This window comes from Citrus clementina, unplaced genomic scaffold (assembly GCF_000493195.1).
Source record: "Citrus clementina cultivar Clemenules unplaced genomic scaffold, Citrus_clementina_v1.0 scaffold_8, whole genome shotgun sequence".
NCBI lineage: Eukaryota > Viridiplantae > Streptophyta > Magnoliopsida > Sapindales > Rutaceae > Citrus > Citrus x clementina.
The window spans coordinates 7,439,713-7,511,801 of NW_006262022.1; the positions used below are offsets into that span (position 1 = coordinate 7,439,713).

Here is a 72,089-nt window from a genome sequence, read left to right on the forward strand (position 1 = left end):
GCCATCAAGAAATTCAATTTTGACATGCAGCAAGCCAGTTCAGAAAGAAGATTACAACTGACAGAACTTGAAGAAATTCACAATGATGCATACGAAAATGCCAAGATTTACAAGCAACGAATGAAAGTCTTCCATGACAAGCAAATTATGAGAAAATCTTTCACTCTAGGTCAGAAAGTGCTTTTGTTCAATTCTCGCTTGCACCTATTCCCAGGTAAGTTACGCTCTCGATGGTCTGGTCCCTTTATTGTTCATACTGTTTTTCGACATGGGGCCAAATTTAAAGTTAATGGTCAAAGATTAAAGCCATATCTAGAGTACCAACCACATGGAGAAGACACCAAAATAAATTTGAGTGACCCACCATATTTGAATTGATTTTTTTTCTTTTCGGTGGTTTGATTTTTCTTTCTTTCTTTTTATTATTCTTTTGCTAATTGAAATTATTTCTGCATAAGTGTGTTTGTTTTACCATTAAGTTTTTTTTTCTTATCATTATTAATCATGAGTACCATACTTAGACCGTTCCTCTTGAACATTCTTAAACCACTTCAACGTGTTAAAACTTATCTCATAAGGCAGATTCAATTTTGTAAAACACAACCCATTTGGGCTCTACAATCACCAGAGTTAGTAGCCTATGTTGAGAATCTAGAAAGCCAACTCAGAGATATTGAGAGAAGTGTTTACGACATCCAGTTGGAGCTTGAGGTAAATTCAATAAGAGGATGATTTTAATTTTCTTTGTGTGTTTTAATTTATTTTTCTGTTTGTGTGCTTTAGTTTGTTACCCTGGTGAAGTGGCGGATAACGATACTCCGTGACAATCAAGTCGGTTACTTTAGTTTCCCATAATAACTGATATTATGAGGCAAAAATATGGACAGAAACGATATTCTAGCGAAGCTTCACAAGCGATTCCATTCACTTCCTCAGAATGCCCTCCTTACGATCTATAAAGCTCAGTCTGAACGCATGCGATTACTCATGAGGAATAACATACCTGCTGACATCCATTGGTTAATCGAGGCTAGAGTACGATCGGCATGTGAGTTACCTCCAAAATTTATTGCATACATGCTTGGTTGTGTTAAAGGAAATTATGCAAGAAAACGACGAGCTCAAAGAATTTCTGTTGCTTGTCATAAGTGTGCCAGAATGAGTTGCAATAAAAACCCATATTCTTTAGGAATGGTGTCTGATAACAGGGAAGATAAGATTCAATTCATTAGGGATGAATTGAATAAGGAGTCATTGGATGATATCCTTTTGTCTCTTGAAACGCATCCCAGTGGATATGTGCAAGGAGCGATTCTCCAGTTATGGCCATTATTCCAGAAAGAGCATGCACGATATAGTCTTGGGAATCTGACTATAAACGACCCTGTTTGCCAGTTTATAAGAAAACTGGATATGAAGCCTATCCTCGACCCATAGAGGGCGTTCAAGCCGTTTCTGAACGTAAAACCAGAGGAAGATGTGAGCCACAGTCGCAACTACCTGTAAATATCCTTTTACTTTACTGTTATTTTACTTCACTATTGTTCTATTGTGTGCATTATTGTCTTTAATAATTTTATTACTGTTTGCTTTTTCCTTATTACTGTTTACTTTTTTCTTTTTACTGTTTCTTTTTTGACTCATGAGCCATGTGCTTTACGCGTTATTTGACACTGACATGTTACCTCATACACAACTGTGACCCACTGTCACCAAGACTATTAAATGTGATTTTTTTTGTCAAGAACTCAAATTATTTTTTGAGAAGTATCCCAATGGCAACTACTCCAAATAGACAATTCAAGAACATTTGTGTGCTTTTTGGATTTAACTATGGCAAACATAAAGAGTTCGTTGAGGCAGCCATCGATCTTGGTCGAAGTAGAGCAGAGAGAAAATTACACTTGTTGTATGGAGGAGGTAACCGAGGGTTATAAAAAATGGTCTCAGAAGCAGCTTTTGTCAGAGGAAGTCAAGTGTTAGGCATCATCCCAACAGTCCTAAAACCATTGGGCAGTTCGTCTAACTCATCAACTGGAGAAGAGTTAGTCGTCTCAGGTATGCAAGAAAGAATAACTGAAATGCTTAATCATGCTGATGCTTTTATTTTCCTTCCAGGAGATCTTGTAACACTGGAGGCACTTATCACACTAGCATCTTGGGCCCATCTGCACATCCACCAGATACCCATTGGTTTGTTAAATGTCAATAACTTTTATAATGGCTTTATCGCATTTCTTAACCATGCAATAAAAAACTATTTCATTCCCTCTAATGCAAAAAAACTCTTTATTTGTGCTCACATTGCTAATGAGCTACTTGATCTGTTACAAGCTTATAGACCGGAGCTAGACCCCTGGACCTTTGTGTTGGAGCATCCAAATAATGATGGTAATAGTAGCCGCAGTAAAAAATACAAATTAGATTTAACTCACCGCTTGTAAATATTTTCTTCTGTGTTGCACCAACCAGGTGATGTCTTCTAAACTCTACTTCTTTCCTTTAAAACATTGAGGACAATGTTTCGTTCTGGTTGGGGGGAGGGCATAGTCGATAATTGTGGAATCTTGGTTAAGTTTTTACTGAATTTTTGTTGTAGAAACTAACTGTTGCTAACGTTTTGTGTTGAAGATGGCTGAATATAGAGTGTAGTGACTCTAGAAACGCATCTTCATCATTTGAAAAAAAAATAATAATAATAAAAAGTAAAAAATAAATAAATAAAAATTTCAGATATTTTCTTTTTCTTTATTAAGTTTTTATGTTCATTTTTCTTCTTCTTTCTCCTCTATAAATATACATTTTCAAACTTTTGAGCCTTTAAAAAAAAAACCATTTTCTTTTTCTATCATTTTAAGTGTAACTTTTCTAATTAGTTTTTCTGCATCATATTCACATTTCTGGATGCATATTTTCCTTTCATGCTTAGAATATGTTGGGGGGTAGAATGTTGTTTAAAAAAAAAATTGTGTGATTTGTTTTAACATTGGATGACGTGATTAATTTCAAATTTTAGTATTTGTATTATCTTTGGTCTTAAGTGATGTTACGCTATATTTGCTACTTTACATATTGATGTCGGAGACAAATATGAGTTGCTTGAAGGAATAAACATGTCATAAATAAGTGCCAAGTGAGTTGTTGAGCCTATCATTTTCTTGGAGAGTAACCCTTTTGCCCATTCTCTATAGAGCTTAGCAGTTTATTATTTTATACACGATCTCTAGATTTCTTTTGAGTTAACCCTAAAAAAAAATTGTAAAATAAAAAAAAGAAGAAAAAGAAAAAAAAAGTGTGTTGTTACATTGGGAGGTCCATCTAACTAGTAGATATGGATGATTATTTAGAGCCCTAAAACAAGATAGAAATGCCATCTTTGATCTGTTTGAGCCCTTCTAGCCATCCCTTTTATTAAATATCCATAGTTAACCCTTTTGAGCCTTTAAAAAAAAAAACCTTTTCTTTATCAACTTATCATCTTGACCCACTCCGATTTGGAGTATTACCCGATGTCTTATAAGTTCCGTCACCTATTTATGTTTGAGAAAATGTAAATAATTATTTTGTTCAGTCAAGTTATGCCAAATAAAAGCAAAAACAAAACAAAAAAAAACAAAAGTTGTTTCAAAAGAATAAAAATAACAACAATAAGTGAAATCCACTTTGCAACTTAAAAAAAAAAATTCTCTGCATTTTTCTCAAACATACACTTTGTTTTCCTTATTTCCCTTCTGTGTTAGCCATGTCCCTAGCCTACGTTACGTTCTAATAAAAGTCCTTCTTGGTTTTAGGGAACTATAGTCTGAAGTAAAAGCTAGTTATATGGGCTAAAAAGATGTAGTGATGCATAAAAAAAAATAAATAAATTGGGTTGACTAACATTTTTATTTAACTTGAGATCGTATTATTTCTAAACTGAGGGCATATTTCTTTAATCTTGGTGAGAGCATGTGATATCATTTCTTTATTATTTGCTCTCTCAATTACCATTCATTGGAGTGACTATTTTTATTGGGTTTAATTTCTTTGTGAGAGTGTCACTACTTCCAGTGAGATTTTGGGGTTTGACATGTCATTCTTGAAAGTAGCTATAACAAAGTCTACTGGGCTGATTCATGTGGATGGTTGATGTGGGCGTAATGTTGCTTTAGACTGGAGATAATGCTTATTTTTTATTTGATTACTATCATTAGTCTAATTGAATAAACATGAGTGTTAAAAAAAAAATATTTTGGATTTAAATTTTGTTTTTGCTTTATTTGCTAGGGACTAGCAATAAGCTAGTTGGGGGGTGTGTTGAGTGTTAGAAAATGTATATTTATAAAGGAGAAAATCGTTATTTTACACTACAAGTTTTACTAACACCCTTACTTTTATGTATTTAACCTTCTTTTAATTTAATTCCGTGTGTTTTATTTTAATTAAGTATTTTACGTATTTTAGGGGCATCATAGTCATTTCACAATAAACGAGAGATTAGACGGCAAAACAGACATCATTTTTGAACTCAGGACGGTCGAAAACCTTAAAAGGACCATAAAAGAAAAAATGGCACTGTTCACATGTAAGATACTATTCACGTGTACGATACTGTCAGTGTTACTGTTCACGACACTGTTCACATAGACGGATCGATGACATGTCATTGACCGATGATGTGGCATTGACTGATGAGGTGTCAAAATTCTTATGTACTGTTGATGGTGACGTGGCAGCATATCAGTGGATGAAAAATCTCGTGTACGGTATATGCATCACACAGGATTATTTTCAACCAAACCTCGTCACTGTTCAACCCCGGTCAAACCGTGTTACTGTTCATCCGCGTGGTCAAACCGCGTACTGTTGACTGATGATGTGGCGCAATCTTGAGCGTCCAAACTGTTTTTAATCCGATGGCCATGATGCATGTATCTATAAAAAAGGGGGCTTTCCCCCCTAATTTGATAGCTTTGAATCTATTTTTGGACTCTATTTTCTGTAATTTCTTCTCCATCTTGTATTTTTCTACGTATTTTAATAAATTCTCTTTTTGCCCCTAGTTCAATTATGAGTAGCTAATTTTCTTTCAAGCTTGGGTTGAAGGTGAAGTCTCAACATGTGTCATGGGCTTTATTTGGTAAATTTATTTTCTCTTCCCCTCTAATTTTTGTGGATGTTTTGACTTCTCGTCGACAAATAATACTAATCTTGTCTAGTACCACCTTGGTTTCATCGGCCCCCTAGTACAAGGTTATTATTATTTGGCACGATAAGCCCTTAGCACCATACTAATTAGAGTGTGGTTCATAAGGTGTGGATTCCCCCCTCATGATTTAATTGGCATTAATAAGGAATATTTAGCCCATGATGCATGTTGATACGGATCCAGATACCCAAGTACGTCATTTCAATAGAATTCTTTTCAATTTATTCTCGCCATTTCAATTCTAATTTTAGAATTTATTCTCGCCATTTTAATTTAAGTTTTACATATTTCAAATCATTTCCATCACAAATCCAATCACCCATTTACAAAATTAATTCTACACACAATTAAAATTCACCTCCTCGTGGGATCGACACTCGTCACCATTGATCTATACTACAATAGATTCGTGCACTTGCGAGTTCAATAAAATTTGCACAACAACATTCTTGTGTTAGAGTAATTGTTTCAAACTCTCCAAGGCTTTTTTTATAGCCAAAATACCTTTCAAGAACTTCACATAATTTGGTATTTGCTCGAGAGCTTCTACAAAATGAATATTGATATGTAGGTGCTTCAAAACTTTCAGGAACTTGTTGAATTGCTTGTCTTATTTTTACTTCTAGAATGTTTTGGGGAAAGATGGTAAGTAGGGATGGCAAATTTTTCCGGACCCGGATAAACCCAGATGATCCGGTCCGGGTTCAACCCGGTCCGGATGTATAAAAATGCAAAATTCGGAACCCATTTTACAAACCCGCACATGTTCGGGTCCGGTTCCAGTTTTAGGTGAACCCGTATGTCCGGAATCCGGACCCGAAAATTTATTAATTTTAATATTAAATTTTAAAAAATATTTTTAATATAAATAGGAAAAAAAAGAACCCAAAGGTGCCCTAGGGCTTAATTCATTTACACTTTCACAGCCGCAGCAACACATTTCCTCTTCCTCTTCAGCTTGTCTTAATCAAATCAAATGAAAACATTGTCGTCGTCACACTCACTTGCCCACCTTTGCGGCTGTTCATCATCATCATCAACTCGTCTTGGCATCTTGCCCACCTTCGCGTCGCGGCTGTTCCTACAGGGTTCAAACCAAGTTGATCTGTATTTGGTTTGTTTAGGCCATGTATTTGTATTAATTTGCTAAAATCCTAGATTTGTATTTTTATTTGATTTGTTAGTTGATTTGTCATTTGATTTGTATGGACTTGTTTATTTTTCGGCTTCTGCTGCGGTAGCACTTGGTGCAGTAGACGCGGCTGTGACTGTGGCTTGGCGTGGTGCTGAGTACCGTCTGATGGTAGGTGGGGGAACTTGCAGTGTGGGGTTTGATGACCAAAGAGGTTTCCAAAAATTATCTCAATGCATACAAAGTACATACAACTATAGTGTCGTGCATGGGGGGCGGGCATAAACCGAATACGAACCAAACTGAATTATATGATTGGGTTCGATTCGTGAAATTTAATATTTTTTCTTTTATATTACTTAAATTTTTAGTTTTTTTTAATTAGATTCATTAATCCGGTTTGGAAACCCGAATTTTTCCGGGTTGAACCCGGACTGGACCCTGAGTGGAAAAATGCGGGTTATGTCTGGGTCCGGTACAGAAAAATATTCATCCGGGTCTGGATGCAGAAAGACTGCACCCGGACTCGGACCCGAATTTTAACATCCCCAATGGTAAGTTTCTAAACTGCTGTGTTGTAGCAAGTTTTGCAAGCTGTTTTTTTTTTTTTTTGCTCTATTCTGGTCTGTTGCTGTTAGTGTTACAACTTCTTCCTCAATAGGCACTGAATCATTATTTTCTGCTGATGCTGTAGCTTGGCTACTTTCACCAGTGCACTGGAAAATAGTTTATTGTGGCTCTTTTTAAATCTGAGCTTCTTCTTGGATTGGAGTGGGTTCTACTATTCTCTTTTGTACACCAACATGGATATGAACATCCTTTCCACGCCTTAAGTTAATCTTCTTGAAATGTTCTTTTCCTTCTCTCCTTGGATCCTCTGTATTGCTAGGTAAACTACCTGAGGTTTGTTCTTCAATGCTATAGCAAGCTGTCGAATATGATTTTCTAAGTTCCTTAAGGATACAGCTTGACTTTGGATAACCACTTCATTCTTCATAATTTATTCTTTAAGCAGAGCTTCAAGAGAACTGAGTTGATCATTGCTGGTGTTTCATTACCCTTGATTTTGATGGTGAAATTCAGATGGTTAAGCAGGTCTATTTTGTCTACTGATTGCTACAGCGTGCTGATTCTGAATGCTCCATGAGAAGTTTGGGTGCTGTCTCCATCCAGGGTTATAAGTGTTTGAATATGAATTTTCTAGTTCTGTCTATTGAAGTTGCCCACATAATTGACCGAGGCTGGATTTCTAGGACAATTGTCAAATAAATGCCTCTCTCCATAATAAACACAGAATACTTCAGCAACTTGGTTGACAATAAGGATGCCAATGGATCGGATTTGACCCAAGATCCATGTGATCCAAATCCAATTGGATCGGATTTGGGTCGGATTAAAATGGATTTGGATATCGATGCGTGGATCTAAGGCGGATCTGGAGCAAATTCGGATTTATCTTAATATCTAGATCCAAATCCATATCCACTCACCATTTAATGTAATTTTATTTTAAAAAATTCTTAACAATTATGTGATTATAAATAATGATAAAATTTATTTATTAGCATGTATTTAAGAATCTTAAAACTTAAAAGTACTTAATTGATAATAAGACAAAAATTTATCAAGTGTAAAATAAAATTAGGATAGGCTGCCCTAATGTTTTTAAGTTTTTCACTCTACAATTTAGTCTCTTTTTTCCTCTTTAGTCTACTCTTGCTTCTCCACTTCATTTGAATGCTTGGATAAGTTCTTTAATTGTTAGGAAAATCCATAGACTTAAGTTTATTTTTCTATCATTTTCTCATAATCTTATTTATTTTGTATAATCACTAATCAATGGTGGCTATCAACTATAAAATAATTATGTTAATCATATATTTAGCTAAATATGATCATAATAAAAATAATAAAGCACTGAATATAATAAATTATTTTTAACTTATATGTTATTATTTAATGATATAAGAATGATGGTGGTTTGCTGGTAAATGAGACATTAGAATATTATAATGATCTTAATCCTGCAATTACTTTTGATCGATATTTTATTTTCTTATTTGTTTATTTTGGTATAAAAGGAGAAGCTACAATACTTATTAGATTTTTTATACAAATTATATAATTTAATTGTTACCAATGCATTTTAGTCTTAAATTTTCTTTCTAAAAAAATATTGATCTCTTATTATTGAGATTTAGAATTCATGATGGATCTAGAGCAGATTTGGATTTTAATTTTTCTTTTTGGATTTAGAGCATATATAGATCTTTATTTTTTGTTTCGGATCTAGATATGGAGCGAAAAATATAGATCCATAACGGATCTGGAGCAAATGCAGATCTTAATTTTTATTACGGATTTGGATCTGGAGCATTATAGATGCAATCCATATCTGCTCTATTGCCATCCCTAGTTGACAATTACTGGAGCAGTAGTCATAACCTTCACCATATTTGTTAATAAGGTTACTTGGGCTAACAGTGTTGTCAATGCATCTATATTATGGACTCATGTTATTCCTCTTGCTGCAACTTGCCTAGTTAATGGCCACTGATAGTTATTGTTGGTTATCCTCTTCAAAATTGTACAGGCCTCATTGTAAGACTTAGATAGCAAGACCCCATTTGTTGAAGCATCCACTATTAATCTAGTGCTTGGGTTGAGTCCATTATAGAATGTTTCTAACTGTATGCAGCAAGGAATACCATGATGAGGATATCTCCTTAATAACTCCTTAAATCTTTATCATGCATCGTATAAACTCTCATCTTCAAGTTGATGGAAAGATGTGATCTCATTTCTCAATTTCACATTCTTGGTCGGTGGAAAGTATTTCACCAAAAAATTGTTAGCCAAATCATTCCATGTTGTAATGGAATGATTGGTAGAGAATTCAACTATTCATTTGCTCGATCCCTTAAAGAAAACTGAAAAAGTCTGCGTCTCAATGCTTCTTGTAATGCTCCAGCAATCTTGAAAGAATCACATACTTCTAAAAACAATTTGAGGTGTAGATGAGGATCTTCGGATGGCAGTCTATTGAATTACCCCACTATTTGAAGCATCTAAACATCATGGGTTTAAGCTTAAAATTATTAGCTTGTACTTTGGTTTTACAGGGTTTATGGCTTGAGGAGTTAATACTACATAATCTCTAATGGCTTTGTCTCTATCATTTGCCATATGAATAATGTTGCTCCTTAGTGGCCCATAAATAATTTGCCCATTTTGACCTCCTTGACCTCGTGCATTTACTAGTCGTATTTCTCCTCACGGGTCAAATTCCCCATATTTTGAAAATCATCCATTACTACAGCAGTTTTTAAATTTCTTTGCTATTTTCTCAATCTCCTTTCAGTTCTTTCAATTTCTGAATCAAATTAAAATTCAATAGGTTTATATTTGCACATGCAAGGTTTGTCTATCAAAAAAATAAACAAATTAAAAAAATTTAGCACCCTTTAAGATTAATTTCACAAATCATAATGAACAATTAATCCCCGGCAACGGCACCAAAAACCCGGTATGTGCAATCTCTAATGCTGTGGGTGTCAATGTATAAGTGTATACAACAAGTAATATACTAATGAGTATTGAAATCGTCTCCAAATGGATTGGTGTTATCGGACTTGCAGTACAGTTTTGTTCTAAAATTAAAATAAGACAATTCATGGAACTAATAAACTAATTAAAGTGCAATAAATAAAAGACAATAAAGAAAATTTGCACGTCAGACACGAGGATAAAACTAATGGAAATGAAGTGGTTGAGTGAATAAAATCATTTGATGGCATTGACTATTATCTCAATTACAGTACCGTTGCTACAACATCTACTATAACACTGGACAGGAATCTCGCATGCATCCTCAGATGTCGCTTGTTGAATATCTTATATCTATTGCAATCTAAGAGTGACCAATTGTTACGCCAACATTAAATATAGCATTAAACGATCTAGGTTCTATTTACCCTACAAGGTGAATCCATATATTTAGTTCATTACTAATTTTAGATCAAGTATAGCCCTATTCAAATCGAGATTAACTCAACTTGGGAAATTTAATTTAAAACCAAGTATTGTCTTAATGAGATCCACTAAGTCAGACCTTTTTGAGGTTCTTTCTTAGCTAATAACCTTAAATGGGTGATCAGCCGAAATAGAGTATCAAAATAAATTAATTAAGACAAAATGCTATAGCAAACACAGAGCAACGGGCGTATATCAGTCAAACATCCATTAAGATCGTTTATCACTCAACTATAATCAAATTTGGTTCATGATTTGTGAAAGAAAAATAACTAAAAGAGTTTCAACCATCAAATACATCTCCATAATCAAAGAGAAAACAAGCAAATAAGAAGAAAAACTGATTTTATAGTTGATCTCTGCGATGTTTCCTCTGTGATAGTCTTCAATCTCTCTCTTGAATTCTGTTTTCTTATTGTTTCTTTTTAGTTTTCCTCCTTAGGTGATGACTTCCTTTTTCTTTGGGTGTGTACTTCTTTTATAGTTGAAAATTAGGACAACCGGAAGTCTATGGGGTGTATCTTCTATTTTTAGAAATTCTAGATCGTAATTTTCTAAGTATCTCGCATGAAATCTTCTCTTTCAATGCTCCAGGATTGCTACAATAACAGTTTCAACATTTGCACTTCAAATTTGAGCTTTCAGTCACCTACAATTATGCATATGATTTAAGCACACAAATTATTCTAAATCAAATAAAATCTATTAAAAATAAACTAAAATAGGTGTTCATGCAAAATATAATTAAAATGAACTAAAAACATGTCATTTACTCTCTAAGTATCACAAATTTAAGTTTAAAAGTGCCATGATAACTCTCATTTCATAGAGTTTTCACACAATAATGAATACTCAACCATGAAATAATAAATTAAAAATAACACATATTTATGGGATTAAACTTTCATAGTTAGGCGACATCGTAACCCTAATAAAATAAATTAGTTCATGGAAATATAAAGAGAATCCATAAATATTGTAGGGAACATTTAAGCACAACAATAGAGAAAAGAGAAAGAAAAACTTAAGAATTAATTCCGGCCTTTCACTGAATCTCTTATGGCTGCTTTGGCTTCTCTTTTTCCTTCCTGTGTTGTGTTTCTCTTGGCTTCCACTCGTCCCTCTCTTTTAGCTTTTTCAATTGATGGCCTTTTATAAAGAAAGCATGTTGGCCGTCTCCATTAAGTTCTAAGCCAATAAGAATTATTGAAGCCAAAGCCCATGCCATAACGTGCTTGCCATTTAAAGCCATGCAAAATATTTGCTTCCTTTAATAAAAATATACGTGAACTTGTATTTAAATTGTTAAAGTACTCTCCACGTGCATGCCATATTTGTCAACTAAATCTTTGAAGCTTGCCTCCACATGATTGCATGCATGATGATTAATTAAATTAAATCTTTCTTGATTTGTTCCAATTAATTCTCTATATTGCTTTTCTTTTTTTATTCTTTCAAATAGATTTTTTCCTGAATGTTCCGATTTAGTTCCTTTTTAATCCCAGATTTTGCCAAAAATAACAAAATATAAAAATTAAGATAAAAATTAACATAACAAAATATAATTTAACATAAATTAAATTAAGAAAATATAAAAAGAACATATAAATTACTAGCACATTAAACTTATAACATATATTATTGCTCTACATTTGTCAAAAGAGATAGTTGTGCAAAAAGCCTAAAATAAGAAGCCAACGGAGTATTCACAGTTTTTACCTGCTCAGTCATGCCAAACTATTGTAGTACCTTATTTAAATATTAGTTCTAAGACAAGCTGACTTTACTACGAGCACTATCTCTGCATATTTTCATGCGAAGAATCTTCTTAGTGTCACCCAGATCTTTTATTTTAAAATCTCATTTTTGCTCTTAGATGTTATTAGCATATCATCGACATAAAATTGAAAATATATGAAGGATCCCTTTTGCAGCTTGCAAAAATACATAGAATGATCAAATTTATTTCTTGTGCACATTTGCCCTTTCATAAACTAATCAAATCGCTTGTATCACTGCCTTGGAGATTGTTTCAAACTATAAAGTGACTTTATCAATTTGCAAACCTAATTTTCTTTTCCAACAACCATGAATCTATCTGGATGAGTCATGTAGATCTTTTCTTCCAAATCACCATGTAAAAATGCATTTTTCGAATCAAGCTAAACTAGTTCAAAATTAAATTGTGTAGCAAAATTTGAATAGATGAGTGTTTTACAACTGAGGAAAGTACGTCAGTATAGTATATTCCTTCTTTTTAAGCATAACTTTTCACTATCAATTTAACTTTGTATTAAATTTCATTTTCATGTGGGGATCCTTTCTTCTTTGCATATATCCATTTGCAGCTAATTGCCTTCTATTTATTTAGCAATGTAACTAGCTCTGAAGTTCCATTTTTATAAAGAGATTGCATTCCTTCATCCTACTAGCTTCTACTATACACTTTTAGGCTTACTTATTGCTTCTCTGTAAGTAAAAGAAATATCATCGTCTATAACTGGAAGTGCATAGAGCTACCAAATTAGCAAAGCAAGTAGGCCTATAAATCTCTCTTGTGGCCTTCTATATACAATTGAATCTTGTTGTTGTGAAAGTCCCTAGTCAAAACCTCTTCTTCATCTTCGGTCGATAAAGAGTCATTATTTTTCTTCCCAACATTGACTAGATCATCTTTAACATTTTTAAACTCCACCTACTACTAAGTACAATTGGTATTGTCATCATTTTGTGAATCTTTTTGCTTCACTATGACTAATTCATTAAAAATCACATCTATGCTAAAAATAATCTTCTTTGTAATAGGACACCAGGGACGGTATCCTTTTACTCCACCAGCTATACCCAAGAATAATTTATTTTTTTTACTTTTCGGTCCAACATAAATTCTTTTACATGATGATAAGCAGTAGAATCAAAATATGTAAAGAATCATAATTAGTAATAGGTTTACCAATCCACATCTCTATGGGTGTCTTTCCCTCAATTGCAACTATGGCAAGTGGTTAATTAAGATGGCACTCATATACAATTGACTCGACCTAAAATTCTTTACCCAATCCAACATTGAACTTTCGTCAGTATTGTCTGGTTTATGCATTTTGCTACCTCATTTTGCTGTAAAGTATCTCAAATAGTAAAGTGTCGTATAATGCCCTCATCTCAACATACTTTAGAAACATATCATTATTGTACTCACCACAATTTTCTAAGTGAAGTCTTTTGTGAAATACGAGTTCTGCAACCCAAGAGGGGGGTGATTTGGGATGTTAAAAACTTAAGCTAAGCAAACCACACAACACTTCAATCTAATGATTTAATAAATTCAATAAAGCACAATAATAAATGAGTAAGGGAAGAGAAAACAAACACAAGGATTTTTACATGGTTCAGCAATCCCCACCTATGTCCACGCCTCCAAGCACACCAAGCTTGAGGATTTCACTATCCATGCCTTTCAAGGCTTCAAATGCTTACAATTGACTTCCAAGATGTCAATGGACCTTTATAATCAAGAGATTATCTCCCAATCTCTTCACACAAGTGTTTCTCACACTTATACACTTACAAATTTGATGAGGAAATGAAGATTACAACAAAAAATTCTCTTTAATAGTGGATATACAAATTATTGCTCAATGATGATTCAATGTATGATTATTTGTGAAATGGAATCTCAATATATGTTGTGTGCTTTTTGTTTTTGCTTGCTTGAGAGGTTGAAAATGAATTGGATTTGAGTTTATATAGTTTGAGCCCAAAAACTAGTTGTTATAAGCTTTCTGGTGATAATCAGCTTGCTACTTTGTGAATTCAGTTAGCCGCTTTTATGTTACCATTACAGCAAAAATTTGAATTTTAGAACATCCGACATGCAGTTTTTGGAATCCAATTAGCCGCTTTCATTCCAGTGAGCTACTGCCAATAATCTGGCTTGCCGCTTTGTAAAATCTGATTAGCCGCTTTGCTACAATACATCTGTTGTAAACTATTTTCTAAAATTATAATTTTACCCTAAAATTTTCTATAACTGTATTATGGCCCAAAATGTTATGAATAATTTCAAATATGTCCAATTTCAGGATTTCTAAATAATGCTTGTTATTTCCAAAACTTTATGAAATTATGATACGACCCAAATATATAGAAATTATAGTATGGCCTAAAAAGTTTTAAATATTTGTAAATAAGCCCAAATCAAGAATTCAAAACAAGACTTATTAAAATCAAAGATAGCAAAACTCTTTCATTTTAGTTCACATCTTGAAAAATAACCAATTTAACAAAAACATTCTCTTGTTATAAAAACACTATGTATAATTATTTGTTTATCTAAAATATGTGGTTTGTTATCATCAAAATCAATATTTTATAACCATATAGGCTAGCATTTTGACCTTTTGACTGGTATGAGTCTCGACTACACGTAATATATCTGATCTAGTATTGGTTCTGCATATATAAGACTTCTAATAGCCTATGCAAAAAGTACATTTTCCAATTCTTTTATTTCAATTTTATTTGTCGGGCATAATTTCTTATAGACAATTGTTGCCTTACACATAGGTGTACTAGCTGGCTTACAGTTTGTCATATTGAATAGCTTGAATATCATATCTAGATAATTTTCTTGAGTCAGATATAACATCCTTGAACCTCTATCTCTAGAAATTTTAATTGGATATAATTAATACCTATTAACAACTCCTACTTCATGTGATATAGCTAATCTAGTAATGTTCATACATGAGACTTCCCAACAACCTATGCATAAAGTATATTTTCATTTATTTTATTTCAGTTTATTTATCATGCATAATTTCTTATGTAGAATTGTTGCCTTACATACAAGTTGTCATATCAAAACGCTTGAGTATTATATGTAGATAATTTTCTTGATCTAGATATAGCATCCTTAAACCTCTATCTCTAGAAATTTTAATTCCTAAAGCATAGGATGCTTTACCCATGTCTTCTATTTCAAACTTTATATCTAGATATGATTTTGTTTCGTTAATAAATCTATACAATTACTAGCCAATAGTATATCATCAACACATGGTGATAGTATAAGTAATTTTTCTAACTATAAACACAATCATCTAGTGGATTCACTTGATATCCTAAATCTAGGATTGTTTGATGGAATTTCAAAAACCATTGTCTAGACCATTGCTTGAGTCCATATAAAGACTTCTTTCATTTATAAATTTTGTATTCATGCTCTTTAACCAAAAAAACCGTTTGGCTAAGACATATAAATATTTTTCTTTAATTCACTATTTAAAGATGATGTTTTTACATTTAATTGATTTAATTCAAAATCTATTCTTGCAACAATTACCATAAGAATTCAGATTCATGTGAATTTTGCAACTGGTAAATAAGAATCAATAGTCTACTCTAGGCTATTGTGTATAACCCTTAGCAACTAGTCTGGCCTCGTGTTGCAATGAATTCAAATGCTATTGTTATTAATGTGCAAGTGTACACAACAAGTAATATAATGATAAGTATTCTAGATCGTCTCCACAGAGATTGATGTTGTCAGATTTGCTACAACAATCTTGAACAGTGTAGTTTGTATTCTAAATTAAGACAAGATAATTAATGAAACTAAATAACTAATTAAAATAAAAAAGCAATAAATAATAATGCAATAAATAAAAATTCTCACGTTAAACACAAGAATAAAACCAATGAGATTAGAGTAGTTTAGTGATTAAACTCTCTTAATAGTTTTGACTATTTCCTCCAATCTTAGGTTTAGTTGCTACAACATCTGCTACAACACTGGACATAATCCTAATGTATCCTCAGCTGTCGCATGTTGAATATCATATATCTTTATGCAACCTAACAGTGACCAATTGTCATGACAACATAGGATACAACATTACACGCTTAGGTTCTAATTACTATACAAGATGAATCTATATATCTAGTTCATCACTAATTTTAGATTAAGCATGACCATTTTGGAATCAAGTTAAACTCAACTCAGGAAACTCAATCTAAAACCAAGTATTGTTTTGATATGTTCCACTAAGATAGGCCTTTTTCTGGCTCTTTCTTAGCTAGTATCATTAAATGGGTGGTCAGCTAAAATAATGAATTGAAATAAGTATTTTCAAAACAAAGTGCTATAGCAAACATGCAGTAACACATATATTCAGTTAATGAACCATCAAGATTGTTTATCACTCAACCACAAATAAAATTAGTTCATGTTTTGTGAAAGAAAAATAAATAAAAGAGTTTCAACCATCATTAACATCCCCATGATTAAAGAGTAAACAAGAAAACAAGGAAAGAATAACAAAGATTGGTTTCCCGATTGATTTTTGTAAATTTCTCCTCTGATGTAGCCGTGAGTCTTGCTCTTGAATTCTATTTCACTCTTGCTTCGTTTCAGTTTTTTTTCTTAGGTTGACGGCCCCTCTTCATTTGCATGTGTGCTTCTTTTATAGTTGAAAATTAGGGCAACCACAAGTCTAAGGCGCGTATCTTCCAGATTTGGAAACTCTAGATCGCAATCTGCTAAGTATCCCGCGCAAAATCTTCTCTATCAATGCTTTAGGATTGCTACAGTAATGGTTGCTACAACAATAGCTACAGTAATGGTTGCTACAACAATAGCTACAGCAATGGTTGCTACAACAAAAGCTACATTATTTGAACTGTTCTAGACTTGTCTCTATTTTTCTATAGCCATGTTTTTTCCTTACTTTTGCAAGCCTATTGCAACAATATTCCTTCCTTGAAATTTGAGTTTCCGATCACCTACAATTATGCATATGGTTTAAGCACACAAATTATTCTAAATCAAATAGAATTTATTAAAATTAAACTAAAATGGATGTTAATGCAAAATACAACTAAAATGCAATAAAAACATGTTATTTACTCTCTAAATAATCTTGATTTAAGCCTAAAAGTGCCATGATAACTCTCATTCCATCGAATTATCACTTGTATTTATGTAGACTTCCATCTTCTTTTCATTTTTTATTAAGGACCCATTTACGACCTATGGGCTTTCTTCCTTTAGGTAAGTAAACTAATTCCCAAACTTTATTTATTTTAATGGATTTTAATTCATCTTTCATGGCTTTTTCTAACTCTTTAAAATCCATTTGATTCATAACATCTTTATATTTTTTGGGATCATCACCTAGTTGATTTATGTCCTCGCATGTAAATATAATGATCTTTTAACCATTGTGATGGTTTTCTTTTGCTTTTGTTCCCGCTCATCTGACCATTTTGATTTGATTGTGTAAAATTGTTGGGATTAGTTACATCTTTCGTATCAGTAATCATACCATTGGTTTTGATTTGTAAAGTGGTAAAGACTTATTATCTTCAACTAGTTTTATTTGTTTAGAATGAATAATTACATTAGTAGTTTCCAAAAAATACAACATCTTTACTTTCTATTAATCCCTTTTTTGAACTATAAAAATGGTAACTACTTCTATTGTCACTGTGACCAATGAATTTACTTTTCCCATGTCTTGGCGCTTATCTTATCATGTAAAGGTTTAGGAAAAATTATGTGAACCCTACATCCCTTTACCTTTAATTTTGACAAGGTAGGTTAGGTACCTATCCAAATTTCATAAGGTGTTAAAGGTTAGCTTTTGTAAAAACTTTATTTAATATATATGTTGCTTTAGATAATGCCTCTCCCAAAAATTGTATAGACATTTCCAAAGAAGACATCATTGATCTCGTCATATCTAATAGAGTTCAATTTCTTCTTTTTGCAATTCCATTTTGTTGTGAAGTGTAAGGCATTGTGTAGATATGCTTTATCCTACTTTCTTTGTAGAAATCATCAATAGCTTCATATTCACCACCATCACTATTAAAGGCTTTAATAGATCGACCTAATTGAGTCTTTACTTCCTTCTTGTATATTTCTGAAGCCTTAGACTTGTGTTTTAACGAGTATATATGCCGAATCGTGAATAGTCATCTATAAATGTGATGAAGTATTTTATACTGAAATACTAATTATGCAACGCAAGGGGGGTGAATTGCGTTTTTAAAACTTAAGCTAAGCAAACCACACAAAAATTTAATATAATGCCTTAATGAAATAAAAAACAATTTAACAATGTAATGGAAGAGAGAGCAAACACAAAGATCTTTTACGTGATTCGGCAATCCCCGCCTATGTCCACACCTCCAAGCAAACCAAGCTTGAGGATTTCATTATCCAAGCCTCCCAAGGGTTCAAGTTTTTACAATTGCCTTCCAAGGTGTCAATGGACCTTTACAACAAGAGATTATTCTCAATCTCTTAAGCCAAGTCATTCTCACACTTAAATTCTCACGAATTTTATAAAGAAATGAAGATTACAGTAAATAACTCTCTTTTAGAGTGAATATACAAATGATAGCACAATGGAGGTTTAATATATGATGATTTGCGAAATAGAAGCTCAAAATATGATGGATTTGAGTTTATATAGTTTTAACACAAAAAGTAGCTGTTATAGACAAAATCAACAAATAACCGGCTAGCCTCTTAATTAGCCGGATCACCGCTTAGTACAGTGCAAGTGACCGTTGCAAATTTTGGCTTCGAAAATTTAAAAATTTGCCTCAGGTGGCTGGCCGCTAACCATTGGCGGCTAGCCTCTAACTCTCTGTCTTCCCACCATAGTTTTGATATTTACTTTTTGGCCCTAATACTTTTAAAAATTAAAATGTAATCTAAAACTTTTTAAAATTACACTATAGTCTAAAATATTTTACATGTTTACAAACAGGTCCAAATTTAGAATTTCTAAATAATGCTTGTTATGCCCAAAATTTTTTAAAATTATGATACAGCCCAAAACTTTAAAATACTTTTCAAAGAGGTTTTTCATAATACTTGTTTATTTCAAAACTTTTTCAATTTAATCCAAAATCTGTAAAACAATCAAATCTACAAAATACTTGTCGTGTAAATATAAAATTTTTTGGTTTATGAAAAATAATGATTTACTAAATAAAATCTTGAACTTCTTAAATGCTAAACCATGTATATAATGAATTAGACTAGATTTACAAAAAAATTGTCACAATAATAACTCCATTGAGCTAAACTTTGTTCTTGATCAAGTCGTTGTCCGTTAAGTGTCTTGTGCTTGATTTCACGTGATTCACTCCCATAAATATTATCTTTCAAGAACTAATGAAAATGTGAAATACAAGATAAATATTTATCACACTACTTAAGACACATGTTTGTTATCATCAAAATTATAGTATGTGTAGCCCTTTAGGCTAACACATACCTCCACATGTTTTTGTTCTCATAGGTCCACATAAATATAAATAAATTATCTCAAGTAAATTTAATGATTTCTAATGTTTTGAAAAAGATTTTCTTTATAATTTTCCTTTAACACATGATTCATATATGTAAAAAAGCATCAACTTTAATTTTTAATTTTTTTTATATAACCTAATTGTAAATGCCAAAGAAAAGTATTGTCATGAGAATCAAACACATCAACACAATCAGAAGAAGCAATTTTATTGATAGTAAAGCCAGTGGAACACACATCATGAATTCTTTTTTACCTCAACATTACAAGACCATCTGTTCCTATGGTCACGAACTTAGACCTAAATCTAATTTTCAAAACTTTTTTTCTCTTACATAGACATAGAGATTAGATTTCTTCCATTGTTAGATAAAACAAAAACTCTTTCATGATGATGGTGGAATTGTTAGAGGAAATTTTATAATCCCCTATGCCTTCCACATTAACATAGGTATTATTTCCCACGTATAAGCAATACTCTCCTAGTGCTTTATCTTTAATTTTTTCTAAACTGGCCTTTGTCATTATTGACTAGAATCTGGCTATCGTCGACCATTAAATTCAGCAATGAATGCTTTAGAAACTGTTAAAAAAAACTTCCTTGTGGTTTTTGTTGTCTTTCTTTTGCTTTAGATATTTTACCTTCAAATGAACAATATCTCTCCAGATGAAATCGTCCAAACTTCCATGGGGCTGTGTGTTTCTCCTTCTTGAGCCTGTTACTTACGGATTTGGTTATCTTATTATAAGAGCTTTTTGACAAGAGAAGATTATTAGAACAATTCTCCCTTTTCCTAAAATTCAATCTACCTTCTTCTAATGCCAAAAATGATAGTAACGTACACAATTCCTTTTGCCTATGTGTCAAAGATGTCGCAACACGATTCCAAGTTCTTGGGAAACCATTAAGAAGGATTGATACTTGCCTTTTTTTTTGTTTTTTGGGAATAGAAAGGCCTGCATTGTAAAGATCTTTTGATGAACTTCAAATTTCATAATATAATCCACCACACTATCATTTTTAGGCATACCACAACCATTAAATTTTGGCAACTGAAGTTGTACATAAGTTTTAGATTTTAGACCATATTTATTTTCCAACAAATCCATGATTTTTTTTTTTTGCAGTAGCAAGCCCGTTATATAATTGGATCAAATTATCTTGCATATTTTTTAGTATTATAGCCCTGCCAAGGCATTATCCTCCTCCCATCTTGTCAATTCTGTGTCATATGTTGGCTTATCTTTAATAATTTTATGCAAAGTTCTTTCATGTGTTAACAAATAAAAAATTCTTCTTTTTCAAATGGTAAAATTAACATTATTGAATCTCTCTACATTAACTGCATCTGAATTTGTTTTACTCCTCCTTTTTAAGAACTAAGCAAATAAATAACACTAGTATTAATATTTATTATTACTTAACTAGTGGAGAGATTACAACTGTAGTATTATGTGTTACACTCATTTATAACTTATTTAATAATAGTAGGGTGGAATAAACTCATTAATCATTAGAATTTATCAACCTAGAACTATACTCATTCAAGTGCAAATGTAGATATGGCCTTGATGATTCTCTCACTATTACAGATATTGGATATGCCAATTCGATAATTTCCTTATCATCATATTGTTGATGCAAGTAAATTGATTTAGTTTGGTCTAGAACCCTTGTGAGAAGTAGTGGACTTAGAGCTTGAATCTGCCAACCAGAACTGATTTCCCTCATATTCAAATCTGGAATGGCAAAGTTGATTTCTTTAAATTTGGCAGCTTCTGGAAGTATTCAAGCAAGCATAAGCGTTCGCATGCAAAGACCCTTCTTATGCTTAAGCAGAATTGCAAAATTAGCTGCGCTTCCCCAACTTTCTAAATCTTGCATCTTTAAAACTAAATTCTAAGGCACGAATCCCTTTAGATTGGTGGAAAAACTTGAAATGCGAAATTTGGTACAGTTTGGGGCTGATTTGATGCCTGAATTATATCTGACAATCGAATGAACTAGAAATGGGCGAAGCCGCGGTTCACAAATGGTCTAGTTCATATAGTCAACAACCGGGTCAAAGTCAGGTTGAATTGGGTAAAAAAATGCCGAATGAAAAAATCAATATGTGGATCTAGACTTGAGTCAAGCAAGAGTTGGGTTGGGCATGCCTCAGGTCGGATCGACTAAAACAAGTGCAGATAGGGGAGCGTGGATAACACACATCCGCGATTGTTGCTACATGTGTCTTTCTAGAGCGTGTATGATGGGCATGCCTGCAACAAATCACTGATTTTTGCGATTTTTACTCTTCCAGACACCGAAACTTAGTGTTTTTAAACTATATGAACTTGTTAGGACGTCTAGAATATTTCTAGAATGGAAAATGTATTTATTTGAATTAAATCAAGATGAACTTCTTGATAAAACTTTCTTACACTTGAATCTTTGTTATGCATTAAAACATGGCTCTAAAACCACTATAGGATTTCATTGATCGATATACGCCACTATTAGGCTGATGGTCACATGCAAATGCCCAAGTACACATATAAGTTAAACACTTAAATCTTTTATGGTGTCTTAGAAAAATTAATTATTTATGATGTAGCCATGTCTTTATATAAACAATCAAAAACCAGGTACAAGTTTGATAACGTCCACTAACCATTTGGAAGTTATGCGTTCAAATTGAAACATATAAGGATATATCTTTTGTGAGAGAAACCACCCTTCTATCATATTAAATGGCATGCATAATATATAACAGTCATGATTTTTGCATTTTACAATTTCATCACATATATCTTAACAAAAATAGTTTTCCGTTTGTGTAACTACAACAAAAAAAGTGGTCTATATAGTGATGGAAATAATCTGTCTCTGTCAATACAAAATATGTCGATACAAAATATATAAAAATAAAAACTATTTTATATTATATGTTTTGGGGTGAAAATCATCATGACCAGGCATGTATAAGTAGAAGTGCTCCCCTTCGCCTAAAATGACTCCCCAAAGAGAATTATACTAACAAGGCATGTGGTTGGAATCGTGAATAGAGTCGGTTCGAGGACATGCAAGGAGAGACCAGGATCAAGTTAAATCGAAGGCTTAGTCAAAGTTCCACCCGTGGGATTCCTCCAAAGAATTCAGACACGAAGCTCACTCACCAGCAGCTATGCTACCCACTCACGACTCACCCACAGTTATGTAACCAACCCAGTAGCAGTTGCGGTGGAGAGGAGGCTGAAATTCCGACTGGATGTAAAAGCTACAAAGAACGGAGGTGAAGGGGCTAGAAATTTTGACACTTAATTATCATATACTCTCTCTCTTTTTATCTATTTTACAATTTCTCGTGGCTATCTTTCTTTTTTCCCCTAAAATTAAGTCTTTTCACTTGGAATAATTGTAATTAAGCTATGAAAATTATGGCACAAGTTTTTCAAATAGACCCAGATTGCTGGCTTGAGCATTGGAAAATTTATGTCAAAATAACCTTTAGCGTCCCTTGACTGGTTTTTGTGAACATAAGTGTTCTTAGAGGAAGTACTCGAGTCGCAGGAACTTATTCCATAGTGAAAAAGCAGCACAGAATCATCTCTTTAAAAACTATAAATTTAAATGTTGACGTGGTTGTATAGTCACTACGCAACTCGATCAGATTTCTGCATCAATATTTTGGGGCTGTTTGTTAAGATAGAACAAAAACCTACAGTCAGTGGAGCTATTTAAAGAAGAAAAAAGAGAACAAGGATTTGTTGCCTTCCTCTAATGGTTGGGCAGGGTACTGTAAAGGCGAGGGTATACATTGCTTTCCTGTAATGCTTGGACAAAGATGAAGCAAAATATGTGCTGATAGAGATTCATGAAGCGATCTGTGGTAATCATTCAAAGGCAAGGTCTTTAGTGTTCTAGGCTTTATGGCAGGAATATTTTTTGCCAATGATGCACAAGGACGAGCAAAATAAGACCAGACGTTGTAGAAACTTTCAGGATTTTGCCTGCTATCTAACACAACCACCAGAGAAGCTGACCACTATGTCCTTGCGATGGCCATTTGCACAATGGGGTATCAACCTAATCAAACGATTACCTAAAGGACGAGGAGCAGCTGCTCAAGCTATTGTAGCCATTGATTATTTCACAAAATGGGTTGAAGTTGAGACTCTCGACAAGATCAGAGAAAGAGGACAATTGATTCTTTTTAGAAGTACCTAGTGTGCAAATATGAAATTCTCCATGCCTCGATAGCAATAAAATGGTAGGCAATTCGAATCTTTAGAAAGTTTTGTGTTTTGTTAGAACCTAGGTGTAAAGTTGAAATTCTGCTCACTAGCTCACCCGAAAGCCAATGGGTAGGTAGAGGTAGTGATGGTTATCGAAGCCAGTAAAAATAAATAACTACTCTAAATAAATTGTGTATAGTGATTGAGCAGGGTCGTGTCCACAGAGAATGGTAATTATTTAAATCCTTTTAAAATGTAAAATGTAAAATGAGGGGATTGTTGACAATAATAAAAATCAAACTAAAATAACAAGAATGCAAATTAAAATTGTAATTCAAATTGGGGGAAGCTCTGGTTGAAGGATTGAACTTAGCTTGATTCGACTACTGATTATTGATTCAAATATAAATCATTACTACTTATGAATAGACCGGTTATAACTACTGAGACCCTCTAATAGCCAATCGCTCCTTAACTAATCGATAACCAAGGTACGACCATTGGTTATTTCCCTAATATATAGACAACCTTAGATACGATCATAGGATTTAATCAATTGACAACCTGAAAAACCAGAGAGACCCAAATCCTAATCAACAAACGCATACGATGGTTCATTTAAATTAGATTGTTTATTCTTATAACACAACGCACTGCTATGCTATTTGTCACAAACATTAAAATCTTCATACGATGAATCTTTTAATTGACAATAGATTAAGTTGATAATTAAAATAGTGGCCAATTATCTAATTAACAAACATAATCATGACAATAATTTAGAGAAGAAATAAATACCCAAAAAACAATAAAATAATTAAAGCATAAGAAAGATCTCACAGTAATGATGAGTCAAAGCTTTATTAACCTTAAACCAGAATAATATGTTTAGTTTTTCATAGAGAGAAGAGAAAAATTTAGATTTAAAGTTTTTCTTCTTCTTCAAAAATCTCATACCCCTTTGTTTTTCACGTCTCCTTTCTCTTATAGAGTTTTTCCAAAAATAAAATACAAATATCTAAAATATTATCTAAATATTAAATTCAAAATTACAAAATAACCAAAAAGACAAAACACGTTAAAATAAAAAATGTAGGTCCTTAGTTGACAGCACGTGCCCACGCCTTATCAACAAAGTTCTTCTGAAGCTCATAATTTCTCTAGGAAAATAATCATCCTCAACCATCATCTTGTAGCTCAATTTTAGCACCAATCAATAGAATTGCACCTACAAAAATAAAACACAAGTAAATCATTATTATTAAGTGCAAAACATCGATACTAAAGGAGGTAAACAATGCAAAACTAGTGCATAATTTGCACTCTAACAAATTCCCCCACACCAAGATAATGCTTGTCCTCAAGCATATAACTCAAGACTAATCCCAAATCTCCACTCAATTCTCATCTCAACTCATCCAAAAACAATCTTAAGCAAGCATACCTCGAGAATTTAAATCAATCAACATTCGAGAGACAAGAATTTTAAAGCATAGGATCTCATAAACTAGTATAAAAAAAAAATTCAACCACCAAGAAGATCCATTCAAAATTCAAGTGCAACAAGATTTAATAGCCATCTCATTGACTTCACTCCATGCACTCAAAGTGTTTAGGGTATCATTTATGCACTCAAATCAAATCAAAGAATGCTATTACTATAAGCTTGCTCATATATCACATCTCAATCCACAAAATATGAATTAAATGCAAAAATCTAAGGGTCTTTGAAAGGTTGTAACAGGGTTAAATGAAAAAGAAAGGTCTATGAAAGAAAAAGAGATCAAAATGAGAATAATGAACTCATTGAATGAACCTTATGATATCAAAACACTTATTTATACTCGAGTCACCAAGAATGTAAATATATATATATATATATATATATTTGAATCAAACAAAAGAAATGAACCTTGCACAATTTAGTTCAAGCTTAATGCTTGTTGATCTAATTGAGAAACTTTAATTCAAGGTAGTAAAAGCAATAAAATATATACAAAATATATCCAAACAATGAGTCCAAAAATCTCCTTAAATTGAGGGTCAAAAAGAAGGAAAATGGGTAAGTAGATGGAGATAATTAGATGGGTAAAACAAGTGAAGAGAATGGTTAAGGCTCAAGCAAAGATAACAAATAAAGGTCTTCGGGTGGAGAAAAAGAAGAAAAATGTGAAAATAGAAAAATGGAAAGTAGTGTGCCTTTATCATTTTAATGCATAAAATCCTATAATGTGGCTTCAACATGCATAACAAAACAAGTTCTAGAATAAACAAACTAAGATTGATATTCACATAACAAAAATAATTAGAGCAAAATGGTTGCTCATAGGCTGAAATCCTCACAAAGTTGGTAAATTTGCCATCAAATCATGTACACTCTTCAAATGAATCAAGCATCAATAATGGTGTAGAATGAGAAGAAGATATAAGTGATATATAAAAGGAAAGGTAAAAAGGATAAGAAGTGAGAAAGATGTATGCAGTGAGAAAGAAAAGAAAAGAAAAGAAATTAAGAATAATATATGAAACATACTAACTCCAAAATCATTTTAGGATGAGTAGAGTGAAAATAATACTTCCAGACATCAATATTGCAAAAATCCCTCCTCCACACCAAGAACTCACATTGTCCCCAATGTATGATAATCAAAGCTCACATAAAGAAATAAAGCATAAGGATAAAAGATTAAAGGTAAAATGTCCCTGAATTGTGAGCTTTGATCCACATAACGTCTATGGGCTTGACGGAAATGGTGGGATAAATCCCACACTCTCAAAGTATGCAGCCAAATTCTGCTCCATCTTGTTCGGCTTGTGCTCTATTTTCTCTAACTGAATGCTCAAAGGTGGTGCATATGTAGAAGGAATAGTTAGTGGGGCAGTAGTTTCATCGTCAAACTCGTCATCAAAGGTAGCACCACTCCTAGCATAAAGCTTCTTTGGAAGTTGAGTGAGTCCAGGTTCAGTAAACTGAAATCTCCCCTCCTTAAATTTGATCACACCTGTTCTTTCAAACAAAGACATATCCAAAAATTCCTTTTTGCAAGCAGGATGTAAATCATTATTGTCAGGATCAAGCACACATAAGTTTATAGCTAATAGAGTAATGTATAGACCAAGAAATAAAGTCCTATACCTTTTAAGCACACTCTGAAATTGGTCTGCTAACCAAAAATCTAGATTAGGTCTCACATCATTTAACATGCACTAGATAAAATAAAATTCAGTTTTAGAGAAAACTCCCGAGTGATCTTTCTTTCCTAAAAAATTATATGCTAAGAACCGATGTACACATTGCAAAACAGGATCACGTAAGAAAGAGCTCTTTGATTTACTCGGGTCATAGGCATTGTGATCAAAAGATAAATTACGCCAAAGACCATAAAGCTCAAAATTTTCGCAAAAGTCACAAGTTGTCCCTAAATATGCATAACTAGAAGAATAATCATCATCAATGAATCCTAAAACTAGGTTAAAATCTGTGATAGATTGTGAAAAAGTTCGTCCTATTAACCTAAACTTTATAACATTCGGAGTATGCAAAGTAAAATCATTCGGTATATTAAATTGAAAAGTAGCATAAAACTCCCTAATCAACTCAACATAACCCAAACAATCAACATCAACAAACTTATACAGACCAATCTTATCTATCAAAGAATTAAAATTATCCTTAACATTTAATTTTTCAAGAATCGGGTAATGAATATACTTAGCTGGAAGTATTTTTCGCTTGGAAATATCTTTGTACCTTTCTTTCTCTTGTTGAGTCGTGAATGTGAGGCACCCTCCGAGATTGGATTCAGCAAGTGGCAAAACACTCATGCCTTTTCCATGTTTCGATCTTTGTCTCACGGCTTGGCGTGAATCTGAAACTGTGTTCCATGGGACTGTAGTGGGAGCGGCAATCTTGGATTTCTTTGCAACGGGTTTCTTTTTAGACGTTGATGACTTGGAAGTTGATGCTTTTCTCTTCGGCATTGTTACAGTAATTTCACTCACGGGTTTTGTTTGAATGTGAAAAGCGGCGGTCCTTTGAACATAGGAGAGTGACGCGGCTGCTGGTTGCTGGGCGTGGGTTGCTTGAAGGGCTTGTGCAACTGCGGACGTGGGCTGGTGGAGACGCGGCCGGGACGTGGGATGAAGCGCGGGCTGGTATGCTGGTTGCGCAGGATGTAGACGCAGGATGGGGATGATAATTCTGTCTGGATATAAAAGCTACAAAGAATGGAGGTAAAAAGGGTTAGATACTTAATTCTCATATACTCTCTCTCTTTCTATCTATTTTACAATTTCTCTCGGCTATCTTTCTTTTTTGTTAAAATTAACTCTTTTCACTTGGAACAATTGTAATTAAGCTACGAAAGTTATGGCACAAGTTTTTCCAAGTAGACCTAGATTGCTAACTTGAGCGTCAAAGGGTTTATGTTGGGAAAACCTCCAGCATTCCATGACTGGTTTTTGTGAACACATATGTTCTTGGAGGAAGTACTCGAGGTAGCAGCAACTTGTTCAATAGTGAGGAAGTACCACAGAACCTTCTCCCCAAAAAACTACAAATTTAAGTGTTGACGTGATTGTCTGGTCGCTACACAACTCATCCAGGTTTCTGCATAAACATTTCAATAACTAGAAGATGGCCCGTCATACAAAAATTTTAATGGAACTATCAAGAATTAACATGAAATCTTTTAGGTAATTACAACTAGGGAATTATACGAGTTTCTATGAGCTTTCTAAAGGAATTTATCTTCGTCGTTCAATGCGGTCTCTGCAACATTTACTCTATAAATTCTTTATCACTATGTTAGAGAAACCGGAATACATAAATCAAATAAATAAATATATTAGAGAAACTGAAAACGCTTATAATCCAAAAGCATATATGTGTTGTTGTGGCAATATCTGCAATCTTCATTGCGTCGAGTAATCCTCTATAATTTTGATTGATTATCAATTGTTGTAAAGACAGCTCATATGTCACTACTGTAAAACAATTTTTGACCTGTTCAACCCAAAATTGTTACACCCAAAACCAATTAACCATTTGATGTAACGACAAGGCATACAGAACAAGCACGGAAAATAATTTTTACGTTAAATACGAGATCCGTGATTTTTTTTAAAAAGATACTTAATCCATAAATATTTAAAAAAATAATTTTATATATAACATCTATCTCCATTGATGTGTGACCAATTATTAATATTGTCATGCATATGACATTTTTTTATTTTATTATTAATTATTTTTAAACTTAGTGGTGTGCCTGCGCAGCGGCCACTCAATCACTCTCAATTACAGGGAGATTAATCAAAGGGGGGAGCACGTTATTAAAATATGCAAATACTAAGATACACTCTGTGCAGTCGGCCCATAACTCCAAATCTTCCTCTTCTTTAGTTAGCAGGCTGCCTGGGAATGTTCTTAGCCCCATCTAGAATATTGCCCGCAAGATTTTGAGCTGGACCTTGATCACAAGCTTGCTCTCCTCCATTCTCCTCTGGGGTCTTTTGGTCAGTAAACTCAACGCCCCTGTCCTTACCGAGTTCTAATCCTGGAAATATGTACAAACTTAAGCTTTTCAGAACACTGTAAAATTCAGTCTCTCGTCAGGACACATGAACCTTAATACACTTAAAAAAAGAAAAAAGAAAAAGAAAAAAAGAGACATAACGTTCGTTGCATTTGAGTTCGCATTTTAAACGCATTAATCCGGAGTCATCTTTCCCTCCAATTTGCTGGCTAATTAAATATAAAGTTTGCCCCAATTATAATATTTTTACCTTTATCAGTCACACCGAGAGCGTCATGAGGGTTATGAATGAGTTTTCCTTCATCGCAATCGCCAGGTGCTTGCAATTGTGCTGCCGCAATCTCCTCCAAGGTCTTTCTGCCAAAAGCCTGCTTGGCAATGTCTTGCACTCCCTTTTGTGCCTCTAAAATAATATTTGAAAAAACACAATTTTAAAAAAACTGGAAAATTAGTACTCTTGCATATATAAAATTTAATTGAATATATGAAGTCAAAACACAATAAGTACTCTAATTAAGGACAGTTGATTAATTATTACATACGGTTTGCAACATTTTTGAGTGGATCGAGGAATCCAACGGCTACATTCAATAGCATTGACATGATCAACATCGAAACAAGCATGTTCTTCCCCATGATTTCAATGTCAATCAATATCAATCCAATCAAATTAAATTTATTATCAAGTTAGAGAGATTCAATATCTCTTGTTAATTCCCACTCCTTTCCTGCCCTTATATACGCTTCATTATTCCGATTATCGGGGCAAATGGATGGCCATTGTAAATTTGTAATAACTATTTTTGGCATTTGTGTTGTCCGCATCGTATGTATGCCATTAAATTGATCTCTGCCAATCGGATTTGCAAATTTGGGTGTTTTTTGTTTTACCTGTCCGCAAATTTTGCTCAAATATTTCTATTTCTATGTACCTGTTTGATTGAGACGAACAAAATTTTTTTTTAACTAAAAATGAAAGAAAATATTCCCACCCCCAAACTTAAAATAAACATTGTCCTCAATGTAAAGAAAAGAAAAGGAAAAGAGAAACTCCCCCGGTTTTGCAGTTGAAAATGTGAAGTTGTAGCTGAGTCGTTGAAAGGCATGTGGAAAGTTATATTCATCGACCCCCAAACTTGTACAAAATCCTAAAACAAAATAAAATAAGTAAAAGAAAAGAAAAAAATAAGGAAAGATAAAAATGACAATAATAAAGTTTAGAAAACTTAGGTTGCCTCCCAAGAAGCGCTTAATTTATAGTCATTAGCTTGACTGTCTCTGGTCGTCATTCAGGACTAGACAGCTCAGTAGCTATCTTGTGCTTATCAAATGCATCATCCAGATAAGGCTTCAATCGATGACCATTAACCTTGAATGTGCCTTTTGTATTATGTGAAACTTCTACCACGCCAGACGGAAAGACTTTTGTTATTGTAAAAGGGACCAGACCAACGGGATTGAAACTTGCCTGGGAAAAGTCGAAGTCGAGAATTATATAATGAAACCTTTTGGCCAACCTGAAATTCACGTATGAGTATATGTTTGTCATGCCAATGTTTAGTGCGGGCTTTATAGATTTGAGCATTCTCATAAGCTGCATTGCGAAATTCATCCATTTCATTAAGTTGCAACAATCTCTTTTCTCCTGCTACTTGCATGTCAAAGTTCAAAATCTTCATAACCCAATATGCCTTATGCTCAAGTTCAACAGGTAGATGACATGCCTTTCCAAATACTAGATGATAAGGAGACATACCAATAGGCGTTTTGAAAGCTGTTCGATAAGCCCATAGTGCATCGTTTAGTTTTGTCGACCAATCCTTCCGCGAAGCATTTACTATTTTTTCCAAAATTTTCTTTAATTCTCAATTCGAGACTTCAACTTGGGCGCTAGTTTGTGGATGGTAAGGGGTGGCAACTCTCTGTGTGACTCCATATTTGCTCAAGAGGGCTTTAAATTGCCGATTGCAAAAATGTTTCCCACCATCACTTATAATTGTTCTTGGAGTGCCAAACCATGTAAAAATATTTTTCTTTAAAAAATTCACAACAACCCGAGCATCATTGGAAGGTAAAGCAATAGTTTCAACCCACTTGGAAACATAATCAACAGCTACCATAATATATTTATTCTTGAAGGAAGATGCAAACTGACCCATAAAGTCAATTTCCCAAACATCAAACAATTCTACTTCAAGAATATTAGTTAGTGGTATTTCATTCTTCCTTGAAATGTTACCAGTTCTCTTACATCGGTCACAAGCAGCAACAAAAGGATAAGCATCTTTAAATAAAATGGGCCAATAAAAACCTGATTGAAGCACTTTTGCTGCAGTTTTGGTTGCGCCAAAATGTCCACCAACTTCACGAGAATGACAGTGTTGGAAGATGCTTCTCATCTCTTCTTCCGGGACACATCATCAAATGATTTGGTTTAAACAGTACTTATACAAGAACGGATCTTCCCAAAGATAATACTTGACATCTGAAAAAATTTCTTCTTCTGTTGATATGATAAATCAGAAGGAACAATGGCACTCGCCAAATAGTTCACAAAATATGCATACCATGGTGTGTTGTACATTTGAAGGACCAACAACTTTTCATCAGGAAATTCTTCGTTGATTGAAACCATTACACTATCCCCTCGCTCTCCCTGCTCTAATTGAGATAAGTGATCCCCCACTAGATTTTCAGATGCCTTCTTATCTCAAATCTCTAAATCTAATTCTTGTAGTAAGAGCACCCAACGGATCAGTCTTGATTTTGCATTTGCCTTTGTAAATAGATACTTGAGAGCTAAATGATCAATGTAAATTGTTACCTTGGAGCAAATCAAATATGAGCAGAATTTTTCAAGTGCAAACACAATAACTAGAAACTCTTCCTCAGTGGTAGCATAATTCAATTGCGCGTCTGTCAGAGTTCGACTTGCATAGTAAATAACATGCAACATGTTTTTATACCGTTGCCCCAAAATTGCTCCAATAGCATAGTCACTCGCATTACACATAACCTCGAACGGCAGATCCCAATCTAGAGCCATAATAACTGGAGCTGAAATCAATTTCTCTTTTAAAGTGTTAAAAGCCTGCAAACACTCATCGGTAAAATTGAAAGGCACATTCTTGAGTAAAAGGTTGCACAAGGGTTTCGTTATCTTTGAAAAATCTTTAATAAAACATCGATAAAACCCGACATGCCCTAGAAAACTTCTTACAGCTTTCACGGAAGTTGGTGGTGGCAACTTCTCAATGACTTTAATCTTCGCTCTATCAACTTCAATTCCTTTAGCTGAAATCTGATGACCTAGTAAAATGTCTTCTTGCACCATAAAGTGACATTTTTCCCAATTCAAAATCAAGTTTGTCTCCTCACATCGCTGTAAAACTATATCTAAATTGTTTCGACAATGATCAAATGAAGATCCAAAAACTGAGAAATCATCCATAAACACCTCAATGAATCTCTCCTCCATATCAGAAAATATAGCCATTATGCAACACTGAAAGGTAGCTGGTGCATTACATAAGCCGAATGACATTCCTCTATAAGCAAAGGTACCATAAGGACATGTAAAGGTGGTTTTCTCTTAATCTTCTGGTGCTATAAGAATTTTATTATAGCCTGAATATCCATATAAAAGGTAGTAGTAGGCATGGCCAGTAAGTCTCTCCAACACCTGATCAATAAAAGGCAATGGAAAATGGTTTTTTTCTAGTAGCAGCATTAAGTTTTCTATAATCCATGTATACCCGCCAACTTGTGACTGTCCTTGTTGGGATAAGTTTATTGTTGTCATTCTTCATGACCGTCATTCCTCCCTTCTTTGGTACCACTTGCACTGGACTGACCCATTTGTTATCAGAGATTGGATAAATTATCCCAGCATCCAATAATTTAAGCACCTCTGCCCTAACCACTTCTTGCATGTTCGGATTTAGGCATCTTTGTGGCTGTACTGTGGGCTTATAACTCTCCTTCATTATAATCTTATGCACGTAGATTGAAGGACTTATTCCTTTGATGTCGGCAATAGTCTATCATAATGCAGCTTTGTGATCCCTCAAAACTCGAAGTAGCTTTTCCTCTTCAAGATCTGTCGAGGCAGAAGAAATAATAACTGGTAGCTTAGAGTTATCATCTAAATAAGCATACCTTAAATGTGAGGGCAAAGGCTTAAGCTCATGTTTTGAAGGTTCTTCTATTGAAGGTTTTGGTCTAGAAGGACTTCTACCAAGCTCCTCTAATTCTGGCTTTTTTTAAAGTAGAATGGTGAAGCTTCCAAATAATGTGCATACTTCTGAATGCTAATATTCGCAGATTGAGTAGTCCCAGAGTGAACAATACATGTTTCTAGTGTGTCATTTGGCATTGTGTCGCAAAAGCTCTCAATTATCACTTTATCAATGGTGTCTATTTGAAGGCATCTGTCGATCTTGGATGGATATTTCATTGCTTCGAACACATTGAAAGTGACTTGCTCATCTTGCACCCTAAGAATTAGTTTTCCTTCTTGGACATCAATAAGAGTTCTTCTCGTAGCCAAAAATGGTCGGCCTAAAATGATTGGTATCTCTCGATCTTCAATCATATCCAAAACAATAAAATCTGCAGGAAATATAAACTTGTCGACCTTAACAAATACGTCCTCAATCATGCCTCTGGGATACTTTATAGACCTATCTGCTAATTGAAGAGAAACAATTGTTGCCTTTGGTTCACCAAGTCCTAATTTCCTGAAAACAAATAGAGGCATCAAATTAATACTTGTACCTAAATCACACAAAGCTTTATCAAAATAAGTATTTCTAATAGTGCATGGGATAAAAAAACTCCCTGGATCTTTCAACTTCGGTGGCAATTTATTATGTAGAATTGCAGTTGACTCTTTAGTTAACAACACAGTTTCATGCTCTTCTAATTTCCTCTTGTTGGATAAAATTTCTTTCATGAATTTAACATAGCTCCGCATTTGTTCTAATGCATCTGCAAAAGAAATGTTAATATGCAACTTTTTAAAGACATCAAGAAATTTAGAGAACTGCTTATCTAATTTTTTTTTCTGAAGGCGCTGAGGAAACGGGATTGGAGGGACATAGGCTTTAACTGGTGCTGATTGTTGTGATTGTGGAATTTCTGCACTTCCTGTCTCGGATGTTCTAGTGGTGTCCTTAATTTGCTCCATGTTATCTTTTTCAACTTTACTTCTTTTGGCAGATCTTCAAGTTGTCTACTATTCCGAAGCATAGTCACATTCATTTGTTCCTTTGGATTTGTCTATGTGTTACTCGGCAGAGAGCCATGTGGTCTGCTGGATAACAAGTTTGTAATCTGACCCATTTGCACCTCGATGTTTCGGATTAATGCAGCTTGATTTTGAAAAGTTGTCTCTATTTTGGTCATGAATTGAGACATATTTATTGTAAGTTAGGTAAGAGCATCTTCCAAATTTGACTGTTTCTCTTGCGATTGGAACCTTGGAGGTGGCTTCAATGTATTTTCAGTGTTGTTCCATGACAAATTCGGGTGGTTTCTCCAGCCAGGATTGTAGTTATTATAATATGGGTTATTTTGTTGCCTTTGGAAGTTCGACACATAATGAGCTTGTTCAGCAGATGACGACGAAAGAGGACTTCCAACTGGGCAGTTGACACTGGTATGGTTCCCTCCGCATAATTAACACACTTGAGTTTGAATAGCACTGACATTTAGGTGCTCTAGCTTATTAGATAAAGCAGTCATCTATGCAGATAAAGCAGTGACAACATTAATATTATGGGCTCCTATAGTTTTCCTTGGCATTAATCGCTCTGAAGACCACTGGTAATTGTTAGATGCCATCTCCTCCAATAATTCATAAGCTGCTTCTGGTGTGTTTCCCATTAACGTTCCTCCTGCTGCAGCATCAATCATTGTTTTGGTATTGGATCCCAAACCATTGTAAAATGTCTGTACCTGAAGCCAAACTAGTAGACCATGATGTGGGCATTTTCTTAGTAGGTCTTTGTATCTCTCCCACGCTTCATATAATGATTCCATCTCGAACTGAGCAAAGGTTGTGATGTCATTCCTCAACTTGGCTGTTTTTGCTGAAGGAAAGTACTTTGCTAAAAACTTCTGTGCTAAACCATCCCATGTAGTGATTGTTTCAGCAGGGAGTGAGTTCAACCACTCTTTTGCTTTATCCCTCAATGAGAACGGAAAAAGCCTTAGCCTGATAGCATTGTCTAAAACACCATTTTGCTTAAATGTGTCACAAATTTCCAAGAAATTTGCAATATGAGCATTTGGATCATCATTTGGCATCCCAACAAATTGTACTGACGTCTGAATCATCTAGATTATGGCTGGCTTAATTTCAAAATTATTGGCTTGAACGAGCACCATTAACTCTAGGCACAACATAATCTCTTAAAGGTCTCGCATCCTCATTTCCATGTAATGCTTCATCAGCCATGATTAGTTGTTGCTCCTGTAAAGCTTCTCCCCTTTCTCTATTAAGACTTCTACACGTATGTTCAATCTCTAGATCAAAAGGCAATAAATCAAAACTTCTTGAATGTCTCATAAAATTAAACAAGAAAACGAAAATAAAAATAAAAAACAATAAAATTCAAATTCAAATTAAATTAAAGGTTAGTTGGTATCGATACTAATCTAAACAATCCCCGGCAACAACGCTAAAAACTTGATGTGTAAATTAGCAAGTGTACTAGTCAGCACAAGTAATATAATGAAGAGTACAATATCGTCCCACAGAGATTGTATATCTTATTAGCTACCGAAATTATTCTATCCCTAATTTATTTAAACAATCGAATAAGCAAATTTAGATTACAATAAAATAACTATTAATTAAATTAAGATAAGGTAGTAACAAAAAATCAACAAGAGATTAAAACACTAGGACATCCGATTTCACCATAACCAATCCAATTTAATCCTTCATCTATGCAATTGAAGTTTATTACCCATGTTGATAGTCAATTTACCTAATCTATTCAATATTCTCTCTCGAGTAATATAAAAAATTCCTTCACATATTAACCCACTATATCTCTATGTGAATTTAAATACGCAAAGATTCATTGAGCTTTATGGAAATTCTTAGATAAAACTGCACGAATCACGTTGGCACATTTCTATCTTTCGTTCAATTCATGGCATCCATTACTCAAAGCAAAAATACATAAATCTCCTCTCGGTCTCATTATGTATCATCCAATTATTGAAATATTGGCCAGATATTTAAAAGTATAAAATACAATAATGAACACTCAACCATGGAATAATAAATTAAAAATAACATAAATTTATGGAATTAAATCTTCATAGTTAGGCTACATTGTAGCCCTAGTAAAAATAAATTAGTTCATGAGAATATAAAGAGAATTCATGAATTTAATTGGAAACATTCAAGCAAGATAATCGAGAAGAGAGAAAGGAAAAACTCAAGAATTAATGCATCTTCCTCCTCCTCCAAGTTGTTCTTGTTACTCTGGACTTTTGCTCAAGACTTGCGGCTGCTGCTCTATTCTTTTTTTTCTCTTGGCTTCAATTCTTCTTGTGCGGCTGCCTTCTTCCCTTTTGTTTTTATATTGTTGCGGCCTAAATCCTCACATGGAAAGAAAAACTAAATCTCAGCCGCCACTTTAGTTCATGCATGCTTAACTTGTACAATTAATTGGCCAATTTGCAAAGCCAAAGCACATCACGTGTTGCCATATTTGTCAACAAAATATTCAAAGCTTCCCCCACGTGTTGCATGCATGATGATTAAATTCAATCATCCTTGATTTGGCTTTTTATTTCTTTCCCTTTTGCTTCCACATTATTTCCATTATACTCCAATTTGTTTCCTCTTTAAGCGTCCTTTCTCATGAATATTCCTAATATTCCTACAATGACAAAATATAAAAATTAAGATAAAAATTTATATAATAAAATATAATTTAATATGAAATTAAGTTATGGAACCATTAAAATAATAGATAAATTATGAGCACATCACTCTTCTCTATAAATGTAATATTCCCAACCTGCAAATTTATAAAACAAGCACTCCCAAAAGGATTCAATATTCAACTAACATCCCACAACCAACTTTCTCAATCAAAATATCAAACATCATCCAAACATCTAATGTCAAAATACAATATATTATCCTTAATCACAAAATATAACAAAATTATACAATCCAAGATATCCCAACAAAAACATCTATGACTCCTAGCACCATCACATGGCCATAATTTCAAAATAACTATCGTTGATGGGTTGACTGTTGTACCTGCAAATCTTTTGTGGGGAGCAGATATAATAAAACGAGGTGAGTAGAAAACTCAACGGCTCAGTGAGTGAAAGGTAGTTTTTAAAATAATCTTACTTAAAAATAAGTTTATTTAATTTAAATCATGTACTTATGTAGCAATAATACATAATGTTGCATAAAATCAAGGAAATCATAACACTTATAATATCAATACTGAATACTGAAATTATCACTAAACAAATATCCAAGGGAATAATCTCATTATACTCAGACCTCTATAGACGATGCAATGATGCACTCTCTAGGTGCCGTGATGTCTGGAGCTACACAGATAAATAGAGAAGTGCTATCTCATATCTCATCATATATCTCATACCCGGATCCCCACGGACAATGCAATGATGTACTATTTGGGTACAATTGTATTCGAACTCCACGGGTTATCTCATATCTTTTCTTTTCATTAACACATTTAAATCAAACACATGGCCATGGAGATCTAATGGGCCCTAAACGCCTCTTATCTCATCATAGTACTATAGCTGAAGGGGAAGGGTATTGTCTAATGATATTAAAAATAATTTTTATACTCATATTTATATACTTTTTAATCACACTTTAAATCATACTTTTCTTTTCATTAACACATTTGAATCCACTTTTCTTGTCTTTAAAATACTTTCATGCTTTAGTCAAAGTTTATATGGAAAACCATTAACCATACACATTTTAATAATATATCAATACGTGAATTAAAATTCATTTCGAGAAAATCACTAAGTCTGAGTATTTAAAATACTTATTTCACAAACATGCTTCACTATCATAATAAATTATGAAAGTAGGTTTTATATATCCCACTCAAAGTGATGATGTTCAAATTCGGGTATCGTCAACATCCCGAGTTTGTTCTCGTTTGCTGTTTCTCCTAAATCAAGAAAATGACATAATTACTTTCCATAAATACGAAGTACAACTGACAAGCTCGAAACAACATTTACCCGTAATAAATCATTCCCATATTCATAAAATTGCTAAAATATCCTACATCCATAAATTATTAAAATCCCCATCAAATCATAAATTATTGAAATACCATCAGAATCCTAAATTACTAAACTACCCTCCATTCAAATTACTAAAATATCTACAAGATCAAAATTTACAAGATTACTCTCAGAGTATGAATAACCTAAATGCTCGTGCCAGTCAATAGTGACCACAAGCAATGGCAATTGAGAGGCTCAAGTTAGACACTTCTTGCCTAGATGAATTTAACGGTACTAGAAGTGAGCTCCCATACGCGGCGATAGTGCCGGAATCTAGCTTGACAATTGTGAATCTCTAAGTGGTTGATCGACGACAAGCAACGATCTTCGGTGGCGATGGATGGTCAGAAATGGTAGAGGATGAGGTGAAGACATCAAAATCCGACATGAAAGATGCAAAATAACCTTATCTTACAACAACTATGAAATATATTAAAATAATATTTTTTTCAAAATCCAATTTTGAGCATAAATTTCATCCTTAATAAAACATCACATGTATTACATAAATGAAAAAACTAACACTATTCAATTTAAATTAAAAAATCAATAAATATATAAGGTAATAAACATTATAACGAGTTTTTATTTTACAATTGTGAACTTTTTTTTGGCAATAAATCTTATATTAATTTACTTATTTTGCCTTTTATTCATAAATTTAGGTATAATCTACAAACTTTATGTCTTATTTTTCATTTAATGTTGATTTACTTGTTTTATGTTATATTTATAAGTTTTCATTTTATTTATCAGTAATACATCAATTTACCAGTTTTATAGTAATTTACTTATTTTACCTTCCTTTTACAAGTCTTATGTTTCATTTCCAAAATTTATGTTTTATTTTACAGTTAGTGTTGATTTATTAGTTTTATGTTATATTTGTAAGTTTGTCTTCTGTTTGCTGGTAATACATTAATTTACTAGTTTATATTAATTTATTTGTTCTACCTTCCATTTACAAGTCTTAAGTTCCATTACCAAAATTTATGTTTTATTTTGCACTTAATGTTGATTTACTTGTTTTATTTTATATTTATAAGTTTTCATTTTATTTACTAGTAATACATCAATTCACCAATTTTATAGTAATTTACTTATTTTGCCTTCCTTTTGTAAGTCTTATGTTTCACTAAATTTATGATTTATTTTACAGTTAGTGTTGATTTACTAGTTTTATGTTAGGTTTGCAAGTTTTTGTTTTGATTACAAATAATACATTAATTTACTAGTTTATAACAATTTACTTCTTTTACCTTCCATTTACAAGTCTTAGGTTCCATTTCAAAAATTTATATTTTATTTTGTGCTTAATGTTGATTTGCTAGTTTATGTTATATTTGTAAATTTTTGTTTTGTTTACTAGTAATACATCAATTTACCAATTTTACAATAATTTACTTTTACTTGTTTTACTTTCTATTTACAGGTCTTTTGTTTTATTTTGAAAATTTATGTTTTATTTACAGTTAATATTAATTTACTAGTTTTAAGTTATATTTGCAAGTTTTAGTGTTGTTTACTAATAACACATCAATTTACTATTTTTATATTAATTTACTTGTTTTATTTTCCTTTTACAAATCCTATGTTTAATTTCTCAAATTTATATTTTATTTTGCAATCAATGTTGATTTATGAGTTTTATGTTATATTTGTGAGTTTTTGTTTTATTTACTAATAATACAACAATTTACTAGTTTTAAATTAATCTACTTTTTTTACCTTCCATTTACAAGCCATATCTTTAATCTCTAAAATTTATGTTTATTTTACAGTTAATGTTGATTTATAAGTTTTATGTTAAATTTGTAAATTTTATGTCTCATTTACATAATTTATGTCATAACTTCAATCACGACGTCATAAAATGACCCTACATAAATAATCAATTTTCTCTTATATTAATTTACTCACTTATAAAAGCTTGAATCTAGCACCTGAACTTGATGTATCATAAATTTAAATTATGGAAGTGTAGGAAATATTCGTTCCTAACGGTATGAACCTATGATATTAATAATAATAAGGCCAAGAAATTATTCTTTCGAAAAGCTCTCTCTCTCCTAGAGAGGCTTGAATGGAAGTTTTGAGGGGTCGTAAGGACTCATGTGGTCACTCCCTGTGAGTGGAATGTAATCCAAAAAGTCAGCTTTTGGGGTTGGTGAGTTGGTTGAGAAATTTTCAAAAGCAAAGTTAGTGTAGGGCGTTGAGGCACGAATTAAAGTTAGTGAGCCTAAATAACTTACTCCCTGTCCAAGCATTAACTACCATGGATACTGAAGAGCTAATCCGCAAGTGTAAATCAATAACTATCAAAGACGAAGACAAAGCCAAAATAACGCTGGAGGTGAATTTGAAAAATAAGAAAGAACAAATGATGGCAGGATGCTTAGTGGGCAAAGTAATTCTCACAAAGGGAGTAAACAAAGATGGACTTAAAGCTGCGTTACAGCAGGTGTGGAGGACTTTCAAAGAAGTCAAGATCGAAAGCGTGGGGAACAACATCTTCATATTCAAATTTGCTGAAAAAGCAGACAAAAAAGAGTGCTAAAAGGGGGACCGTGGCACTTCGACAAGGCTTTGATTGTTCTCACTGAGCCAAGGGGGATTGGGGAAGTCGCAAAACAATCCTTTACCCATACATCCTTTTGGGTGCAGATTTGCAATGTCCCACTGGCGTGTATGGATAAAGAATTTCTCCAGGACTTGGGCGGGAAGATGAGTTAGTATAGGAGGTCCAAACGGATGATAATGGAGGTTGCATTGGGGAATTTGCCAGAATAAGAGTCTCAATTAACATAACATAGCCGCTAGAGAAGATTTTATTCCTAAACCAGGAAGGTGAAACTGATATCCCAATGCCGGTGGTATATGAACGCTTGCCGGACTTTTATTATTGCTGCGGAATTATTGGACATCAATACAAGGAGTGTGGCAAGTATCAAGACCAACAAAGAGAAGATCTACCATATGGGAGTTGGATGAAAGCGATTACGGTAAGGGGGTTTACAAAGAGGAATCGGAACAAGGAAATGTGGAACTATAGGGCTGGTAAATCGGATAAAAAATCAGCAAGCTCAGAAAATCACAGCTCCCCGCAACAGCAAAGGCAAAACCAGGATAACCCGATAGGGGCAAACGGGTCGGAACCCATTGAGAAAGAAATGGGGCAAACCAAGGAGCATGCCAAGAAGGATGTGATAGGAGGAGTAGCTGAGCAACAATTAATGCGAGGAGTGATACAATCAGAGAAAAAAAAGCAAATTGACGGCAACAAGCAAGCTGGGAAACTGGCAATGCAACAGTCCCTAGGAAAATGGGCACACAAGCGGGAAATGGAATTACAAAAGAGAGGGAAAAAATACAAATAAATCATGAAGAGGAAGCTGAAATAGGCGATAGGCCGGCAGTATCTCAACTACAGTCCAACAAGAGGAAATGAAAGAAATTAACTAGAGATCTAAGTGAAGGGGGGGGGGGAAATTGAGTTACGAGCTCGAACAAGGCCAAGGGTGAAAAAATTTGGGCAAAGCCCAAGGAAAAAAACCAAGCTCTCTAGCCCCAATAAGCTCGAGACTAAAAATTTGGTGCATGTCTCTCCAACAGCAAGACTCCAGCTGGGTTGGGAACTATTAGTACTGGAAGAAGTGGTAGTCATGGAAGCAAACAATATGGAGATATTAGCGGAGATTGGTGGTCAGCCCAGCCGGAAGCTATAAATACTCTCAGCTGGAATGTTCGGGGTTTGGGGAATCCCCGAGCATTTCAAGCCTTAAGGAAAATCCTCCAATTGCATGGTGCTCAGCTGGTGTTTTTGTGTGAAACAAAGGTATCAACCATGCAAATGAATGTGATTACAAATAAGCTGAGTTTTGAGAATTGCTTCGCGGTGAATTGTAATGGAAGAGGAGGAGTAATAACAATGCTCTGGAAGTCAGATACTGGGGTGCAAATCAATTCATACAGCCAGCACCATATTGATGCCGAAACTCAAATGCCAAATGGAAAGCGAATGCGAGTTACAGGAGTGTACGGACATTCGGAAACAGGACAGAAAAAACACACTTGAATGCTCCTCAGGCGGCTGGCGGGTTTATCTTCTAGCCCCTGGTTGTGTTGTGGAGATTTTAATGAAATTTTACATCTGGATGAGAAGAGTGGTGGCAATGACAGGAACGTGAATTTAATCAATGATTTTATAGAAGTTTTGAGAGATTGTGGCTTAAAGGATGTACGGTATCAGGGGTACAATTTTACTTGGAATAATGGAAGATATGGGCAGGGATTTGTGGAAGAAAGGTTGGATAGATTTATTTGCAATAAAGCTTGGAGTGATAGATTTGTGGACTATGAAGCAAGCAACCTTGACACCTAGCTTTAGATCATTGTCCCGTGCTGATGGCTGTTCAAGAGCGAAGTGGGGGCATGAACCTTAGTGGTAGACATTCCTCGCGAATCTATTACGAGGATATGTGGAGCCTGTATAATCAAGGAGGAATGAAGATTGTATAGCAATTGGAACAGTGAAAATCCAGTTCAATCCTTTCGAAAAGCAACAAAAGATTCGATGGTTAAACTGATGGGGTGGAGCAAAATGGAGTTTAGAAAGCGGGACAAAAAAATTAAAGAAGCTAAAGAATCAGCTGCGGGGGTTAAAACAAAGAAGGGTGCAATATGAAAATGGTGAGGAAATTCGGAAGGTGGAGAAGAAAATCCAAAATATCCTCATGGATGAAGAAATCTACTGGAAGCAGTACTCAAGAGCAGATTGGCTCAAGGAAGGGGAAAAAAACACAAAATTCTTTCACGGCAAGGCTTCGGCTAGAAGAAAAAAAATAGAATTTGGGGGATTGAAGATAAATTCGGAAGATGGATTGAGAAGCCAAAAGAAGTGGAGCATGAATTTTGCAATTATTTCACCAACCTCTTTACATTAACCCAGTCGAGACAAGAACAAATTGCAGCAGCCTTGAAAGGAATAACTCAGAGAGTTTCTGCCAGCATGAATGAGAGTTTGGAGGAACCGTTTACAGCCGAGGAAGTCTTGGAAGCTTTGAGTCAAATGTGTCCAACGAAGGCTCCGGGGCCAGATGGTTTACTAGCAGTGTTTTACCAAAAGCATTGGCATACGGTTAATGAGGGAGTGCTCATTACTTGTTAGCATATTCTTAATTCACAAGGTACCATAGCCCCTCTAAATCACACTTACATTGCTTTGATACCAAAAATCGGGAAGCATAGGAAAGTAACAAACTTTAGGCCTATTAGTTTGTGCAATGTTATCTATAGAATTGTAGCTAAGTCAGTAGCCAATAGATTTAAGAAAATTTTGCACAAAATCATCTCTCCGTCGTAAAGTGCCCTCATCCCCAATAGGTTTATCACTGACAACATCATAGTTGGCTACGAATGTTTGCACAAGATAAGACATTGTAAAGGAAAGCAAAATGGTTTAATTGCATTAAAGCTTGATGTTAGTAAAGCCTATGACAGATTGGAATGGAATTTCCTTGAGCAAACTTTGAAACACCTAGGCTTCTCGCATCAATAGACTAGCTTGATCATGAGGTGCATTAGTTCAGTCTCCTTCTCTGTTTTAATAAATGGCTCAGTGAAAGGTTTAATTAAACCCCAAAGGGGCTTAAGACAAGGTTGCCCCTCTCTCCATATTTGTTTATTACATGTGCATAGGCTTTTTCTTCCTTGCTGCAGTAGGCTGAGCAACAACGGCTCATCCACGAGTTATCATTTGGAAAAGATTTAAAGATTTTACACCTTTTATTTACTGATGACAACCTTGTCTTCAGCAGAGCTTCTATGGCCGACTGTCAAAATCTGAAAATGATCCTTGAGTGTTACTCCACAGCTTCCGGACAAATATTTAATTTTGAGAAATCTTCTCTTTTTCTTAGTGGCAATGTCCAACAAGATCAAGTTGCTGCAATTGGGAATATGTTTTAGCTCAATATTATGTCGAGACATGAAAAATATTTAGGCTTGCCGTCTATGATCGAGAGAAAGAGAAGCAACTTCTTCAATGACATCAAGATGAAGATTTTCAACAAGATTTCAAGCTGGCAGCATAAATTCTTTTCTTGTGGAGGGAAAGAAGTCTTAATCAAAGCTGTTGTGCAAGCCATCCCAGCCTACGCAATGAGCGTATTTAAAATTCTGATGGGAGTTTGTGACGATATTCAAAGAATGGTGGCAAAGTTCTGGTGGGGTTCCAAGAGGGAGGAGAGGAATATTCATTGGGCGAAGTGGCAGAAGATAAGTCAGGCCAAGTGTAATGGAGGGATGGAATTTCATGATTTTTCAAGCTTCAACCAAGCCCTTTTAGCAAAGCAAGGCTGGAGGATTCAACAATGCCCAGACTCGTTGGTGGCAAGGGTCCTGCAAGCCAAGTATTTCCATTACAAAAATTTTTTAGATGCGAAGCTCGGCTCAAATCATTCATATATTTGGAGAACCATTCTGTGGGGAAGGAAAATTATTTGCTTGGGCTCTAGGTGGAGAGTTGGTAATGGTCAGAAAATTCAGATTCACAAGGCCAATTGGATTCCAAAGCCTTTAACTTTTAAGCCAGTGGTTAAGCCAACTTTGCCATCTGATACTATGGTTTCTGAATTAATCAATGAGGCAAACTGCTGGGATGATAAGATGATTTACGAGCATTTCGACAAGATGGATGCTGATTTAATTACTAAGATTCCTCTACCTAGAAGACCAAGGGAGGATGAGCTTATTTGGCATTATGGAAAGAATGACCAGTTCTCAGTTAAAAGTGGGTACCAGACAGCTCTCCAAATAAAGTTTCTAGCAATGCCTTCAAGCTTAGTGGCTTCAAAGAATGAATGGAATATTATTTGGTCTTTTGCTTTGCCTCAAAAGATCAGGATCTTTGCCTGGAGGCCAGCCAAAACCCTCATCCCCTCAGCTAAGAATTTGTGGAAAAAAAGATAATCCAGGAACCTACTTGCCAAGTGTGTAAAATGGGGATGGAAAATGTATTTCATGCTCTAGTGGCCTCCAAATCGGCCAAGAAGGTGTGAAGGCTCATCCATTTTGATGATGATATTAATGCAGCTTATAGTCAAGATATTTTAAGTCTGCTGCATGCCATGAAAAGGATGAGAAGCAAAGCTGACCTGGAGCTACTGGTAATGATTTTTTGGGTAAAATGGAATGCTAGGAATTAGTTGCTATTCAAAGGAAAAAGGGAGAACCCCTAGATTATGGTAGCTAAAGCTGAAGCTATGATTGTAGCTTATAAGAGGGTGCATTCTTCAGCTGAGGCTTGCAGTGAAAAGCAGCAGAGGGTACCTCTTCAAGCATGGAATCCCCCTCAAGATGGCTTTGTAAAAGTCAACATTGATGCAGCTATCAACTCTGAAAAGAACCTTGCAGGGCTGGGGGCTGTGATTAGAGATGATTCGAGGTATATTACAGCAGCTGCAATCAAGATTTCCAAGTTTCATGGAGATGTTTCTTATGCTGAGGCAGAAGCTATGGAATGGGGTATGCTGGTGGCGAGAGAAGCTAAAGTGAAAACTGTAATCGTGGAATCAGATTCTCAAGGTGTGGTCAGTTTCGTTAACAACAAGCAGGGCAGCAGATACGAGATCTATTGGGTTGTTTCAGAAATTCAGAAGTTAAAGGAAAACTTCAAGTGTGTTAGTGTTGGTTGATTTGTATAGGCAATTACTACCAATGCCAATGTGCAAGTATACACAACAAGTAATAAAGTGATAAGTATTCAAGATCGTCTCCACAGGGATTGATGTTATCAAAATGTTAAAGCAATCACAATAGTACAATCCAACTTAGGACCGAAACAAACAATTGTAAAGTAATTTCCAAAGTAATTGAGGGTTGTGAAAGAATTAAATAAAATAATACCGTAACGAAATAAATTAAGTTAAATGTGTCTAAGATTCAATTGAGATTATAGTAGTTGAATGATCAACCTCTCCTAATGGGGTGACTGTTGTCTATCAATTTAGCACCAGCTGTTACAATAAGTGCTGCAGCACTGGGCAGAATAAATCTGCATCCGCAGCTATTGCAATTTGGAAGTCTCATACCTTTAAATCTATTAACAATGACTAGTTGCTAATATACTTATGGTATAGCATTATAACCTTTAATCTCTCCACCCTACAAGGTGAACACTATATCTAGTGTGTCACAAATCCTAACGTCAAGTATTACCCTTATGGGATTCAAGATAACTTAATCCAGGAAACTCAACTTAAGATAAAGTAGTACTCTAATAATATCTGTTAAGACATGCCCTTTTGCTGCTCTATCTTAACTGAAACTATTAAATGGGTGGTCAACTGAAATAACAGTTATATTCATAAAAGAACTACTAGAGTAAAATGCTACAACAATACTATAACAACATATAAGAACAGTCAAGAACCCATTGGATTATTTGTCACTCAATTACAAGTAAATTTAGTTCATATTCTGAAAGAGAAAGATAACATAAATATATTAATCTCGGAATACATCAAAACAATTAAAGGAAGAAGATAAATATAAGTGAGCACAGTGAAAGACAATTCCAAATAATTCTGATCGATTCTCCAATGTTGCCTTCAATTCTGATCTTCTTCTTCGTTCCTTGTAATTATTCTAATGATAATTCCCTTGCCGCCTTTCTATGTGGTGCACGCCTCCCTTTTATATTACAAATTAGGGTAAACATAAATCCATGAGCGTGCATGCGTTAAATTAGGAAACATGCGCTGACCCGTGCCTAAGTTTTCTTCCGCATTGCTCCCAGATTGCTACAACACAGGATCTTCAACAGCACTACATTATTCCCGATTGTGCTTTTCTTCTTTTGTGGCCATCTTCTTTCCTCCTCTTGCTCATCTACTGTCTCAACATCCCTTCATGAATTAAGACTTTCTGAGAACCTACAATTATGCACTTGTTTTTAGCACAAATTACTTTGATTCAAGCAAAACTTATTAAGACTCAACTAAAATGAATGTTTATGCAAAATGTAACTAAAATGTAATAAAAACACCTTATTTGTTCTTTAAGTGATCTTGATTCAAGTCTAGAATTGATGTAATAACTCTCATTTCCTAGAGTTATCACACCCCCAAACTTAAACTATTACTTGCCCTCAAGTAATAACACATACTAACACTTCCCGCAAACAATCATGCACACAACTTTAGCTCTTTTATCAAATTTGCAAGGATTCTTCCACCTTCAGATCACAATTCTAATCACACAAAATAACCATAGTAAATCAGTTCTAGACTTAAGCTTCTTTCTGTCCATAGTGTGTGTGTGCTTCCTTTGATTGAATTCTAAATATGCTGTAACATCACCAAGGACTGCATGAATTTCAGCAGTGATACACTTCATTCATAAATGAGGTAGCATAGATTTCACCTACTCAAACTGTGTTGCTTTTATCATTGATAAATTGGGGAGTAATTGTTGAGTGTTAGAAAATGCATATTTGTAAAGGAGAAAATCGTCATTTTACATTTTAAGTCTTAATAACAACCCTTACTTTTATGTATTTAAGCTTCTTGTAATTTAATTATGTGTGTTTGATTTTAATTAAGTATTTTATATATTTTAGGGGCATCATAGTCATTTCAGAATAAACGAGAGATCAAACGGCAAAACAGACATCACTTTTGAACTCAGGACGGTCGAAAACCTCAGGAGGAGCATAAAAGGAAAAATGGTACTGTTCACATGTACGGTACTATTCACGACACTGTTCGCATAGACGGATCGATGATGTGGCATTGACCGATGATGTGGCATTGACTGATGAGGTGTCACGATCCTGTTGAGCTAAAATTCTTATGCACTGTTGATTGGTGATGTGGCAGCATATTAGTGGACCAAAAATTGCGCGTACGGTACATGCATTACACAGGATTATTTTCAACCAAACCACGTTACTGTTCAAAGCCGGGTCAAACCGTGTTACTGTTCAAACCGCGTACTGTTGACTGATGACGTGGCGCAATCTTGAGCGTCCAAACTGTTTTTAATCCGATGGCCATGATTTACTCAATGTATCTATAAAAAGGGGGCCTCCCCCCCAAACTCTTGTATTTTCTACGTATTTTAATAAATTTTCATTTTGCCCCTAGTTCAATTATGAGTATCTAATTTTTTTTCAAGCTTGGGTTGAAGGTGAAGTCTCAACATGTGTCATGGGCTTTATTTGGTAAATTTATTTTCTCTTCCCCTCTAATTTTTGTGGATATTTTGACTTCTCGTCGACAAATAATACTAATCTTGTCTAGTACCGCCTTGGTTTCATCGGCCCCCTAGTACAAAGTTATTATTATTTGGCACAATAAACCCTTAGCACTATATTGATTAGAGCGTGATTCATGAGATGTGGATTCCCCCCTCATGATTTAATTTGCATTAATAAGGATTATTTAGCCCATGATGCATGTTGATACGGATCCAGATACCCAAGTACGTCATCTCAATAGATTTCTCTTCAATTTATTCTCGCCATTTCAATTCCAATTTTAGGATAATCTAAGTCACTTTTACCACAAAATCCAACCACCTTATACAAAATTAATTCTACATATAATTAAAATCCACCTCCTCGTAGGATCAACACTCATCACCATTGATCTATACTACAATAGATTCGTGCACTTGGGAGTTTAATAAAATTTGCACAAGTTTTTGGCGCCGTTGCCGGGGAGGTAAGTAATTTTAATTCATAGAATTAATTTTTGTGAATAATTCCATTTAATTGTTTTCTTGTATTTTTTTCTTTAAAAAAAAGAAAAAAGAAAAAAAGTGAATCTACATTTAAAGGTTAGTATTTCTTTTCTTTTTCTCTTCTTTAAAATTCTGTAATTTAATTTTGTATTTATTTTTCTTTGTAATTGTTTTTGGTTTATCTTATTAATTTATTTTTAGTTAATTTATTTCACGTATTTATTTTTGTGTATTTTTTTAGTAAGGTTATAATAGCGCAATAAGGTTAGTATCGTAATTTCTCCCTCTTCTTTATTTTTTATTTTGTTCCCATCTTTATTTTTATTTTATTTGTTCTGCATACATGGTCGAACGTCATTATTACCTAATCTTGAACCTATAGACCTTGAACTTGAGAAAACACTTCGCACACACAAACAAGTTAAAAATAAAATGGATTTACAACCACAAGAGATGCCATTTAAGGACTATTTCAGTCCTTTAGCTAATTTGAATACATCATGCATAAGATACCCAAATGTAGCTGCTAGGAGTTTTGAACTAAAACCTAGTGTGCTAAATTGTCTCCCAACATTCTATGGCCTAGAAAATGAGGACCCATATAATTATTTAAATGATTTTCATGCTATTTGTCAAACATTTAAATATGAGAATTTTTCAGATGATGATGTAAAATTTAGACTATTCCCATTTTCTTTAAAGGATAGAGCTCGTTCATGGCTTAATACATTGCCAGCTAATAGCATTGTATCATGGGAACAAATGGTAACGAAATTTTTGAATAAATATTTCCCAATGCATAAAACCTATGCTATTCGCAGGGAAATTTCAGAGTTTACCCAGAGAGAAGACGAGCAGTTTTTCGAAACATGGGAGCCATTCAATGGGCTACTCTTGAAGTGTCCACATCATGGGTACGAGAAATGGCACCAATGCCAATATTTTTTGGAGGGATTATTGCCGAATGTGCAAGAATGACTAATGGCAATAAGTGGAGGAGAGCTAATGTCAAAAAGTGCATAAGAAATTTGGGAATTCTTCCAGCGACAAGCAGATAATTCCCAACAACGGAGTCGATCACTCAGGAATACTAGAAGAATTAAGGGAGTAAATGAGGTTCACATTGGTGAGTCAAGTTCAGAAATTAAAGAAGTCAAGGAGATGGTTGAAGGTCTCGCTCGACAAATAGCATCGTTATCGACTGCTAAATCAACAGAGCCACATGACCATGACTCATATCCAGATCAAGTCAATGCCATAGGTGTAATGAGAAAACCATCGAATTACAACCCATACTCCAACACATATAGCCCTGGATGGAGAGACCACCCAAATTTTTCATGGTCTTAAGGATTCCAACAGAATGGACCAGCAGCTCCAACTCCACCAATGCAACCAATTCCTCAAGCCTCTCAGCCACCATTTAGACCATACAATCAAAACCAGAACTACTCTCAACCCAGACCATGGGAAGATTCATTCTAGAATCTCAAGAATCTTACTCACTCTATGATTGAGCAACAGAACCGCACTATTGATGGACTACGAAATGAGTTGAGAGCAGGCTTCAACTCACAAGCCCAATCAGTTTCAAGCCTCGAGAAGATGGTGGGACAACTTGCTTCTTCAGTTCAGACCTTGGCAATGACTGTTGAGAAAGGCAAGTTTCCAAGTCAACTAGTGCCTAATCCTAAAGGAGTACATGAAGCAAGTACCAGTTCACCACAACAGCATGGAGAGGTCAAAGCAGTTATTACCTTGCAAAAAGGAAAAGAAGTCGACAACAAAGTGGAGATGTCAGTGACAAAAGAAAATCAAATTGTACCTCTGAATGTTGAGGACTCTCCACCGGAGGAGAAAGAAGAAACCAACCCACGAGAATACGTTCCCAAAGCTCCATTTCTTCAGAGGTTAGCTAAAGGAAAGAAGGGAAAATCCACAGGTGAGATTCTTGAAATCTACAAACAAGTAAGTGTTAACATCCTTTTACTTGATGCTATAAAGCAAGTTCCATCTTATGCCAAGTTTCTTAAAGACCTTTGTACTAAAAAGAGAAACATTCATGTTCAAAAGAAGGCATTTTTAACAGAAAACGTTAGTTCTATCCTCCAACATAAAATTCCTCTAACATGCAAAGACCTAGGCTCCCCCACTATCTCATGTAGCATAGGGAACCACACAATTGAGAATACTTTGTTGTATTTAGGAGATAGTGTAAATCTGTTGTCTTACTCAGTATTTTTGAAACTTGGACTTGGAGAATTACACCCAACTCCAGTGGTGTTACAGCTTGCAGATCGGTCCACGAAAATACCTCGTGGTATTGTGGAGGACGTGCTTATCCAGGTAGACAAGTTTTATTTTCCTGTTGATTTCATTGTAATTGACACTCAACCAATACAAGATTCATGGAAGCACATCCCCATTATTCTAGGTCGACCTTTCTTGGCAACTGCGGATGCTCACATTCAATGCAGGACTGGAAATATGTAGTTGTCCTTCGGCAACATGACTATGGAGCTGAACATCTTCAACATTTTCAAACAAACTCACAAAATTTTTGATGTAGATTTAATAGAAACAATAGTTGATAATACTTTTCTTTCAAACCTTAGTGATGATCTTTTACAAACATATTTAACTCACTTTGGTTTGGATTTTGATATTGACAGATCGGTCGATGAGGTCAACGCTCTACTTGACTCAGCACCATCCATGGACACTAATAAATGGAAGTCAAGAGTTGAATAACTAGCACCATCAGAGAAGAAACTCATCTCAACATCAGAATCACCACCAAAACTCGAGCTTAAACCATTGCCCAACACTTTGGAATATGCATTTTTGGGAGAAGAAAGTACTCTACCGGTAATCATCTCATCATCCCTAAATGACAAACAAAAAAGTAAGTTGTTGGATGCTTTAAAAGAGCACAAAGGAGCATTAGGATGGATCATAGCAGACATTAAAGGTATAAACCTAGTAGACTGCATGAATTACATTCACCTTGATGAAAATACTAAATCGACTAGGGAAATGCAACGTCGGTTAAATCCTAATATGAAAGAAGTTGTTAGAACAGAAGTCCTTAAGCTATTAGACGCAGGTATCATTTACCCAATTTCTGATAGTTCATGGGTCAGTCCTGTACAAGTTGTCCCCAAAAAGTCAGGAGTCACAGTAGTTACGAATGCCGATAATGAATTGATACCCACTAGAGTGACTACAGGATGGCGTGTATGCATTGATTATAGAAAGTTGAATTCTGTCACACGTAAAGACCATTTTCCTTTACCATTTATCGATCAAATGCTTGATAGATTAGCATGCTATGAATTTTATTACTTTCTAGATGGCTACTCAGGATATAATCAGATTCTCATAGCACCGAAAGATCAAGAGAAAACCACTTTAACTTGCCCTTTTGGCACATTTGCATATAGGAGAATGCCATTTGGATTATGTAATGCACCTGCTATATTTCAACGATGCATGTTAAGCATTTTTTCTGATATGGTTGAACGATTCCTTGAAGTCTTTATGGATGATTTTTCTGTCTTTGGTGACTCATTTGATCAATGTTTACATCATATAACACTAGTTCTGCAGAGATGTATCGAGAAGAACTTGGTCTTAAATTGGGAGAAGTGTCATTTTATGGTAAAACAAGGTATTGTTCTCGGTCACATCATTTCAAGCAAAGGTATTGAGGTTGACAAAGCCAAGGTGGATTTCATTTCTAATCTTCCTCCACCCAAAATAGTTAGAGAAGTAATATCTTTCCTTGGGCATGCTGGTTTTTATAGACGTTTCATTAAAGATTTTAGCAAAGTTTCTAGACCCTTATGCAATTTACTTACTAAGGATGTACCTTTTATCTTTAATGATTCATGTCTTGTGGCATTTGAAAAATTAAAGCAGTTGTTGACATAATCACCCATCATTCAGGCCCCAAACTGGAGCTTACCCTTTGAACTCATGTGTGATGCATCTGATTATACAGTAGGAGCAGTATTAGGACAAAGAGTGGATCGAATTTCCCATGTTATTTATTATACTAGTATGACATTGAATGATGCACAGTTGAACTATTCAACTACTGAAAAAGAAATGCTAGCAGTAGTATTTGCATTGAAAAAATTTCGATCTTATCTCATTGGTTGTAAAATAATTGTGTTCACAGATCATGTTGCTCTTAAATATCTTCTCACGAAGAAAAATGCAAAAGCTAGACTAATTCGTTGGGTGTTACTTTTGCAGGAATTTGACTTGAAATTTAAAGATAAGAAACGCACAGAAAATATTATGGCAGAGCCATTAACATTGAATGAGTCATTTCCAGATGAATCCATTTTTGGGATCCATTTTCTGTAATTCCTTCTCCATCTTGTATTTTCTACGTATTTTAATAAATTTCCATTTTGCCCCTAGTTCAATTATGAGTAGCTAATTTTCTTTCAAGCTTGGGTTGAAGGTGAAGTCTCAACATGTGTCATAGGCTTTATTTGGTAAATTTATTTTCTCTTCCCCTCTAATTTTTGTGAATGTTTTGACTTCTCGTCGACAAATAATACTAATCTTGTCTAGTACCGCCTTGGTTTCACCGGTCCCCTAATACAAGGTTATTATTATTTGGCACTATAAGCCCTTAGCACCATATTGATTAGAGTGTGGTTCATGAGGTGTGGATTCCCCCCTCATGATTGAATTGGCATTATAAGGATTATTTAGCCCATGATGCATATTGATACGGATCTAGATACCCAAGTACGTCATCTTAATAGATTTCTCTTCAATTTATTCTCGCCATTTCAATTCCAATTTTAGGACAATCTAAGTCACTTTCACCACAAAATCCAACCACCTCATACACGAGTGGGATCGACACTCGTCACCATTGATCTATACTACAATAGATTCGTGCACTTGCAAGTTCAATAAAATTTGCACAACAGTAATCAACCTCCTCACTGTAACATTTGTCTTTCATGTGAATGTCAATCACTTGTAATGATGACGCCAAATTACTCAAACCATGCCCAGATCAGAGTTGCTGCGGCAATATTTACTGTAGAATCTTATCTAGAGGTATCTTTTACTCAAGGCTGAACATGGAGCTCATGAACAAACCTGGCTACTCAATGCCTTAGACAGAGGACTTCTTTTTTTTGTTGTTGCTATAGCATTGCTCATAACTCTCTCTACCTTTGACACAATTCTGCATATGGGGTACATACTCAGATCTGGTTACTCAGCAGCTGGAGCCATTGGAGCAGAGTTTATTTCATAGATATCACAGTCAATCAACTTGCTTTTCCCCCCAAACTTAAGATATTTTCTATTCTTTTGGCTCTACTCCAGCAGTCTCATACAATTCAACCAAGGTTTAAGTGTTGGGACAGAATTTCACTTCTATCTATAACTATCTCTACTTGGCATTCTTATAAATACTAAATAACACTCAATGTATCTTCATTAGGTTTTCAAATCCATACACAAATATCAGATAACAGAGCCTCACACAACACAAACATACACACATGCATTCAGAAACACAACCCCCCCAAACTCGAGAGATGTTGTGTCCTCACATGCATACATAACAAAGGCGCACGAACTGACAAGGATATGTAAGACCATAGAACAAACCATACAAATTGACAAACAGAAGGAAAAAAAATTTTTTTTTTTAAGAACAAATGAACTAGTAAGGAAAGAGTACTCCCCTATGATGGGGACTGCAGCACATCACGGGAGGCTATCAGCACTTCTTGGACGCACTGCGCAGCTTATCCTTTGGTGAAGCTTTTGGGGAAGTAGCTGGCAATGTCTTTGTCTTTTTTGCTGCGGGGCTGGCGAGAGGAGTTGTGGCTGGGGTTGCTGTAGCAATACCGGTAAATGTACTGCCTTTTCGTTTGCTGGATTGTCTTGGACTGGTGCGAATAGGCTGGCTAGGAGTTTGCTGGGGAGGCTTTGTAGTTAATGCATCAGTTGCCTGGCCCTCAGCTGTGATGGCAGCAATGACCGCAAGTAGTTGCTTGGCTTGCTCAGGTGTAGGCATAGCTCGAGCTGCTGCAGTAGCCAGCTCAACATCGACTTGCTCCATTTCATCTTCAGAGGCTGGAGGTGTTGCCATTTTTGCTTTGCCCTTGTCCTTTCTCTTGCTCGCAGGGATTGGAATAGAATGCTCCTCTTCAAGGTCTTCCTCATCTTCTTCTTGAATAATGTGCTTTTTCCTGGTTTTGGGCTGGGCTGGGATGGTTGGTTCCTCATGTTCCTTCTTCGAATTGTCCTATGCTTCTATGGTGAGCTATCAGTCTCAGACTTATCACCTTCTTCCTCAGGTGGATCTGATGGGTCAACATCTTTTGATTATACCTTTTCTTGTGGTTCAGCTTCAGTTTCATCCGCTGGTTCATCTGTGGCAGTGGTTTCCTCACTGGCTTCTGCTGGAGCTCTTGTGGTGTTGGTGTCAAAATTATACTGCTGGAGTAGTGCATCAGGGAAGTTCCGGTGAATGCGTTTCATGTACAGAGCAAATTGGTGTAGTTGGTTGTCCAGGTGCTGTAGATAACTCTAAAATCGATCGTTTGCCCTCTGCTGAGCTTCCACACATTGAGTTATACTTGCGCTGAATGCTTGGATGGTGTGTTCTAAGCCAATAGCTCGCCTATCTCCTGTTACAGCTGCTGGTTCAGTGGTTGTTCCAGCATTCTCACCGGCAACTCTCTCAATGGAACGTACCATAAAGGCACCATCATTCTTGACATGATCATCTCTGGCATCCAGACGAACACCGAAAACTACACAAATGCTGGTGATGAGTGAAGAAAATAACAAGGCAGCAGTTAGGTGAGTCTTGGTTTCACAATCTTGGATTTCTTTAGCGATGATGCTACCCACATCTATGGGAAGCCCTCGAACAATGACATATAACAAGAACAACCTTTCTTGCGAAACTGTAGTGGTGTGAGTGGAGGGCATAAGCCTAGATTTCAGAAATTTCACCCACACCTTAGCAATAGGTTTCAAATCTATCATATTAACTACATGCCCCTCCTTGTTAGCCCATGATGCCCCTTCAATTGTAAGAGTTGTGAAAATGGTGTTCCACTTTTTCGAGGTTAACTTCTCATGCAACTTAGTATACTCACAAGTAATTTCAGCAGGTAAGTTATAAAAAGCATTGATAACACAGGAGTCTAATGGGACAAATGTATGTCTTACCCAAATGTTATGCTGATCAGGCTTACCAAATTGGAGTAAAATTCTTTGACTACGGGTAGCACAGGATCTTGAGGGTGGTTGCAACACTCTAGCCATCCTCACTTTACTGCAGCATTATGAATTGTTTGCACAATTCCCGTGAGTTGGTCTAGAAATTGAAACCCTTTTTCTTCCAGAATCCTGCGCGGTTCTATGAATTCTTCATATTTTTCTTCGGCGTGGTAACTCTGGAATCTTAATGGATCTTTGAGGCGGCTTGCTGTTTTCTTATACCTCGGCATTGCTGTAGCAGTAACAAGTTGAGGTTAATGTCCCTGAGAGTAAAAAGAGAAGAAGAGTTTTAAGAATTAGGAGAGTTGTATTCGCGAAGGAGATGGGGAATAGTGTCGTAGAGCACTAAGCACAGTGACTCCTTTTTATAATGGACTCTTAATTGAAGATAATTACGGTGACCAAAGATAAATGAGGGCATAAAATATTTTAAAAGTAATGTGCATATCCCAAAAATCTCGGTTAATAAAATTAAAGCATTAATTTCGGAGATTTGTTCGCAATTTCCATCCACATCCATGTCTCCATCTGTCATGACTTATCTCCAACGGTAAGTGAGAGGCTCCATCTTTTAATTTACTGTAACGGTAAAATTGGTTGCTACAGCACCCATTTGCTTACTCTAGCAACGGTTACATAGTCCACACTAAAGCCTCTGACACATGGCTCACCTCTGCACTCTGCCACCATACAACCTCATTTGTCAATATGGAATTCAATTGTCACATATATTTCCCATAAACTAAAATTAATTCTGAAATTAAAATAAAATAGATCAAATGATAGCACAAGTAAAGGATGCAATACTGTGAAAAGATAAAATTAAACGGCCGGAATGAAATAACAAAATTAAATGAAAAGGGTAAGGAGGGAGAACTTGTCAACAAAACCAAAGGAGATCAAAATTGGTTTGAAGTGGCTGTCTCCACAATGGGTTGCCTCCCATGGAGTGCTTGATTTAAGGTCCTTCAGCCTGACCTTCTTTAATTGTTCAATAACTGGGTTCTTTAAGGAGTAACACCTCCTTTGAACAATCTGCTGCTGGATGTATGTAGTGCTTAACCATGTGTCCATTAACTTTGAATTCTTGACCTGTTTGTTCATCTAGAAGATCAACAGCTTCATGAGGATAAAACTTTAACAGCTTAAACGGGCCAGACGATCGTGACTTGAGCTTTCCTGGAAATAATCTTAGTCTTGTATTGTGGAGTAACACCAATTGACCAAGGTTGAATTGCTTGTGCTGAATATGTTTGTCATGCCAGTGTTTTGTCCTCTCTTTATAAATTCTTTCATTTTCATATGAAAATAACCTTAATTCATCAAGCTCACAAAGTTAAAGCTTCCTTTGTTTTGCTGCAGCATGAATATCCCAATTTAGTTTCTTCAATGCCTAGTGTGCTTTATGCTCTAGCTCTAGTGGCAATGACAAGCCTTGCCATAAACAATTCAGTAAGGAGACATGCCAAGTGGAGTTTTGTATGCTGTTCTGTAGGCCCATAAAGAGTCATGCAAGTGTAAAGACCAATCCTTCCTCGTTGGGTTCACCACTTTTTCTAAGATCTTTTTAATTTCGATGTTGGACACTTCAGCATGGCCATTGGATTGTGGGTGATATGTTGTTGCTATCTTGTGTCTGACTCCATATTTCATCATTGCTGCAGCAAAGATTTTGTTGCAAAAATATGTGCCCTCATCACTAATGATTGCTCTAGGAGTGCCAAACCTGGAAAAAACATTTTTCTGAAGAAAAGCCACCATTGTTTTAGCATCATTGGTAGGTAATGTTGCAGCTTCTACCCACTTGGAGACATAATCCACAGCAACAAGGATATATAAGTTCCCAAAGGATGGTGGGAAGTGTCTGTTGAGTGTTAGAAAATGTATATTTATAAAGGAAAAAATCGTCATTTTACACTTCAAGTTTTATTAACACCCTTACTTTTATGTATTTAAACTTTTTGTCATTTAATTATGTGTGTTGTATTATAATTAAATATTTTATGTATTTTAGGGGTATTATGGTCATTTCACAATGAACGAGAGATCAGACGGCAAAACGGACATCACTTTTGAACTCAGGACGGTTGAAAACCTTAGGACTTAAGAAGAGCATAAAAGGAAAAATAGCATTGTTCACATGTACGGTACTATTCACATGTACGATACTGTCTACGTTACTGTTCACGACACTGTTCACAAGGACGGATCGATGACGTGGCATTGACCGATGATGTGGCATTGACTGATGAGGTGTCAAAATCGTGTTGGACTAAAATTCTTATGTATTGTTGATCGATGACGTGGCAGCATATCAATGGACCAAAAATCTCGAGTACGGTACATGCATTACACAGGATTACTTTCAACCAAACCGCGTCACTGTTCAAGCCGGGTCAAACCGTGTTACTGTTCACCCGCATGGTCAAACTGCGTACTGTTGACTGATGACGTGGTGCAATCCTAAGCGTTCAAACTGTTTTTAATCCCGTGGCCATGATTTACTCAATGTATCTATAAAAAATGGGCCTTCCCACCATAATTTGATATCTTTGAATCCATTTTTGGGATCAATTTCCTATAATTCCTTCTCCATCTTGTATTTTCTATGTATTTTCATAAATTCTCATTTTGCCCCTAGTTCAATTATGAGTAGCTAATTTTCTTTCAAGTTTGGGTTGAAGGTGAAGTCTCAACATGTGTCATGGGCTTTATTTGGTAAATTTATTTTCTCTTCCCCTCTAGTTTTTGTGGATGTTTTGACTTCTCGTCGATAAATAATAATTATCTTGTCTAGATACCGCCTTGGTTTCACCGGCTCTCTAGTACAAGGTTATTATTATTTGGCACGATAAGCCCTTAGCACCATATTGATTAGAGTGTGGTTCATGAGGTGTGGATTCCCCCCTCATGATTTAATTGGCATTAATAAGGAATATTTAGCCCATGGTGCATGTTGATACAGATCCAGATACCCAAGTACGTCATTTCAATAGATTTCTCTTCAATATTATTCTCGTCATTTCAATTCCAATTTTAGGATAATCTAAATCACTTTCACCACAAATCCAACCACCCTTATACAAAATTAATTCTACATATAATTAAAATCCACCTCCTCGTGGGATCGACACTCGTCACCATTAATCTATTCTACAATAGATTCGTGCACTTGCGAGTTCAATAAAATTTACACAACAAGTTTTTGGCGCCGTTACCGGAGAGGTAAGTTGTTTTGATTCGTAGAATTAATTTTTGTGAATAATTTCTTTTATTTGTTTTCTTGTGTTTTTTTTTTCTTATCAAAAAAAGGAAAAAAAAGTGAATATGCATTTAGAGGTTAGTATTTCTTTTCTTTTTCTCTTCCTTAAAATTTTGTAATTTAATTTTCAAGTTATTTTTTTTCTTCTTTGTAATTTTTATTTATCTTACTAATTTTTTTAGTTAATTTATTTCACGAATTTTTTTGTGTATTTTTATAATAAGGTTATAATAACGCGAGAAGGTTAGTACCGTAATTTCTAATTCTTCTTTATTTTTATTTGTTTTCTTCTCATTTATCTTTTGTTTTTTTACATGCATGGTCGTAGGTCATTATTGCCTAATCTTGAACCTATAGACCTTGAACTTGAGAAAACACTTCGCACACACAAACAAGTTAAAAATAAAATGGATTTGCAACCATAGGAGAGGTCATTTAAGGACTACTTCAGTCCTTCAGCTAATTTGAGCACATCATACATAAGATACCCAAAATGTAGCTGCTAGGAGTTTTGAACTAAAACCTAGTGTGCTAAATTGTCTCCCAACATTCTATGACCTAGAAAATGAAGACCCATATAATCACTTGAATGATTTTCATGCTATTTGTCAAACATTTAAATATGAGAATTTTTCAGATGATAATGTAAAACTTAGACTATTCCCATTTTCTTAAAAGGATAGAGCTCGTTCATGGTTTAGTACATTGCCTGCTAATAGCATTACATCATAGGAACAAATGGTAACTAAATTTTTGAATAAATATTTTCCAGTGCATAAAACCAATGCTATTCGCAGGGAAATTTCAGAGTTTACCCAGAAAGAAGACGAGCAGTTTTTCGAAACATGGGAGCCATTCAATAGGCTACTCTTGAAGTGTCCACATCATGGGTACGAGAAATGGCACCAATGCCAATACTTTTTGGAGGGATTATTGCCGAATGTGCAAGAATGGCTAATGGCAATAAGTGGAGGAGAGCTAATGTCAAAAAGTGCATTAGAGATTTGGGAATTCTTCCAGCGACAAGCGGATAATTCCCAACAACGGAGTCGGTCACTTAGGAATACTAAAAGAATTAAAGGAGTAAATGAGGTTCACATTGGCGATTCAACTTCGAGAATCAAAGAAGTCAAGGAGATGGTTGAAGGTCTCGCTCGACAAATAACATCGTTATCGACTGCTAAATCAATAGAGCCACATGACCATGACTCATACTCAGATCAAGCCAATGCCATAGGTGTAATGAGAAAACCATCAAATTACAACCCATACTCCAACACATATAACCCTGGATGGAGAGACCACCCCAATTTTTCATGGTCTCAAGGATTCCAACAGAATGGACCAGCAGCTCCAACTCCACCAATGCAATAAATTCCTCAAATTCCTCAAGCCTCTTAGCCACCATTTAGACTATACAATTAGAACTAGAATTACTCTCAACCCAGACCATAGGAGGATTCATTCCAGAATCTCAAGAATCTTACTCACTCTACGATTGAGCAACAGAACCGCACCATTGATGGACTACGAAATGAGTTGAGAGAAGGCTTCAAATCACAAGCCCAATCAGTTTCAAGCCTCGAGAAGATGGTGGGACAGCTTGCTTCTTCAGTTCAGACCTTGGCACTGACTGTTGAGAAAGTCAAGTTTCCAAGTCAACCAGTGCCTAATCCTAAAGGAGTGCATGAAGTAAGTACCAGTTCACCACAGCAGCATGGAGAGGTCAAAGCAGTCATGACCTTGCGAAAAGGAAAAAAAGTTGACAACAAAGTGGAGATGCCGGTGACAAAAGAAAATCAAATTGTACCTGTGAATATTGAGGACTCACCATCGGAAGAAAAAGAAGAAACCAACCCGCGAGAATATGTTCCCAAAGCTCCATTTCCTCAGAGGTTAGCTAAAGGAAAGAAGGGAAAATCCACAGGTGAGATTCTTGAAATCTTCAAACAAGTAAGTGTTAATATCCCTTTACTTGATGTTATAAAACAAGTTTCATCTTATGCCAAGTTTCTTAAGGACCTTTGTACTAAAACGATAAATATTCATGTTCAAAAGAAGGCATTTTTAACAGAAAACGCTAGTTCTATACTCTAATACAAAATTCCTCTAAAATACAAAGACTTAGGCTCCCCCACTATCTCATGTAGTATAGGGAGCCACACAATTGAGAATGCTTTATTGGATTTAGGAGCTAGTGTAAATCTGTTACCTTACTCAGTTTTCGTGAAACTTGGACTGGGAGAATTACATCCAACTCTAGTGGTGTTACAGCTTGCAGATCAGTCCATGAAAATATCTCGTGGTATTGTGGAGGACGTGCTTATCTAGGTATACAAGTTTTATATTTTGTTAATTTCATTGTAATTGACACTCAACCAATATAAGATTCAAGGAAGCAAATCCCCATTATTCTAGGCTGATCTTTCTTGGCAACTGCGGATGCTCACATTCAATGCAGAACTAGAAATATGCAGTTGTCCTTCGGCAACATGACTATGGAACTGATCATCTTCAACATGGCCAAACAACCTCACAATGCAGATAATGAAATTATTAATGTGGATTTAATTGAAGCATTAGTTGATGACACTTTTCTTTCAAACCTTAGTGATGACCCTTTACAAACATGCTTAACTCACTTTGGTTTGGATTTTGATATTGACAGATCAGTCGATGAGGTTAACGCCCTACTTGACTCAGGACCATCCATGGACACTAATAAATGAAAGTCAAGAGTTGAACAACTAGCACCATCAGAGAATAAACTCATCCCATAATCAGAATCACCACCGAAACTCGAGCTCAAACCATTACCCAACACATTGGAATATGCGTTTTTGGGATAAGAAAACACTCTACTGGTAATCATCTCATCATCCCTAAATGACGAACAAAAAGGTAAGTTGTTGGATGTTTTAAAAGAGCACAAAGGAGCATTAGGATGGACTATAACAGACATAAAATATATAAACCCAGTAGACTGCATGCATTACATTCACCTTGATGAAAATGCTAAACCTACTAGGGAAATGCAATGTCGGTTAAATCCTAATATGAAAGAAGTTGTTAGAATTGAAATCCTTAAGCTATTAGATGCATGTATCATTTACCCCATTTCTGATAGTTCATGGGTCAGTCCTATACAAGTTGTCCCTAAAAAGTCAGGAGTCACAGTAGTTACTAATGCTGATAATGAATTGATACCCACTAGAGTGGCTACATGATGGCGTGTATGCACTGATTATAGAAAGTTGAATTCTGTCACACGTAAAGACCATTTTCCTTTGCCATTTATAAATCAAATGCTTGATAGATTAGCAGGCCATGAATTTTATTACTTTCTAGATGGCTACTCAAGATATAATCAGATTCCCATAGCACCGAAAGATCAAGAGAAAACCACTTTCACTTGCCCTTTTGGCACTTTTGCATATAGGAGGATGTCATTTGGATTATGTAATGCACCTGCTACATTTCAACGATGCATGTTAAGCATTTTTTCTGATATGGTTGAACGATTCCTTGAAGTCTTTATGGATGACTTTTCTGTCTTTGGTGATTCATTTTATCAATGTTTACATCATCTAACACTAGTTCTACAAAGATGTATCGAGAAGAACTTAGTCTTAAATTGGGAGAAGTGTCATTTTATGGTAAAACAAGGTATTGTTCACGGTCACATCATTTCAAGCAAAGGTATTGAGGTTGATAAAGTCAAGGTGGATCTCATTTCCAATCTTCCTCTACCCAAAACAGTCAGAGAAGTAAGATCTTTCCTTGGGCATGCTGGTTTTTATAGACGTTTCATTAAAGATTTTAGCAAAGTTTCTAGACCCTTATGCAATCTACTTGCTAAGGATGTACCTTTTATCTTTAATGATTCATGTCTTGTGGCTTTTGAAAAATTAAAGCAATTGTTGACATCATCACCCATCATTCAGCCCCCAAATTGAAGCTTACCATTTGAGCTCATGTGTAATGCATCTGATTATGCAGTAGGAGCAATATTAGGACAAAGAGTTTATCAAATTCCCCATGTTATTTACTATGCTAGTATGACATTGAATGATGCACAGTTGAACTATTCAACTACTGAAAAAGAAATGCTAGCAGTAGTGTTTGCGTTGGAAAAATTTTGATCTTATCTCATTGGTTGTAAAATAATTGTGTTCACAGATCATGTTGCTCTTAAATATCTTCTCACGAAAAAAAATGCAAAAGCTAGACTAATTCATTGGGTATTACTTTTGCAGGAATTCGACTTGGAATTTAAAGATAAGAAAGGCACAGAGAATGTTGTAGCAGACCATTTCTCTCGTCTCCATTTTGACACAATTTCTGAACCTTTAACATTGAATGAGTCATTTCCAGATGAACAATTAATGAGTGTGGAAGTATTACCTTAGTATGCTGATATAGTTAATTATCTTTTTATATGTCAACTTCCAAAGTATTGGACCAAGCAAGACAAAGCTAAATTCTTTGCAAAAATAAAGAATTTCTTTTAAGATGACCCTTATCTGTTCAAATATTGTGCAGATCAAATTGTTAGACGATGTATCCCAGAAAATGAAATTCAGAATATTCTTTCATTCTGCCATGAACAAGCTTGTGAAGGCCATTTCAGTGATAAGAAAACAACGACTAAAGTTTTACAATGTGGTTTCTATTGGCCAACTATATTTCGAGATGCTTACACTTTCTGTTTTTCATGTGATAGGTGTCAACGAATGGGGAGCATTACGCGAAGGAACATGATGCCACTAAATCCAATTTTAGTGGTTGAGATTTTTTATGTATGGGGTATCGACTTCATGGGACCCTTTCCCCTGTCTTTTGGCCATCAATACATATTGGTTGCTGTTGACTACGTATCGAAATGGGTAGAAGTAATTCCATGCAGAACCAATGATCACAAGGTGGTGATAGGATTTTTGAAAAGCAACATTGTTTCGTGCTTTGGATTCCCTCGAGCAATAATCAGTGATGGTGGTGCCCACTTTTGTAACAAAACATTCAAAGCTCTTTTGATAAAGTATTCAATCACTCACAAAGTGGCAACCCCATATCATCCGCAAACCAGTGGCCAAGTTGAGATCTCCAATCGAGAAATAAAGCACATATTAGAAAAGACGGTGAGGCCGGACAGAAAAAATTGGTCATTAAGACTTGATGATGCATTATGGGCATATAGAACGGCTTTCAAGACCCCGATTGGGATGTCACCCTACAGGCTAGTGTATGAAAAAGCTTGCTACCTACCTGTGGAACTCGAGCATTGTGCATATTGGGCTATCAAGAAATTCAACTTTGACATGCAGCAAGCCAGCTCAAAAAGAAGATTACAGCTGGCAGAACTTGAAGAAATTCGCAATGATGCATACGAAAATGCCAAGATTTACAAGCAACGAATGAAAGTCTTCCATGACAAGCAAATTATGAGAAAATCTTTCACTCCAAGTCAGAAAGTGCTTTTTTTCAATTCTTGCTTGCACCTATTCCCAAGTAAGTTACGCTCTCGATGGTCTGGTCCATTTATTGTTCATATTGTTTTTCCATATGGGGCAATTGAAATTAAGGACCCAAAGAACGGTGTCACATTTAAAGTTATTGGTCAAAGATTAAAGCCATATCTAGAGTACCAACCACATGGAGAAGATATCGAAATAAATTTGAGTGACCCACCAGATTTGAATTGATTTTTTTCTTTTCGGTGGTTTGATTTTTTTTCTTTCTTTATTATTCTTTTGCTAATTGAAATTATTTTTGCATAAGTGTGTTTGTTTTACCATTAAGTTTTCTCTTATCATTGTTAATCATGAGTACCATACTTAGACCGTTCCTCCTGAACATTCTTAAACCACTTCAACGTGTCAAAACTCATCTCAAAAGGCAGATTCAATTTTGTAAAACACATCATATTTGGGCTCTGCAACCACTAGATTTAGTATCCTATGTTGAGGGTTTAGAAAGCCAACTCAGAGACATTGAGAGAAGTGTTTACGACATCCAGTTGGAGCTTGAGTTTTTCTGTTTGTGTGCTTTAGTTTGTTACCCCGATGAAGTGGTAGATAACGATACTCCGTGACAATCAAGTCGGTTACTTCAGTTTCCCATAATAACTGATATTTTGAGTGAAGGTATGGACAGAAACGAGATTCTAGCGAAGCTTCACAAGCGATTCCCTTTACTTCCTCAGAATGTCCTCCTTACAATCTATAAAGCTTGGGCCGAACGCATGTGATTGCTCATGAGGAATAACATACCTTCTGACATCCGTTGGTTAATTGAGGCGAAAGTACGATTGGCAGGTGAGTTACCTCCAAAATTTATTGCATACATGCCTGGTTATGGTAAAGGAAATTATACAAGAAAACGACGAGCTCAAAGAATTTCTGTTGCTTGTCATAAGTGTGCCAGAATGAGTTGCGATAAAAAACCATGTTCTTTAGGAATGGTGTCTGATAACAGGGAAGATAAAATTCAATTCATTAGGGATGGCTTGAATAAGGAGTCATTGGATGATATCCTTTTGTCTCTTGAAACGCATCCTAGTGGATATGTGCAAGGACCGATTCTCTAGTTATGGTCATTATTCCAGAAAGAACATGCACGATATAGTCTCAGGAATCTAACTATAAACGACCTTGTTTGCCAGTTTATAAGAAAACTGGATGGGAAGCCTATCCTCGACTCATAGAGGGCTTTCAAGATGTTTCTGGACGTAAAATCAGAGGAAGATGTGAGCCACAGTCGCAATTACTTGTACATATCCTTTTTACTTCACTGTTATTTTATTTCACTGTTGTTTTATCATTTGCATTATTGTCTTTAATAATTTCATTTTATTACTGTTTACTTTTTCCTTTTTACTGTTTCCTTTTTGACTTGCGAGCCATGTGCTTTACACGTTATTTGACACTGACATGTTATCTCATACACAACTGTGACCCACTGTCACCAAAACTCTTAAATGTGATTTTTTTTGTCAAGCACTCACAAATTGTTTTTGAGAAGTATTCCAATGGCAGCTACTCCCAATAGACAATTCAAGAACATTTGTGTGCTTTCTGGATTTAACTATGACAAACATAAAGAGTTCGTTGAGGCAGCCGTAGATCTTGCTCGAATCATAGCAGAGAGAAAATTACACTTGGTGTATAGAGGAGGTAACCGAGGGTTATCAAAATTGGTCTCAGAAGCTATTTTTGTCAGCGGAAGCCAAGTGTTAGGCATCATTCCAAGAGTCCTAAAACCTTTGGGCAGTTTGTCTGACTCACCGACTGGAGAAGAGTTAGTCGTCTCAGGTATGCAAGAAAGAATAACTGAAATGCTTAATCATGCTGATGCTTTTATTTTCCTTCTAGGAGATATTGCAACACTAGAGGCACTTATCACACTAGCATCTTGGGCTCATCTGCACATTCACCAGAAACCCATCGGTTTGTTAAATGTCAATAATTTTTATGATGGCTTTATTGCATTTCTTAACCATGCAATAAAAAACTATTTCGTTCCTTCTAATGCCAAAAAGCTTTTTATTTGTGCTCACACTGCTAATGAGCTACTTGATCTGTTACAAGCTTATCGACCGGAGCCAGACCCCTGGACCTTTGTGTTGGAGCGTCCAAATAATGATGGTAACAGTAGCCGCAATAAGAAGTACAAATTAGATTTAACTCTCCGCCTGTAAATATTTTCTCCTGTGTTGCACCACCCAGGTGATGCCTTCTAAACTCTACTTCTTTCCTTTAAAACATTGAGGACAATGTTTCGTTCTGGTTGGGGGGAGGGAATAGTCGACAATTGTGGAATCTTGGTTAAGTTTTTACTAATTTTTTGTTGTAGAAACTAAATGTTGCTAACTTTTTGTGTTGAAGATGCCTGAATATGGAGTGTAGTGACTCTAGAAACGCATCTTCATCGTTTGAAAAAAAATTTAAAAAAAAATTTCAGACATTTTCTTTTTCTTTATTAATTTTTTATGTTCATTTTTCTTCTTCTTTTTAATTTCTCCTTTATAAATATACATTTTCAAATATTTAAGTCGAAGATGGCTGAATATGGAGTGTAGTACCTCTAGAAACGCATCTTCTTAGTTAAAAATAAAAAAAAATTCTTTTTCTATCATTTTAAGTGTAACTTTTCTAATTAATTTTTCTGCATCATTTTCACATTTCTGCATGCATATTTTCCTTTCATGTTTAGAATAGGTTGGGGGGTAGAATGTTGTTTAAAAAAAAATTGTGATTTGTTTTAACATTGGATGACATGATTAATTTCAAATTTTAGTATTTATATTATCTTTGGTCTTAAGTGATGTTACACTATGTTTGCTACTTTACATGTTGATGTCGGAGACAAATATGAGTTGCTTGAAGGAATGAACATGTCATAAATAAGTGCCAAGTGAGTTTTTGAGCCTATCATTTTTCTTGGAGAGTAACCATTTTGCCCATTCTTTATACAGCTTAGCAGTTTATTATTGTAGACACGATCTCTAGATTTCTTTTGAGTTAACCCTTAAAAAAATTGTAAAATTAAAAAAAAAAGAAAAAAAATGTGTGTTGCTACATTTGGAGGTCCATCTAACTAGTAGATATGGAAAGTTATTTAGAGCCCTAAAAGACGATGGAAAGGCCATTTTTTATCCGTTTGAGCCTTTCTAGCCATCTCTTTTGTGAAATATCCATAGTTAACCATTTTGAGCTTTTTCAAAAAAACGAAAAAAAAGCATTTTATTTGTTAAACTTATCATCTTGACTCACTCCGATTTGGAGTATTACCCGATATCTTATAAGTTCCATCACCTATTTATGTTTGAGAAAAATGTAAATAATTATTTTGTTCAGTGACGTTGTGCCAAGCAAATGCAAAAAAAAAAAAATAACAATAAGAGGTGAAATCCACCTTGCAACTTCCAAAAAAAAAAAATTCCTCTGCATTTTTCTCAAACATACACTTTATTTTCCTTATTTCCCTTCTTTGTTAACCATGTCCATAGCCTACGTTACGTCCTAATAAAAGTCCTTCTTGATTTTAGAGAACTATAGTCTGAAGTAGAAACTAGTTATATGGGCTAAAAAGATGTAGTGGTGCATAAAAAAAGTAATGATAATAAATAAATTGGGTTGACTAGAATTTTTATTTGACTTGAGATCGTATTATTTCTAAGCTGAGGGCATATTTCTTTCATCTTGGTAAGAGCATGTGATATCACTTCTTTATTATTTTCTCTCAATTACCATTCATTGGAGTGACTATTTTTATTGGGTTTAATTTCTTTGTGAGAGTGTCACTACTTCCAGTGAGATTTTGGGGTTTGACATGTCATTCTTGAAGGTAGCTATGACAAAGTCTACTAGGCTGATTCATGTGGATGGTTGATGTGGGTGTGATGTTTCTTTAGACTTGAGATAATGCTTATACTTTTATTTGATTGTTATCATTAGTCTGATTGAATAAACAAGAGTGTTTAAAAAAAAAAATCATTTTGGATGTGAATTTTATTTTCACTTTATTTGCTAGGGACTAGCAACAAACTGGTTGGGGGGTGTGTTGAGTGTTAGAAAATGTATATTTATAAAGGAGAAAATCGTCATTTTACACTTCAAGTTTTACTAACACTCTTACTTTTATGTATTTAACCTTCTTTTGATTTAATTCAGTGTGTTTTATTTTAATTAAGTATTTTATGTATTTTAGGGGCATCATGGTCATTTCACAATAAACGAGAGATCAAACGGCAAAACGGACATCACTTTTGAACTCAGGACGGTCGAAAAATTTAGGAGGAGCATAAAAGGAAAAATGGCACTGTTCACATGTACGGTACTATTCACATGTACGGTACTGTCTACGTTACTGTTCACGATACTGTTCACATAGACAGATCGATGATGTGGCATTGATTGATGATGTGGCATTGACTGATGAGGTGTCACGATCCTGTTGGACTAAAATTCTTATGTACTGTTTATGGTGACGTGGCAGCATACGGTACATGCATCACACAAGATTATTTTCAATCAAATCGCATCACTGTTCAACCCGGGTCAAACCGTGTTACTGTTCATCCGCGTGGTCAAACCGCGTACTGTTGACTGATGACGTGGCGCAATCCTGAGCGTCCAAACTGTTTTTAATCTGATGGCCATGATTTACTCCATGTATCTATAAAAAGGGGGCCTCTCCCTCTAATTTGATATCTCTGAATCCATTTTTGGGATCCATTTTTTGTAATTCCCTCTCCATCTTGTATTTTCTACGTATTTTAATAAATTTCCATTTTGCCCCTAGTTCAATTATGAGTAGCTAATTTTCTTTCAAGCTTGGGTTGAAGGTGAAGTCTCAACATGTGTCATGGCCTTTATTTGGTAAATTTATTTTCTTTTCCCCTCTAATTTTTGTGGATGTTTTGACTTCTCGTCGATAAATAATAATAATCTTATCTAGATACTGCCTTGGTTTCACCAGCTCTCTAGTACAAGATTATTATTATTTGGCACGATAAGCCCTTAGCACTGTTAACATATATGTTTCCATAATATTGATTTTGATGATAACAAATAAGTTTAAGAATGATTAATCTTTTAAGCTCAAATTATTTAATATTCTTTTTAAATAAATCATTATTTTCACATTATAAATGTTTTGTATTTAATGGAAAAATGATTTTATGAAATTGATTGTTTTTATTCTTTTTAAATAATAAATCATTATTTTCACATTATAAATGTTTCATATTTAATGAAAAAATGATTTTATGAAATTGGTTGTTTTTCAAAGTTTATGGTTTAATTGAAAGCATTTTGAAAACTTTGAAACAAACAAATATTGCTTGAAATTATGGTGAAGGACTTATTTGAAAAGTGTCAAAGCATTTTGGGCTATAACATAATTTCAAAAAGTTTTGGGATTAACAAAGCATTACTTAGAAATTCTGAAATTGGACCTATTTGCAAAGTTTCATAACATTTTGGGCTATAGTATAGTTTTGTAAAGTTTTGGGGTCAAACTATAATTTTGGAAAATAGTGCACTGTGCAGGTTACTGTAGCAATCACTATAGCAAACGGCTAACCGTTTATTTAAAAATGGCTAACCGATAATTTCCAGAAAGCATGTTCTGCAAAGTATTGTTAAAATGATGATTCTGGAAACTAACGGTGAACCGTTTACTGAAAACGGTTAACCGATTATTTCCAGATTGCTAACCTTGAACCGTTTAGTAAGAACGGTTAAACCAAATTTGTTTCGCAGGTCTCTGGAAATTAACGGCGAAAGAGTAAGCTTAAACGGCTAACCGTTTATTTGAAAATTGGCCCAACGGTAACTTTGACCAGCCTAAACGGTTAACCGTTAATGGTTAACGGCGAACCGTTTTCGTTCAGACAATCTATAACGGCTAGTTTTTCAGCTCCAACTATAAATAAGCTCAATCCAATTCAAACAAGAAGAATTCCAACGATCATCATTGAGCAAAATATTGAGAATACAACTTTCATTGAGCTTTAAATCTTTGTTTTCATCTCATTCATTCACACATTGAGCTTTCACTTGAGATCAAACACATTGTGTGAGAGGGATTCATTTGTAATCTTTTTTGTAAAATCAAGTTAAAAGATTGTAAGTGTTGGGATACACTTGGGTTAAGAGATTGGAGATAATCTCTTGTTGTAAAGGTCCATTGACACCTTGGAAGTCAATTGTAAGCGTCTGAAGCCTTGGGAGGCTAGCTTAGTGAAATCCTCAAGCCCGGTGTGCTTGGAGGCGTGGACGTAGGCGGGGATTGCCGAACCACGTAAAAATCCTTGAGTTTGCTTTCTCTTCCCTTACTCATTTATTATTGTACTTTTATTGAATTTATTGTTTTCTAATTTATTAAGGCATTAGATTAAATTGTTGTGTGGTTTGCCTAGGATAATTTTTAAAATCCCAATTCACCCCCCCTCTTGGGTTGCCTAGTTAGTATTTCAAGCACCATATTGATTAGAGTGTGGTTCATGAGGTGTGGATTCCCCCCTCATGATTGAATTGGTATTAAT

The 72,089-nt window shown here is 34.9% G+C and overlaps 3 protein-coding genes and 2 non-coding genes across 5 annotated transcripts; 2 read left to right on the forward strand and 3 right to left on the reverse strand.

The window, feature by feature from the left end:
- Positions 1-9,024: 9,024 nt before the first annotated feature.
- Positions 9,025-9,131, forward strand: LOC112096633. Its single transcript, XR_002904530.1, has one exon. It is a non-coding gene; the product is annotated as a small nucleolar RNA R71 (small nucleolar RNA).
- Positions 9,132-29,146: 20,015 nt separating this feature from the next.
- Positions 29,147-30,119, reverse strand: LOC112096237. The gene is made up of 3 exons (XM_024179502.1): positions 29,976-30,119; positions 29,684-29,836; positions 29,147-29,454 (listed from the first exon to the last, which is right to left on the reverse strand). The coding sequence occupies exons 1-3, from the start codon at positions 30,067-30,069 to the stop codon at positions 29,297-29,299; spliced, it is 405 nt and encodes a 134-aa protein (XP_024035270.1). The 5' UTR covers positions 30,070-30,119; the 3' UTR covers positions 29,147-29,296.
- Positions 30,120-30,718: 599 nt separating this feature from the next.
- On the reverse strand, positions 30,719-31,187 carry LOC112096308. Its single transcript, XM_024179733.1, has 2 exons — positions 30,951-31,187; positions 30,719-30,901 (listed from the first exon to the last, which is right to left on the reverse strand). Exons 1-2 carry the CDS (start codon positions 31,185-31,187, stop codon positions 30,719-30,721), a joined length of 420 nt encoding a protein of 139 aa, XP_024035501.1.
- Positions 31,188-33,476: 2,289 nt separating this feature from the next.
- Positions 33,477-34,621, reverse strand: LOC112096309. The gene is made up of 2 exons (XM_024179734.1): positions 33,735-34,621; positions 33,477-33,591 (listed from the first exon to the last, which is right to left on the reverse strand). Exons 1-2 carry the CDS (start codon positions 34,619-34,621, stop codon positions 33,477-33,479), a joined length of 1,002 nt encoding a protein of 333 aa, XP_024035502.1.
- Positions 34,622-35,407: 786 nt separating this feature from the next.
- On the forward strand, positions 35,408-35,514 carry LOC112096507. Its single transcript, XR_002904410.1, has one exon. It is a non-coding gene; the product is annotated as a small nucleolar RNA R71 (small nucleolar RNA).
- The last annotated feature ends 36,575 nt before the right edge of the window (positions 35,515-72,089 follow it).

Bases quoted from the DNA above. Each gene is read 5' to 3' on its own strand.
- LOC112096237 (XM_024179502.1), bottom strand. From the start codon at position 30,069: ATGGGGAAGAACATGCTTGTTTCGATGTTGATCATGTCAATGCTATTG. The intron at 29,837-29,975 runs GTATGTAATAAT...ATATTATTTTAG, and splicing joins ACTCAAAAATGTTGCAAACC to AGGCACAAAAGGGAGTGCAA. The intron at 29,455-29,683 runs GTAAAAATATTA...ACATATTTCCAG, and splicing joins TCTCGGTGTGACTGATAAAG to GATTAGAACTCGGTAAGGAC.
- LOC112096308 (XM_024179733.1), bottom strand. From the start codon at position 31,187: ATGTCTCCTTATCATCTAGTATTTGGAAAGGCATGTCATCTACCTGTT. The intron at 30,902-30,950 runs GTTGGCCAAAAG...GACTTTTCCCAG, and splicing joins TACTCATACGTGAATTTCAG to GCAAGTTTCAATCCCGTTGG.
- LOC112096309 (XM_024179734.1), bottom strand. From the start codon at position 34,621: ATGGAGCAAATTAAGGACACCACTAGAACATCCGAGACAGGAAGTGCA. The intron at 33,592-33,734 runs GTATGCACATTA...CTCACATTTAAG, and splicing joins GCGAATATTAGCATTCAGAA to GTATGCTTATTTAGATGATA.